Genomic DNA, 71,251 nt, shown 5'->3' with positions numbered 1-71,251 from the left:
GAGCCTTGGGAAGAACATATCCCCAAGCTTTGCCACACTGGTGGATTTGCATGGTGTCAACTCAGTGAAACTGGATGTAAAGCAGAAGTCAGATTCCTTTGACACTCAGAAGGGCAGGGCAGCATCCCAGGTGCTGCTTGTCGGCTCAGGCACATCGTCACTGGCCTACAGCTCACCTCTTTGACACACGAAGCAGCCAGGCCCTCAGCAACTCACATCCTGCCAGATCTGCCCCTGCTATAGCTTCCACTGTTGGGCCAGGTGTGTCTTATCTTTCTGATAAAGGGCACCAGTTTCTCCTGCAGAATGCCCATCACCGAAGTTACAGGCTCAGCTGGTGAGAGATCAGTGTGAGTTCTCGTCCATTCTTATGGATTCCAGATCATCCAAGTTCCGGTTTGTCCTTGCTTCCCCCACTACATAGCCGTCTCTCCAGGCCACCTTCCCTGCTGGCTTCAGGATCTAGTACCAGTTTCCAAAATAACAGCCTCTCATGGAGTACCCACCTTAGCCTAAGGCCCAAATTCCTAGAATAAATCCATTGCGATATATATGCCTGAGTGGTTCTGCTTCTCTGATGGAACCTTGTCTGATACAGAATGTGGGATCAGAAAGCTCCAGAGAAACAGACATAAAAATGGGTCCTCTGAATTGGGCCTGACTTTTCTGGAATTGGCTTTCTGATCTGACTGGGTTGAAAGGCATTAATGACCCTGTTTCCAGGGGCAAAGGGGGGCTGGCAGTATATGGTATTCAGTGGTAAGATAGTTACCTAAATTATCACCTACAGACACTTGTAATCAAGTGCCTATAGAAGCCAAGGCTTTTAGTAACCAAGAACTGGCTGCCAATGAAAATTTTAGTGAAACTGAGAAATAAGTGGGACTGGGTAATCGTCAGCTCACAGGAGAAGATGGCAGGGGCGGTGGGAAGGGGGCCACAATGATGAGATAGGGGCTTTAAATTTTCAGCCCAATATTCATATAAGGGACTTGAAAACTTCAATTGTGGCCCTAAAATAAAACTATCTCCTGGGGCCACGGGGTTGGGACTTCCAAAAACCAAAACGAAACCCAAAGTCTAGTTCTGCAGGAAGCTAATCTGTAACCCAAGTTGACTTATCGGCCTCACGGAGTTTCTTCATTGACTTTGAAGGAGTAGGACCCTGTCAACTGGGACAGAGACCTATGGGTGGACTCTAGCCCCGCAATTCTGCCAACTCCTGGACGATGTTTCCACCGATCAATGAGGTTAGCCTCCCCTTGGCCAAAGAACCTACAACGACTTCCCCTGAGGCAGCTGCCCTGCAGGGAGTTATGCCTTCCCAGCCCTCTTTGACCATCTCTCAGTGCCCCTAGATTCATAGCCAGATTCCAGCCCACAGGCCCCAGAGGGTAGTGTACAAAGTGGGAGCTATGAGGAAGAATGATGTAGACCAAAAGAATGGCATCCTTTTGCCTATTTATATGGACAAAAACCTGGGAAACATGTGGAATGGCTCCTCATGGGGTGGGATCAACCTGGAAAGAAAATAAAGTCGGATCAAGCCAAGCTTCCCTGTGAGCCACCAAGCAGAGATTTCAGATTCACCATGTTTGCTTAAGGGGCTGGTGGCAGCTTTAACAGTTCACTTGTTTGGTTGACAGCAATCTGAACCAAAAGGTGACCCGCGATAATGTGAGCAAAATGCCAAAATTTCCTTGGCACATTGTAGAGAAAGGAGACTGGCACAGGTGCTGCTGGGGACAGAGGAGCTCTTTAGGGTCCCTAGAACTGATAAAGATGGGCAGCCTTCTCAAGTCTTCTTTGACTTATGTAAGCTAAAAAGCTCTAGGTCTGACTTAGTCACAACAGAGAGTCATGACCACTGAACTCATGTCCTGTTAGTCAGCTCACAGTCCCAGAGACCCTTGAGTGAGGAGCACACCAGGTCTTCTTGAGGAAGGTCCTTCTTTGGAAGGACCAAAAATTTGCATTGTGCATCTCCCTCCTGGTCTCCTCCAAAAGCACCTGCAGCCATTCACCTGAGAGACTGCTTCAGGAAAAGGGAATCAATCAGAACTTGGGGCAACTGTTGGACAGTGTGACTCTGAACTGACACTAATTCCTAGACACTCAAAGCACCACAATGGCATACTAGGCAGTGTAGAGGCTTATGGTGATTAGAAAACCAAAGGAGTTTTGGCACATGTCCATCTCACTGTGGGCCCTCCAACCCCAACCAATCTGTAGTTATTCTTTGTTCTGCCAACTGGCAGAATTCCTCCCTCGCCCATGGAGTGAGAGCTATCATGATAGGAAAAGGCAAGTAGAAGTCACCACAACTATTTTTATCCACTAAAATATGAAACCAAAGGCAATACCAATTTCTAGAGGGCCAAAGAGATCAATACCACACACAATACCTTGAAGGTGTAAGGGTGGTTATTCCTACCACACCCCTTTTAACTCACTTACTTGACTTGTGCAGAATAGAGGTGGGAATGATAGTGGATTATCATAAATTTAATTATATGGTGACTCCAGTTACAGCTACTGTTCCTGATGTTTTCTAATCAATGGAGGAAATCAATAAAGCAATAGAATGTGTATATAGCTATTAACCTGGTAAATTATTTTTTGTGTTTTCCTGTATTTGTTTCCTTGGGTTGCTATAACAGAATACCAAAATTGGGTGGCTTGAAACAGCAAATATTTATTCTTTGACAGACTGGAAGCTAGACATCCAAACTCTAGCCCCTTGGTTGCTAGCAACTCTTGGGGTTCCTTGGCTTATAGATGCTTTGCTCCAATCTCCACCTCTACCTTCACAGGTTGTTTTTCCCTGTGTGTCTGCTTTCCTTTTCTTATAAAGACACCAGTCATTGAGTTTAAGGCCAACTCATCTTAATATATCTGCAAGGACTCTCTCTCCAAAAAAGGTCGCATTCTGAGATTATGGTAAGCAGGAATATCACAGGAGGTATGAGAGAGTACTCATCCCACTTCAAGACCTGTCCCTAAGAAGCAGTGTGGTTTCAGCCTGCAGGACCAGGGATACACCCTCACAGCCCTGTATCTCAGGGCTAATCAACCCTCCAGTCCAGTGTCCTCATCACTGTGACATAGGGACCTTGCAAGGTATCATGCTGACCCATTACATTGATGATATTGTGCAAATTGTGAACAGGAGGTAGCCACGCACCAGACACATTGATGACAGGCATGAATGACAGAGTGCAGGAAATGTTTCCCACAAAAAGTCAGATGTCTTCTGCTTTGGTGAGACTTCTTAGACTCCAGTGGTCTAGAGCTTGTTAAAAATATCACTTCCAAATTGAAGGGCAAGTTGCAGAATCTGGCCCTTCCTACCACCAAGAAAGGTGCTTAGTGAATTCTTTGCATTTAAAGCAACATATACCTCACTTGGGTACTATTCATATTTAGTGAAGAACCCCAAAACTGCCAGTTTTGAGTGGAATCCAAAATGAGAGAAGACTTTGCCTTTTTCACTGTCACGGTATGCCACTCAGCATTGAATTTTTCACCAACAAATTTGTCTTATAGCAAATGCAATACTGCAATGGGATGATGAAATTCACTGGTCTTACCTCACTCCCCCACCCTGAAGCGGCTGGCCTGCTTGTAACAGGGGACCAGCCTTTCCAAAGCTGTTATAGCACCAGCCACAGGGCAATGCCTTGCAGAATGGGAGTAATGTGCTCCAAAATGAAAAACATGCTCCGAATAGATAGATAATGCTGTTTCTCCCATTGTCAGGATTCACAGGTCCAGAAACCAAGGAATGGAAATAAAAGTGGATCATTTCTCTGTCATTCCTACTGAGTCATTAGCAAAATAATGTGCTTTCTGGCCCTACAATTTTGGGCTCTACTTGTCTAGAAGTCACAGGAAGAATGCTTTCAACAGAGGACAAAGCAATGGTTCCATTAACATGGAAGTTGATACTGCCCCCTGGATCCTTTGAGTTCCTTGTGCCAATAAGTCAGCAGGCCAGTTCAGGGCGACTCGACTTGATGGGCCTGATTACTGATGGGAAATTAGATTGTTACTACACAGTGGGAGTGAGCAAGATTGCAATGGAATGCAGGGGATTCCTTGGGGTGCATATTAGTTTTCTAGGACTGCTGTAACAAAGTACCACAGACAGAGTGGCTTCAAGCAACTAAAATTTATTTTCTCACAGTTCTGAAGTCCAAAATCAAGGTGCTCCCTCTGAACCCTTCAAGGGAGCAGCCTCCTTTGCCTCTTCCAGTTCCTGCAGCTTCAGGCCCTCCTTGGCTTGTGATGGAGTAGCTCCAATCTCTGTTTCCACATCACCTTGCTGTCTTCCTTCTGCATCTTGTCTTCAATGGTGTCTGTTCTCTGTGTGTGTCTCTGAGTCCAAAGTCCCCTCTCCTTATAAGGACACCAGTCGTGTTGGGTTAGGGCTCAGCCTAATGACTTCACCTTAATTTGATAACATCTAGAAAGACGCATTTCCAAATTAAGTCACATTCATGAGGACTGGAGGTTAGAAATTCTACATATCTTTTTGGAAGACACAATTCAACCAGTAACAGGGCACCTTTAGTACTCCCAGACCGTGTAATTAAGTTAATAGAATTAGTTATAAAGGAATTATAATTATAAGAGAATAAAGTAATGGAAAACTACAGACAACACTGTTAGTGGCCCAGACACTTCAGGAATGAAGGGTTTGGTTACCCTGCTGGAGAGGAAACTATGACCAGCCAAGTTGCTCATTAAGAACAAAAGAAATAAATATGGATTGAGAAATGCAAAACACACTTATGAATCATAGCTACAACCATGTGTACAATTAAAATATGAGAGCAGTAATAGTTATGAATATTTTTCTTATTTTAATAAGAATATATTTCTGTACACAGTAACCAATTTTTTTCTTTCTTACACTCTTCCTCTAATTCTCTACCATTTAGGTCGTGTTAATAGTAGTTAACTTTATATCTCAGTATTTAAGGTAGAGGATACTAATGGGAGAATGTAACTCAGTTACAAGCAGGAAAAAACCTCACCTATAGACAAAGGGACTTTGTATCTTCTTTTAAGGAGAGAATTAGAGTGTTTTCAGTTGTACAGTGTATAGCTGCTTGATTTTGCTATTGCCTTTTTTAGGAAATTAAATACGTTCAAAGTGACACATGCAGATTAGAAGTTTACAAAGATGGATTCTGGTAAATTTGCATCAAGTCAATTTAGCTAATATGAACAATGTTTCTCAGAAGCTCTGGGCCAGCATTGGCCCCAAGACACAGGCTGTGTGAGATCCAGAAGAAAAAGGAAGTGGAAGCCATATACCATTTATGTACAGAAAGTGGGTGCAGGGGACCAGGCTCCGCTGCCCCTCACGCACAGTACCACTCATCGGCTGGCTCACCCTGAGAGTGCAGCAGCTGCACCTGCTGCTAGATCTCTCCCTTCAGCTTACGCTACTCCAGGGCCAGGTGTGCGCAGCTCCATGACAGCTTCTCCTGTCGTCACACACATCATCAAAGCCAGAGGCTTAGAGATGACAAAAATTAACGCAGGTTCTAGTCTGTTCTCGTGGCTTCCAGATCCCTGTGTCAGTTCCAGTTTCTTCTTACTTCTCCCATTTCATGTACATCAGTAAAGCCTACTGACTTTAGGCTCCAGCACCAGACCAAAAAGCAACGACCTCTCTAAGACTTTAGACCAGCTCCCACAGTTTTGTGAGGTTAAGTCTCTGTAATAAATCTCATATTATATGTTCTAGTGGTTCCGCTTTCTGGCTGAACCTTGGCTGATATAATGCTTGACCCGCCAACCTTATGGTACTCTGGCAGGCTGTCTTAGCCATGGGTCTTGCCCGAAGCTGTCAACTGGGCCTGGCCTGCACGGCATCGTGGCTGCCGGAGGACTGAGACGGTTACGGTTTACAACCTCATCCACCCCCATGACCCATTTATTAATACTTACTCCTGCAGACATCTTCTTTTAAAGGCATCGTCTACCCAAAAATTGTGTTTCTTAAGCACCAATTAAATTGTTTTCCCACATGTGGCATCTGAGCGACAATCAGGACTGCCCCTCAGTCAAGAAAGGCGACCTTCCTCTCCTACGCTGATGTCACTCCAGCCAAAGGCCCGGCGATGTGACACGTTGCTCAGCTCTCCGAAGAAAGAGGAGTTGTTTTCTTTCATTCTCCCTCCGGAGCACAGAGGGGAAGAGAGGAAGTGAAGACAGAGGAGCCACAAAAGCCTCCCCAGTGACTCTCGTCAGTGGGGTCATGAGAGTCGCCAGTGGAGCCAGGGGCACAAGGAAAGGGGGAAGGAATGAGTGGAGGTGGAGGCCGGACGCAGGGGACATTCCTGCAGCGTCCTGCCTGAATCTGTTTTCAGAAGAGGCTGCCCGTTTTGAAACATCACAAAAGAAGAACAACCGCGCACAGAGAAGAAAGCCGGGAGGGCTTTCACTCAAAGTGACAGTGGGGATGGAGCCTGTCGACCTCAATTCAGCCAGTTATGTCAGCCAAGCTCGGCCAATGTTACAGAGAACCCAGAGAAGACAGTCACCCCAACCTTGTTTTACCAGAGTTCCGCAAACAAGAAAAGATCCCATGAGCTACTGACTCATAATAATGACAAAGAGGATGATAACATTAGTTACGCTTGTCATGAGTCAGAAGACCCACACTCAAGATCTTACTCTGCCGTTAATTAAGCTTGCGATTCTGAGTCAATGGCATCATTCTTGGCTGAGTGTGCATCTTCGAATAAAAGAAGGATGCTGAGCCATGGGGCCTCCTGGGCAGGGATGCGAAGTGTCCCCCCAAGGTCTGCACTCCTCCTCCGCAGCATGCACTTCCTGCGGGCAAGCGCGGCCCAGCTGGGGACTGCGCTTCCCAGACCCCTCTGTGGTTAGTCCTCACCAACGGGTAAAACCAACGGTATCACTTACAGACTAAAATGGACAAGAAACAAATGTGTTTCGCCCATACTCTCCTCTCCTGTATGCCGGCAGGATGCTGGCGCCCAGGGCAGCTTCGGAAAGCACATGTCCAGAGCGTTTATCGTCCCTGGAAGGCCGTGTGGAGCCGAGCCCAGTCCCCGCCGATAGGACTCCACGGGAAGCAGAAATAACCCTTTCTTGTGTTCACCTAATAAGATTATAAGGCTTCTCTGTCAAAGCAGTTAGAATGAACTGATATAGCCTCTAAGCTGTTAGCCGATGACCAAATAACAGTTTACAAATACTTTCTTTCTAAAATCCCTTGTACGTAATTGGATCCGAAGAATGACACCCCTGTGACATAGGCCATTTAGATATTTCTTTCAGTTTATGTATGAAAACTGAGTACGCAGGATACAGACGTGATTCCCCAGAGTCACCGACCAGCAGTAGGGCCGAGACGTACCAGCGGGAGCCCTGGATCGGACGTGAGCCCGAGGAGCAGGGCGGTGCAGAGGCAGGTGCGTGGTCACGTGCATCAGCGAGCTCCGGGCGAGGCTGTGGCTCTGCCTGGGACTGGCTCTGTGACTGTAAGCGATTCTTTAAGAACCCATTTCCTCACTAAAAAAAATGAGGGGATAATAAGTAATACAAATCTTGCAAAGCTGTTGTAACGGTGAAGTGAGAGCTGTACGTAGGGAACGTCACCTCTGCCTGCTGGCAGGCAGTTGGCAACAATAATGGCTCACCCTTCCTGAACACTGACCAGGTGTCCAGCGCTGCTCCGCCACCTCGTGTCTATGGCCTCATTCATTCAACAACATACAAGTTACGTGCCATCACGTCATCCCTAGTTTAAAGATTACAAGGTTCAGAAAAGTTCTCTCTCTACAATTATATATCTTAGCCTGTATTCCTCAGCAGACTCAGAGTGCAGGGGAGTGAGGAGAGAGGAAGAGAGGGTATGGCCATCACTGAACATCAGACTCTCCTGCAAGAAGCTTCATAACGTGTAACTCATGACCCTCCGTCTGGGAGCCCGAGCATGTGTACAGTGACTGCTGAGCAGGGCCCCAGGGAAGCCCCAGGAAGCCCCAGAGCTGAAGGCGTGAGGCCAGGCACTGTCCGGTTGCCCGTGTGGGATCACTGGAGTCTGTATACAGCAAAAGCTGCAACAAGAGACAGGTGAGTTCAAGTCCAGAGTTGGATATAACACAAACCTAGGGCTCAGAGGGGCTAGTTGGGGCCCACTCTCTGTATGAAAGAAGTGGCTACCGCTCCTCCCTCACCCCAGGGCGGGTGGACTCGCTGTGAGCTAGTTCCATCCCAGTGGGAAGAGGTTTACACAGGCCCCTGCACCCCTCCTCTTCCACTCCATAACAGATGTCTGCATTTGAGGAGTGGCATCCCAAGGCAGAGGTGCAGGTGTCAGCCACACGAGAGGAGCCACGTGCTTCTGCTCAGCATGGCCAGCCTGTGGAACCGCCAGGTCCAGGGTCAGTGTCCTGCTTCCCCCAGGACCCACCTCCGGCCTGGTGACTGCATCTGTGACTGGTGTGTCCGATGGCACCCGGCCGGGCTCACCAGGGAAGGACCCAGCTGCCATCTGCCCTGGCCCAGCTCCTTAGAGCCTCTCCTGGCCAGGACTGTGCCTCCAGCTCTGGAACAGGGGAAAAAAAGGCTTGTTCTTTCATTATAAAAGTAATAATGACACTCTTCCGTTACAAATAAATAAGTAAAAAGACTAACTTATGCTTACTGTAGAAAAGTTGGAGGTATAAATATACTGAGAAGTTTAAGAAGAAAACAGTTGTCTCCAAGGTCTGTCTCCTCCCCCAAGATAACTACTGCTAACACTTTGGTGTATTTCTTTTTAGTTTTTTTTCTGTGAATATATAAACAATTTTTTAATAAAGCAAATCACATGGCATCACATTTTTATTACTCTGCAATAAAAATATTTTATTTTTAGTTTATATTTTATTTTTATTGCATTAAGTACTATTTCAAAACACCATATTTATAGCTGAATAATATTTTTAGATATTCAGGTTGTTTTTAATTTTTACTATTATACACAGGACTGTGATGAACAACCTTATACAGAAGTCTTTGATCACATCTCTGATTATTTTCTTTAGGAGATATTTAAATGTGGGACAACTGTGACAAATGGCAAAAACATTTTTAAGAAAATTCTTGCCATCAGATTGTTTCCAGAAAGGTACTAATTCATGGTCCCATCAGCAATGCAATAGTGCAAAAGCATTGCAAAAACAAGTCAGTATTTTTCAATGTTTTCCACATGAACAAAAGGAAATGGTATCTCATTATTCTGACTCATAATTTTTTAATTAATGGTTCTGTTGACCAATTCTTAGGTTTGTTAGCTGTTTGGATTTCTTCTATGAATTGCTTGTTCATTTTCTTTGGTCATTTTTTAACTAGAAAAAAAATAGTATCTTTTTTAAAAGATACTTTACTAGTATCTGTTTCTTGACTGGATATAATTAAAGCTGTTTATTCTCTGTCATATTCATGGCAAATATTTGTGCCATTTTTAACTTCATTTATAATTTTATTATGGAGGGCTTCTTTTTAAATACAGATAATTTTGTTTTGTTTTGTCTATGTAGTTAAATCTAACAGCAGTTTTCTTTGTGACTTATCCCAAGACTTTCTGCTTATATAGCTCTGCCCACCCCAAGATCAGCTTAAGGTTCTCCTATATTTTCTTTCAGATAATTAAGAAGATGCATAAAGTCAAAACATACAAACATTGAAAAGCTGTCAGTGTTTTTTACTTTAAAAGTGAGAAAACTCAAGCTTCAGAGGTAAAGTAACTCAAAAACCAGATCACACAGCCAGTAAGTGGTAAAGCCAAGATTTTATTTTTAATTGAAGTATAATTAGCACACGACAAAATCCACACATCTTAAGTGTTCAGTTTGATAAGTGTTGATGTGGTGCACACTCTCGTAGCCACCATCCCAACCAAGACACAGAGCATTCCCACCCCTGCCTGACCTTCCACTCCACACCTTATTTGACTATTTCAAGATTTTATAAAAATGGAATCACAGAAGGAATACTTTCTTATGACTCCCTTCATCACTAACTATAAAATGTCTGAGATTCAGCTGTATTGTTGGGTCCATAAGTAGTTCATTGTTTTTATCTCTAAGTAGTATTTCATCGTATGAACATACCGTAGTGTGTTTATCCATCCTCCTATTTATGGGCATTTGGGCCAGTGGAGGCTGTTATTATGAAAGAGGCTGATAAGAATAGTCTTGCAGTAGTATTTGTTTAGACATGGGATTTCATTTCACGTGGGAATGAAATTGCTGGGTCACTGGATAGGTGCATATTTTGAAGCTCAGATTTGCCATCTGACTCAAAAAACCATGCCCTAAGCCATTGGACCCTACTTTCCCTCACAGACCCAAGCATTAGGAGGTCAAGTTTAAAGTCTAGCTCTTCCTTTTCCTTGCTGTGGAAACTTGGAAAAGCTTCTCCTGTTTCCAGTGCGTTGTTTCCTTGTTTTTTTGTGAAGAGTATATATGTGATGCCATTTAAATAAAATTTAAAATTGCAAAATTATGCTATTATTGTTATTATGCTTAGGTATATCTCATATGTAGAAACCATCTATACACATGTGTCTGTGCATGCACATTAAATAGTATGAGAACATTATAAACACAAAATTCAAACAGAAGTCACCCAATATGGGGCCAAACTCCATAACAAAATACATTTTATTTGTAGAGAATAATTGAAAGTTTTAGATCGTAAGTTATTTGATCAGAGAGAAGCAGCTCAGCAGATAAATCTTACAGGAGTAATGGCGGGAAGGTTTATTTATTCAGTGTTTATCGAGTGACCGAGTGTGTCAGGCACTGGTACAGGCACCTGGGATCTATCAGGGACCAGACAAAAGCCCCTGCTGTCATTTGCATTCTTGCTGCTGTCTAGGCAACAAGAGGAAGATGAGCCTGTTTCAGAGCAGTCCACGTGACTGCTGATGAGTGTGAGTGTGTGTATGCATAAAATAATATGAGAATGATAAACATCACATTCAAGGGGTGGGCAGAGCGAAGAAAAGGTCACCCAGGTAGAATACATAGGCTAGTTAAATGCACAAAATCCTGCAAGAAGGCAAGGAGAGGCATTGCATCAAGTATAAAAATGGAGTTCTGCCTCTGGGGGACCCAAAGGAGGCAGCGTTCTGACAGAAACAGGGAACACGGGACAAGAAAGCATAGGCTCCTGCTCTAGGTCCAGTCCTGCAGCAGAGCAAGCTTTGCAAGGAAGGTCTAGCATGGTCCCTGCCCCCCAGGAGCCCACAAATTTGTTGTGACAACCATTCATTCAGCAGTTTGTTCAGCAAATGCTTTCTCAATAAGGGTGCCAAAATCTGCTCTAGGCAACTTGTCATCCTAGCAACTTAGCAGGGGCGTGATCTACAGCCCCCGAAGGCTAGAGTTTGAGGGCTTGGTGCAGAGATCAGAGGCGCCCCACCTCTGGACAAGAATGAACTCGAGAGTTACGATGTGCACTTGCCTCTCACTCAACTCAAGTACCTGCGCCTCCTCCTTAAACACTGTTAATTCCCAAGGCCCTGGTCCCCTGCTGGCTCAGCCCCCAAAAGCAGCAGGCCGCAGCCATAACTTTCCCAACTCAAAACAATCACTCAAGGACGATAAATTTCTGGTTCTGGGAGGACTCTCTGAGAAGGGCTGTTTGAAAGTGCACCCAAAGCTGCTGAGTGCTTCAGTGGACTGAGCCTCAGTCTGGCAAACACATCTGTTAGCGAATCAGTGAGCTGGGTTTAAGTCTCAGCTCTGCTGCTAACTAGTTGGGTGACCTTATACAAGCACTTCACTTCTCTGGGCTTCAATTCTTCACTGGAATGACAACATGCTTAGGTCTCTTGGGGCCACTCCAGCTACCACCACTGTATTATTAGTTTGCTTGAGTGGCCGTAACAAAGTTACCACAGGCTGGAGGGCTGAGAACAAGAGATTGTCTTGCACCTCTGGAGGCTGAAAGTCTAAGTAAGATCAAGGTGTGGACAGGGCTGGTTCCTTCTGAGGGCTATGGGGCGAATCTGTTCCAGGCCTCTCTCCTGGCTTCTCGTGGTTTGCTGGGAACCGTTGAGGTGTCCTGGCTTGTTGATGCATCATGTCCATCTCTGCCTTCACGTTCAGTTCTCAACCGTGAGCAAGTCTGTCTCTTCACACAGTTTCCTTTTTGTAGGACACCAGCCATACTGGATAAGGGGCCTATTCCACTCCAGGATGACCGTATCTTGACTAATTACCCTAGCCATGACCCCATTTTCAAATAAGGTCTGCCACCCCTTTGTGGGACTCCAACTATATGTATATTGACCACTTGACATTTATCGTTCTACCTGTCACTGAAACTGTTCAATCTTTTCCACCCATTTTTCTCTGTGCTTCACTTAGATTGTTTCTATTGCTGTGTCTTCAAGGTCACTGATCATCCCTTCTGCAGTATGTGATCTGCTGCACTAGATGCAGTGAATTTGTCATTCACAGATAGCATTCTTCAACTCAGAACTTTTTTAGTCAGTTTTTTCTATATTTTCCATTCTCCTCATTATCTTCATAATTTCTACTAGACCTTTAAGCATAAACTGAACACATTTATAATAGCTGTTTTATTTAAATTAACTCTTTCATTTTGGAACAGTTTTAAATTTACAGAAAAGTGGCAAAGATAATAAGAGTTCCTATACACTCAAGTCAACCCTTATGTCCCCAGTCTCACCATCTTACGTAACGATGGCGCATTTGTCAAAACTATGAGATCGACCTCGGTAGGTCACTGTGAACTGAACTCCAGACTTCACTTGGATGGCACCGTTTTTCCACTAATGTCCTTTTCCACTCCAGAATCCAATGCGGGACACCACATCGCGCATTTAGTCCTCACCACATCTTAGTCTGCTCTGGACTGTGACTGCTTCTCTGTCTTCGTTTTCATCATCTGGGCAGTTTAGGAGAGCACTGGCCAAATATTCTGTAGAATGTTCCTCCATTCGTGTTTCTCATAGCTAGACCGGGGTTACCTGTGGGGGGAGGGGGGCGTGTTGAAAGAGGTGAAGTGCCCTGTTTAGGATTATTGTATCAGAAGATTAATTATATTAATATATCCCTAGTGAGATGAACCTTGATTACTTGATAAAGGTAATAATGTCTGCCAAGCCTCTCGTTGTAAAATAACTATTTTCTCATTCTAAACTCTGTTCTTTGGTAGTGGGTTACTAAGTTCAGCCACACTCGTGGGGGTGAGGCAGGGAAAATTAAAGTACTTTTTTGCTGTGTCCATCATGTCTGTTTCTGGGTTTGTTTTCTTTGCAATAATTTTTGGTGTCCTAGTTATGGGTCACATTTTCCTGCTTCTTTGCAAAATCTAGTGATTTTGTGAATTTTAGCTTCCCGAATGCTGGATTTTGTTACATTTCTTTAAAGGGTGTTGGACTTTCATCTGGCAGTCTGGTAAATCATTTGCATATCAGTTTAGTCTTTTGGGCTTTTCCGACACCGTTTTTTACACAGGTTTAGAGAAGCCTTTCTAGATTCTCCAAGTCCTGCTGCTAAGCTGTGTTCCATCCTGGGCCTTTGCGGTATTGAACAAGGTTTCCCTGTCTTTTCAGGTAGATTGGATGAACCCCAGCCCTCTGTGAGCATGGGAATATTTCAGCCAGCGGCTCCTCAGTAACTCTTCTTTCCTTCGCTGTTGTCCCTCTCCCAGCCTCTTGGAATGTCATCCCCCTCCGCCGAAGACTCGAGGGGACCCCCAGGCACATTTCTGGAGTGCTTTCCCTGCCTAACTCCTTCATCTCTGGTTTCCCACCTCAGGCGATCCCGCTGCCTCATCCACCCTGAACCCCAGTGTCTGTTTCCCAAACTCAACAGGACTCGGGGTTCAGTTTGGGTTCCCTCCCCCGACACCGTGGTTCAGAAATTAACCACCAGCAGAGAGCCAGGGCCACTGGAGAGCTTACCACTCTCCTTCTCCTTCTTGAGATCACCGTCCCGAGCTGCCTGCCGCCCAGGGTCTAGCAATGGCTACTTCCTCTACTTCACCCAGTTTTCTAGCTATTTGTGGCTGGAAGGCCATTATACACCTTTTTACCACTTGTCATAGGGAAGATCTGCAAAAATTTTCACAGTTCCTCTCTCTTCCCTACATTGCCTGAATGGGGAGTCACTACTTGATAGAGTTATAATTTCTATATCTTAGTAGTTGGTTTTGCCTTTTCAGTTCTCCAATACAATTGAAGAATTATATTATTACTCATCATTTATATTATATCCTTTCTACTAAAATAATGTGTTTTCTGTATCTTGCCAGGACTCATCACCTTCCTTCAGTTTAAATAGGTAAGAGAAGAGACGGAGGGAGAAGGTTGGTGAGAATGCACTTCTTAGGAGGGGGCTGGTGCCTGGGCAAGAGCAGAAATGGGTGCACTCCCCTCCCTTCCACCCCAAGCAGAGACCCCGGGGACTGAGCAGAGCTCAGGAGGAAGGTTCCTAGCAGAGCATGAAAAGTGGCCCCCAGAGTTAGGCGCTCCCAGGATCAGGAGTCTAACCCTCTCCAGGAGACCTCTGAGGCCAGAGAGAGGGGGGATGGTTACTAGGAAAGGCAGCCTGAGGAGAGGGCTGCTCTGGGAGCGGCCTTCCAGGGCCCGGCGGGCAGGGCCACAGGGACAGGCTGTGGTGCTGGGCCGGAAATGGTGGCTGGGCGGCACCCATCTGAAGACTCCACTTATGAGAGCTCCCCCTGGGATTAGGTGGCTCGGACAGACAGCCGTGGGATATACCTCCAAAAATAGGGGGTTGGGGCTGGTACTTGCCAGTTGGATATTGTCCACAGGGAGAGGGAGAGGTTTTCCAGTAATAAGAGTCCCCACAAGAAAAAGAGCCCAACTCTGGGCATCAGCCAAGGTAAAGGGCACCTACTCCAGGCTACTCCACCTTAGCCAAAGATAAGGATTTCTCTCATTTTGGGCCACTCTGTCCCGGCTCCACTTCCCACCAACCAAGGGAACCGGAGGAGGAGGCAGGACAGGAAAGGAAAAGACCGCCTGTCCCTTCTCCACTGTAGGTTTCTGAGGCCTTGGGTTGGGGGGCAAGTAACTTGAATACACACTTAAAAATGTTTAGATTAGTCTGGACTATTTGGTCCATGAAAAAGAGACCGGTCCTTAGTGCCGACAAGGGGCCAGAGAGCTCAGGAATCCAGACGAGCTCCTGGGGTAGGGATTCAATGGAGCGGGCAGGAGAGGCGGTACGTGGAAAGCAGAACACTATTGCACTCTTTCAGGCCAAGTCCAGTTCCCTCAGTAAACCAGTTACAAATGTTAAGCATGTGAAAATCGTTTCTAGGAAAGAGATGGGACCCCTGAGGTTCAGACAAATAGCAGGCTGCTGCTGGGTCTCTCCTGAGTCCATCTTGGTGGCCTTACATGGTGACCAGCAGCAAGACTTCAGTCCAGATCTGCCTCACCACCCATGAGTGCCCACCCATGGGTAGGGTCCCAAATGTCACCCCTGCTCTCAGAGACACCTGAGAGCTGCATCCGCACCCCTCCATGTGGCACTCTGACACAGCTGTGCAGCCATGGCCTGTGCTGTCTGTGGTCCACTCAGAGAAGAAGCGGATCAGGCCTCAGACCTTGGGCCTCTGCAGACCGTCCGAGGCTTAAGCACATGCCACTGAGGGAGGGTAGAGCCTGCTTCAGGAGGAATGGCAGGGACAAGCTCAGGTGCTGCTGAAACTGTCTACCACGAAAGATGGGGGTTTATTTCTTTCCAGTGTCACAAAACTGTATTTTGTAAAATACAATGAAAGTAAATTATTAGAAAAAAATGGAATAAAAGCAAAGCGTGCAACAAGCTCACAGTTTGTATTATTAGACTTGACAGACAAAATTGCTCCATTAAATTGTGATTTCTGCCCTTATTTCACTGTGTGCCAGTGACAGCCAGTCTGTGGATCACGCTGTGAGGAGCAGGAGCCGGTGACAATTAGAGGCAGCCACTTCACTTTCGAAGTAGCCGGTGGTTAAAACCCACAGGCATCTGAGACCCAAGCGGTGCCTTTTGTCTCTCCCCACTGGCTCTCCAGGCTCCTTGAAGCTGCTTCCGATTAGGCCAGGCACCCCAGCATCAACCTGCAACGGGACCCCAGCATCAGCTCCTAGATCAGTGTCCTGCTATGCCCTCTGCCTGGGATGCTCTCTTCCTGACTTGGTGTATCTAGTCCTAACCACTCTCTGAGGCACAGCTGCAGTGCCACCTGCCCTGGGGGTTGGACCCTCCTGGATGGCGCTGCCCTGGGACCTCTCGGGGGAGTTCATCCACACTCCTCTTATCGCACACCTCACCTCCCACCCAGCACCGTGGTCATCGAGGTCCATGTCTCACCTTCCCTGTGAGATGATAAAATACTTGTATTTTACTTCTTCAGTTCTGCTTTTTTATTTATTCTCATCTGAGGCCATGCCTGTTGATTTTAGAGAGGGGGGAAGGGAGGGAGAAAGAGAAGGAGAGAACATCAGCGTATGAGAAACATCGATTGGTTGCTTCTCATGCACGCCCCTTTTGGGGACTGAACCCACAACCTAGGCATGTGCCCTGATGAGGAACCGAACACACAGCCTTTCAGTTTGTGGGTCCATGCCCAACGACCTGAGCCACACCGACCAGAGCAGTGTCTGCTTTTTCTTTGCAAACTTTGTAACAGCTGGCACAGTGGCTTCCCAATAAAGCTGACTTTTGCCAATGATTGAGAACAGCAGCACCTTCTCCTTCCATCTGGATGGAGCAGGCTGGGCAGAGACAAACAGCTGTCTGTCTGTTCCCCCAACATCGGGTGCTGGGAAGGCCCCGGCCATGATGGATCCCTGCCAGGGAAATCCCAACAGCAGTAAGAAAAATTGTCAGTTGCTAAATGGACCCCTTTGAAGAGCTCTCTGCCTCTCTCAGCTCTTTAGAAAATGAGGACAGCAGCCCTGGCTGGGTGGCTCTGTTGGTTGGAATATCATCCTGATGCACCAGAGTTGCAGGTTTAATCCCCAGTCGGGGCATATACAGGAATCAACCGGTGGGTACATGGATATGTGGAACAATGGATTGGTCTTTCTCTCTTTCTCTCTCTCTGTCCCTCAAGTCCATGATAAAAGGGGTTTTAAAAAGAGAGAAGATGAGGAAACCAGCTATGCCCTGTCTCAGTCAAGCGGGACATTTCCTTTCATCTCTCTCAGGCTCTTACCGCCCAGCAGGGTGTCTGACCCCAGTGCCAGCTGTCCCAAGATGGAGAAGCAGACCTGACAGCTGGAAGACAGGTTAGCGCTATGTGAAGGGAAGTCACTCTTGTTCAGCCCCCCGAGTGCGCACACAGGCACAAGCCTGATTACAGGGTGATGAGCTGTGGAAGGAACGTCCCGCCCAGCTGGAAGATGGTCCGGGCTGTTTCGTTCCTGCATCTGAGGATGCACCAGGATGGATGGCAGCATGCGGGTGTGGGGTGGCACATTTCATAACTACAGGAGCCAAGCCAGCGTCCCTCCTGTCCCTCCCCGGGGCTGTAATTCCTGCAGGTCCCCTGTGACACCAGCTATAAATCAGACATGGCTCCCCGCACGTCACAGGCAGTCTGGATGAGGTGACTGAGAATGTGGCTGGAGGGACAGTTTCCCGTCTGCTGTGCCTGTGCAGAGATGGCTGCCTGAACTGCTGTGGCAGAGACAGATTCCCCGAGTGTGGCCCAGCCTGCCAGAGTCCCTGGGCCAGACCCAGCTGTGCCACGCCTCAGAACAAGAGTCCCTGCGCCAAGCACTGTATCTGGCCATGAAGGGGAGCCGAGGAAGAGAGGAAGATGCGAGGGAACAGGAAAAACAGAAGATTGCTAGTGAGGGATAGTTGGGGCCAAAGGGAGAGAAATGAAAAAGGATGACTTTTTAAAAATGGAAAAGAAGCCCTGGCTGGCATAGCTCAATGGATTGAATGCGGGCTGCCAACCAAAGTGTCCCAGGTTCGATTCCCAGTCAGGGTACATGCCTGGGTTGCAGGCCATGACCCCCAGCAACCGCACATTGATGTTTCTCTCTCTCTCTTTCTCCCTCCCTTCCCTCTCTAAAAAGTAAATAAATAAAATCTTTAAAAAAAAGGCTTTTAAAAAAATGGAAAAGAAAAAAGTGAGCAAGGAGGAAAAAGAGAAAATAGGACATCTTAAATACTGGGGGAAAGGAATGACAACTAAGAAGTAATGTTCTTGGCCCTGGCCACATAGTGCATTGGTTAGAACATCATCCTGATACACCAAGGTCATGGGTTTGATACCCGGTCAGGTCCCATCCAAGAATCAACCAATAATGCATAAATATGTGGAACAACAAATCAATGTTTTTCTCTCTCTCTGTCTCTGCCTCTCTCTCTAAAAATAAAAATCAATTTAAAAAATAAAACAAAAAGAAGTGATGTTCTTGGTAACAGTTTTGGAAAGCCTCTTTGGTTGACAGAACATGCTTTCTGGATACATGTCCCCTGCAACATGAGGCCTGTGGCCCAAGTCTCCTGGGTTCACGCCAGCAAGGAGCAGGGCCACACAGGTGGTAAAGCTGTGAGTGCCTCAGTGGGGCCGAAGAGAGCCCCTTTCTCTTCCTCCAGACAACTGGGCCCCTAGGAGGCCCAAGGGGGTGACTCCTGGGCTCCAGCCCAGCCCAGCCCAGCCCAGCGGTGAGACGAGGAAATGGTGTCGTCTCATGGGAGACGCCCCCCGAGCCGGCTGGAGCAGTGTGTGTGTGTGGAGGGAGGGACGAGGAGCTCGCCTGCTGGGGTTGGAAAACCTTGCCAGGGCAAGAGTTGGGATCGCTTCTGATTTGGGTGTAGCTGTTTTCCTCTTGGGCTCCCCAGTGTGGTGAGCAGCAGGAGGCGGAAAACGCAGTCCGTGAAGTTTTTTCCATTCAGGAGGCCACGAAACTGCAGAAGTAATTCAGAAATAAGGGTCTGCTGCACACATAGATTCCAGCTCATACATTCCCAAACTTTGGAAAACCTCTTTTGTCCCAGAAATTCCCAGGAAAAAAGGAGCAATATTTTAAATTGTGGGTAAATACACGTAAACAAATTTACCATGCTGACCGTGTTTAAGTGTACGGTGTGGGCAACCGATCTCGCGTTCTCTCTGCATCTTCCAACCTTGAACCTCCATAACCATCAAACGGTTCTCCACTCCCCCACCCCGAGCCCCTGCAGGCCCTGCTCTTCTTCGTGTCTCTAGAAATCGGACTACTCCAGGCGCCTCCTGTAATCATACAGCACGTCTCTTCTCATGACTGGCTTGCTTCACTTCACATAACATCCTCAAGTTTCACCCACATTGTAGCCTGCGTCAGAACTTCCTCCTTTTTTAAGGCTGAATACTATTCCATTTTATGACTATACACTGTTTTGTTTACCCACTCATCTATCTTTGGTCTGTTGTGAATAATGCTGCTAGGAGCGTGGGCGTACAAACAGTTCTTCAAGACCTTGCCTTCAGTTTCTTTGAGGATACACCTAGAAAGGAAATTGCTGGATCATATATGGTGACTCTATTTTTAATTTTGGAGAAACCATCATATTATTTCCCATAGGAGCTGTACTATTTTCTATTCCCACCAACGATGCCCAAGGGTTTCAATTTCTCCACCTCTTTGCCAACAATTGTTGGCACAGTTGTTTTCTGAGTTTGGGGGGAGAGGTTATTATGTGAGGGGTTCTTGTTGACAGCAGCCATCCAAAAGGTGGCACATGGTATCTCGTTGTAGTTTTGATTTGCATTTTCTTATGATGCCTGATGCTGAGCACCTTTGCATGTGCATCACGGCCATTGCTGTACCTTCTCTGGATACAAATATCTATTCTTCAAGTCCTTTGCCCATGTTTATTGGGTTCATTGCTGTTTTGTTTTTGAGTTGTGGGGATTCTTCATACATTCTGGATATTAATCCCGTATCACATACCTGATTTGCAAATTCTCCCATTCCACGGTTTATCTTTCAGCTCTGCGGATTGTGTTCTTTGATGCACAGATTTTAATTTTGATGTAGTCTAATTTATCTATTTTTTTTCCTCATGTAGGAACAGTATTTTAAGCCATCTGCAATACTATGGTTCTTCTTAAGATGCCCTTAGGCGATAGGAAAATAACTAGATAAAGCCCCATCCCAGCAAATGCAGTGTGCGTGCCCCGTACGTCAGACCAACCCCGAGGAGATGGGCTCCGGCCAGACCAAACCAGCCCTTTCTTTCTGATACTTTCTGTGTCAGAGTCCATGCGTGAGGCGATCAGAAATCCTCTCTTTGCAGACCTATGGTAAATTTAGGATTTTGTTTTTTGGCTTCATTGTTTGGTTGTTACTGGCTGGGTTTTGTTTTGATGCTGAGGGTATTTTTTCCTGCCTCCTGAGTGTGTTTTTTCAAGTCCTACAACAAGGAATCTTGAAGAATTAACTTCACAAAAAAAGATCCAAAATGAACTGCTTATTTAGGAGGAAATGTCCCAGATTTTCTGGCCAGTTCAGGTCTTTACTACTTGCCCCAGAAAGGGTCATTCTAAAAAGTCCATAAATGTCCCCAAGGGGGTGCGCCAAATGCAGACATTTAACTGTCCAGAAAGATAAGAGTTGAAAGCATCTTGTAAGAAAGCGCTCGGCACTCCAGGTCCTGGCTCTGTGCTTTACGAGTCCTCATTTTGATCCACTGTCAGCTGCTGGGTCCTGTGCCAAAAAAATACTGGAAAACCAGCTTTCCCCTAATTTTCCTGGTATGTCAGCAGCTGATGGACACCGTCTGTGAGGTCAGACCAACCTTTAACACATTCAAATCTACTGGCACAAAGTCACCATTTTCCTCTCATAATGGAAAAAAACAAAGCTAGTTTAACTGAAGACACCTTCAACCCAATAGCGCCGATAGGAGACGAGGAAAGGGCTTCCGGGCAGAGGTGGCAAAGTGGTTGGCATGCTGCCCAATCTCTTCACCCTTCAGAGTAACTTTCTTTTCTCCCGGATGGCCCCACACAGGCCGTGGTCAGCAGGCCTTGGAAGTCCAATCGTTTCCAACCCACCCCTCTTCTTTCTTAACCATCCCACACAGGTTACTTGAGTACAAGCCATGTGCAAGGCACAATGCTGAGGGCAATGGCAGTGGTGATGGGGTGACCACAAACAGGTTGCAGTGATTAAAGCACCCCAGGAACAATAGTCATCTATACGAGGCCAGCTTGGCCCACACAATTGGACACTTGAACATTCCATCACACTCAGAGTGTGGTGGGCACTTGCAAAAGCAGGGCCTGGCTTTAGAGCTGCATCACACACACAGACGTCAACACAAGCTCAAGCACACACATACCAGCGCCAACACCTACACATGTTGACACTGATGTATAGTCACACCCACAGACATGCACATCCACACCCTGGAAGAAATGTGACTCTGGCACGTTCAGGGATACATTATTTTTTAGTTTCTCTCCTGAAACAAATGAGAAGTGGGCAGGCATCCGGGGCTTCCTGAAGGAGTTTGGTGGCCAAAGAAGGCACTTGTGACTGAATGTATAGTATGTCATCGTCCTTTGGCCCCATTCCAAACAAGTTTTATGTGCACCCCATAAGGAAATACACCATAAGTTCCTGGAAGGGTTGGGTTTTTGAAAAAGGAACTTAGTGTCCATGAGAGGCAGTTGCTGGAATTTCAAGTGAAAAAGAGAAGAGGCAATATGGGGTGTTTATCCCAGAATTCCAAGCGCTCTCTGTAGACACACGTTTATTCCTGTAAACAGATGATGGTCTTTCTTTTTATGTACTCTGGCTTGTTTTCAGCACAGGTCAAGTTCAAATGCTTCGTGCTGCCTGGAAAGTGACTGGGCCGTGAGGAAGCCCAGGTGGTTCTGATTAGGTCTGGAAGCACATGACTTGTCCAATATAGAACCCAATTGATTCCAAAGGTCTACGCTCCTGTCCTCTCTGTCCAAGTTTTATTCCTGATGGAATGCAACTCCCCAGTTCAAAGGCAAAATCTTTGATTTCTTCTTCCCACCTACCTAGTCACAAAAAGTCATAAGAAAGAAAAAAAAAAGGCTGGCTTGGAATAGAAGCCCTAGAGGTTTGTTTGGACATCACTCGCTCTTTGTAAATCAACATTTGAGTGAGCTGAGTGCACATGAATGAGAAACACAAGGGTCACATTTCCTCTGAAATACTTGGGATGGGAGTGCAAAATGCACTTCGAGTTTAACCTAATCCAAAATCAGGAGGCAGGCCAGGCCCTTGTCAAGTCTCCCTTGTCCTGATATTTGGCCCAGCAACCAGGAACCCCAGCTGGTCAAGCCGGAGCTGTTGCTCACAGCCCCGAATTCCTGTGGCCGGCTCCTGACAGCCCAGCTGCCTAAGGGCCTGCCTGCAAGGGGAACCCTCACCGGGCCCCATAATCGATACCAACCGTACCAAAGGCGCTGTGATGGGCCTTCTCTGGCAGGCAGAATATGAGGCAAGCGATAATGAGAACAATGAGAGGGTCTGACATGGAAATTTCAGTAGGAAACAAGCAATTACATGAGAACAAACATGCCCAATGCCACTCACAATCATCTGAACACATAACAGTGATTATGAAAACGAGAGCAACAAATACAGACCCTGAGCAGACTGTGCTTTGGAAAAAGAGGCCCCCTGGGGCGGAGCCACGACCCTCCCTGGGCACGTATGTGACTGGGGGTGTGTGTGTGTGTGCACGCACGCCTGTGTGTGTGCCTTTTGAGACACATGAATTTCATTTGACTTGATTGAAAGCTGGATCTCTTTCCCCTGCAGTTGAAACCACTTCTCCTGAACAAACACATTTCCATCCACTAGGCGGGGAGGAAATAGTGAGTCAGAAAAGAGGAGAGAATTTTCTCTGGACCTGCTGAAGATTCAGGCTGAGGCTTGCTGAGAACGACCTGGAGAAATCAGTGCCCCGTGGAGAGCTGTGCTCTCTCCAGCTCAGGATGAGAGGTGGCCTGGGAATGAGGAGGGTCTAGGATGCAAATGCTTTGCTAGGAGCCACACTGACCGGGATATACCAGCAGTCCTTTTTCATTGTCAAGATTCACGGCGCAGTCAAGACAGTTCCAGGGGTTTTTTTAAAGGTGAGCTCTTTCTTTCCAGCCCGTGGAGTGGAAATCAATGCAAGTGTGGGTCCTGGTGTTCATCTAAGTGGTCCCTGCCTCGTCTCCATCGTGGGATGCCTTCATCGCCCATCTCTAGCTTCCATGTCATAAGGACTGTCAGTCCTGCACTGCAGAGAGGAGACATCTGAAGTAAGGAGGCAACTTGAGAGAGTTATGAGAGGATGCAGAGAGTTTACACGTGATGGTTGGCGAGTCAGGGGCAGACCTAGGAAAGCTTCGTGCTGACCTTAATTGCCACTCGCAGGCTGGTGCTTGTTTTTTCTCTAGCCACCTATAAGCAGCCTCCTCTTCCCCCTCGCCCTCCTGTGAGCCCTTTGCAGGGGCCGTGGGGCCTGCCCCCAGCCAGGGCCGGCCAGTCTGGGACCTGATTTGCCATGCCAGAGGGATCTACTGCTGGAAGTCACTGAGTCACCGACCAAGACCGGCAGCCAAATTTAGCTTCTTGGTGGCCTCAGCTGCCAGCTTTGGAAGTTGGTGCTGACCCCAGAGGAATCCATTTAATTCTGTGAAACCCACCCTGGCTGTCCCTGGGCTACATTGTGAAACAGGCACTTGGGTTTTAGCCTCTTAGGCCTTTATTCCTTCAGATTATGAGCTTAATCTTCTAGGCAAAGAGGAAAAATTACCCAGATCTGCAGAAACTCTACAGGGAACTAGCCAGCAAAAATGGAAACTGAGACCCCTAAACCACCTCCCACTCCCAGTGCATTCACAGGTCCAAACTGTGACGGGGAGACTAGTGAGCATCGGTGAAAAGTGCAACAGAGACGGGCCGTGGGCAAGAATTTCCACACAGCAAAGTCCCCTTTTTCCTTCTTAATTCTTGTTTGTTTGTTTGTTTTTGGAAGGAAATCTCATGTGCAGTTCTGGGTTTTGGCTGCTCTAAGTCTTGGCATCTAGGGAAAGTCAGAGAAGCCCCATCCCAGGCCCCCGCCTGGAGTGGGCGCCCCAGGGAAGGGCAGAAGGAAGAACCTTTCCTCGGAGCTCACGGCTGCCCGTGGCGGAGCCTCGCTGAACCCCAAGGACAGAACCGTGAGAATTCCAAACCCTGCACCCCGGCTCCCACCCACCAGTTCTGGCACTCAGGTGATGGGAAGGTCAACCTAATTAAAACCACGTGGTGGGGTTTCAGTGTGGAAAATTGCTGGATCCTTTCTCCTTCCTCCCACCTCCTCTTTCTCTCCTTAAACACACACATGCAACTTTCCCTCCCTTTATTTAAGCAAACAACTCCCTCCATGATTAAGTACAGTCCCTTCTTATCTAAATAGTCCACAGATGTATAAAGACACAGGAGCTTTCTGCTCCTACTCGGAGCTTGCTCTGGGACCCATCTTCTCCAAGCCTACAAAAGGCAGCCTTCCTCCGCCTTTGCGGACAGAAATTCCTAACGCCTGTTCCCCCAGTAAATCAGCCTTGCTTGGCAGGCTGTCCTCCATTTATCAAAGAGGTGGGATTTCCCCTCCAAATGCTGTGGTTCCCCACCCCCCACCTTGCCCTGGCCTCTCCTCTAACCTGAGCCTGAAACTGCCCAGATGTGAACAAACGGAACATGAAAAGTCCCCATTCTGTTGTCTGAGTCTGATATGACTTTAACCGTCGAAGTAAACACCGCCAGTTGGTTAACTCCAAGGACCCCTGCTGGTCCAGGACAGGGGACTGGGGGACTTCGGTAAAGGGCAGAGACCAGATTCTAAAAGCTTGCCAAGGAAGAAAAAAAAGGAAGGGCTCTGTGAGTTCCCACCATAAATGGAGTCTGAGGAAAAAGAACCAGCCCTCACAGCTGGTTGGGTGAAATCTACTGGGGGGGTCGAGAGGATAAGCCGCAGCGTTGGGTAAGCCGCAGCGTTGGGTAGCTAACTGTGACTCTTCCACAGTTTGATTTTCTTTCCAACCCAAAGCATGGTAAATATTTTGAGTCTCTAGGAGATAGGCTGTATGTGGGGACCCCAGCAATGACTTTTTACGGGCAGCAAGAACACGAGAGCCCCAGCAGCCCTCCTCACCCACCCCTTCGAGCCTCGCTACTCCAGGTGTGCGCTGTGTGCTGGCCTGGCCAGGTGGGCCAGCCTCTCCTCTCACCAGGCGCCCATCAGAAATGCAGAGACCCAGCCCCACCTCAGACCTACCGGATAGGAATCTGCATTTCACCCAGGGATCCAGGGGGCTCACGTGCATGTTGAAGTTTGAGAAGCACTCCTTGGAGAGCCAGAGGTACCCAATATAAAGGGGTTAGGCTCAGATCCTTCCTTGTGCATCTGACCCACCTCCATTAACTAATACCTAGTAGAACAGCTCACAGAACTTCCAACAGGACTACAGTAACACGACGTGTGTGGGTAGGGAAAAGGGAAATACCAAAGGCCTCTCTCATCCCCAAGCCACTTATGTCCCACTAGAATGTTTTGCAAAGTAAGATCCAGTGGACTGCATCTGGAACACCTAGAGTGCTAGTTCCAAGTTCAGAGTCTAGGGCCCCATGGCAAACCTTCTGAACTTGAATTTCTGAAGGGTGGAAGCTAGACATTGCATGTTAGCAAGTTCCCCTTCATGATACATACTAAGATTTAAGAATGATTCTCCCTGTTTCCTTGGATTACTATTGGATGACCAATACAGGTTTCTTTCTCAGGAGCAAAAGCGAAAATGTTGGCACTTCTGGATTCACTGTGGGGAGACAGCATTAGAAATAGGACCAGCTCAAGCTGTGTAATGCAGTGACTGACTCTTCATCTCTTTCTGCCTCTAAGTAGGAGAGCACCGGTGCGATTCCTTCCGGAGATGTGGGTGCCACAGAGCTCTGAAGGCAAGGCCGCTGTTCTGTGCAGCCAGCCTCTTAGACACAAGGTTCAAGCAGTCCTGACCTTTGGACACCCCCGACTCCAGGGCAACTCCAACAGCTGAAGCAGAGATGCCTTTGTGCACATCTCATCGTCCTTTTGGTAATTTTTTTAAAATCAAACGGCAATGGAAAACCATGGGTCACAGTGGTGGGGCTTCAGTGGGGTGACAACGCCAGCCATGCCCAGACTGAGATTTTCATTCTTATTAACCACAGCAGAGCTAAAAGGAAATGCCAATCTTTTCCTTGGCTGGGCTAGAGTATCACTAGTTCGCCAGTCGGATAGACTAGTACGGGAAAATCTTTCCGCCCTGGTGCATAACTTTAATGGAATGTTTTACAAGTCCCCAAACCATGCCTGAAAAAGAGTCTCTGTGCATAGGGGTGGTTTTGTGTGGTGAAGTATTTGCTCGCCTCTAGGTAAAATTGCCAGTCATCTGAGGTTGGGAAGTGCCCTATTAAATCAAGGAATGACATCAACTGAAGCTGTCGCTGTAATTGCCTACAGAATTAAGTCACACTGAACAGTGCCTTAGGCAACAAGCATATAACCTCATATGAAATAGCAGGGACCTGGCACGGGCCACCGTCTGGGTCCAAAGGGAAGTTCGGTGGTCAGACGTTCCCATGAGACTAGGACTTGGGAGCCCTGGGTTCCAGTTCCAGCAATGCCCTTGACCCAGGAACCCCACTCTGGGAAATCCCAGCCATCTCTCATCCTAGCTTCTCCACCTGCAAACCAAAAGGGTCTCCTCCAAGGTCTCCTGTGGGTCTGAGATTCCAAACACCAGAGAAATTTCAAATCTTAGTCGTTAATTTCAAAACTGAATTGGCCAGAGGGGAAAGAGCATCTGAAACCAGAAAAAGAAACTTGGGCAGAGGTGAAAAATACATTCTTGTAGAGCAAGTATTTCACTTTCTTTCTGAGCCGAAACACACACAGCCAAGAGAAACACTGCCCAAGTCACCCATGGGGGCAGACGGCGAAGGTGGGAGCGGGAGAGGGTGGCCGGGGTGCCTGCAGGTGCTTCTCAGCCCACCCAGGCCGTGTGCCCCTGGAAAGCTATTAAACTGACACCAGAAAACACCGCTGGAAAAAATCAGGAGTGGGGGATGCTCACAGTCAAACAGGGTGAGTGGTGTCATTGGGGGAAGAAGTCACAACTCACACCGTCATTGATTAATTGAGTGATTTTAGTCAAGTGAATATGGATACATGGCAGGAAAAGCATGAAAATAAAATGAACACATACGGGATTTACTATTAACATAGGCGATAACATCAAAACCTCTGGTAAAATGTAGTTTAAAAAAAAACAACACAAATGAAATGGAATGTAAAATCATTTTCACAGTATTCAAAGCTTTTGTAAAAGATTTAGACTCTAACAGAGGAATGCTATAGGAAGGAACTAGAGAAAACAAGAATTCTGTCTGTGTCCTGTGTATCTGCTGGTGACAGGTCGGAGCGGCCGGCACGTCATTCCCAGGGGGTTTCCCAGGGTGCGCTTCCAAGCCAGATCGTCGGAGCCCACGCGACAGCTACACTTCGGCAACTGGCACCTGGGGTCTGATGAGAAACACAGACTCTGGGTTTGGGAAAAGGTGTTTCTGAACTTACAGACGCAAATGAAAACTAGAGCTCTGATTGGATTCTGCCTCGGTGCTAATTCAGCGGCACCAAGAGCCAAGTGTTATACGGGGTATTCTAAAAGTAAGATGTCCTGGGAATTCTCAGTCCCCTTTCTATCTTCTAAGATAACTATTTTTTTTAAGGCTTGAGCTGAGTTCTGCCAATGACCTCACAGGGTTCAACCCAGAATGATCATTTTAAACTGTTACAAATATGACCTTTGCACTAGCAATAATTACCAAACCACACACACCCCCTCCCCTCCTCTTTTGGAAACCAATGACCAAGCCAATGAGTCTGCACATTGGTTTTGTTATATCCTTTTGGGGGGCAAAATGAAGTCTTGAGATAAAAATGCAGCTTTGGGCCCACCACCTCCCTCTGCGCCCTGAAACTGTCCAGGTGTTGTGGGGGGAGAGAGAGAGCTGCGGGCGGGCATCTCGGACCCCAGAAGCTCCCAGTCCTAGGACTCTGTGGCTGGGGGAAAACCTGGAGCTGCAATCCACAGCCCCCATTCACTCTGAACTTTTTCTGAACATGTCCCCTTCTACCAAGGAATCCCCACGTAGAGAGGCGCACAGCACGGCCACCTATCACTCCCCCATCACCTTTCTGCGGGGACTGCTAATTCCCCACACATGCTCCTCCCCCACGGCCCCCACCTCGGAATGAGGGTCCCGTGCGTGATGCATTCTCTCTGTCACAGCGAGCAGATACGTCAGATACATACAATCAGCGAACTCGAGTTAATCAACCAAAACTGAGACCCAGATCCATGCACTCATGAAATTGCTCTGAATTTCAGTTGACAATAGGAAAGCAGAATATTTCTAATTAACTAATATATATACACATTTCTTTAAACCATCCAAAATTACAGGCAAGTCACTTAAGGTCCCCAACACTTTATGATTAAAGGTCAGAGAGAACAAACAAAGGTGTTAAAATAACAGGATCACTACTTATGAGAGGTTAATTACATCAGGATAACCCTCAGGTAGGTAACGAAGTTGGCAGGCTGAGTTTCAGACCAGAGTCTTCAGAAGTTAACAGCATCTTCCACCGTTTCCGTGTCGGGCCAGGGCCAGGGCCAGAGCCACAGCCACGCAGTAACGCCTCCTGGCCTCTCTGCAGCATCCGCATTGAGTACAGCCATTAGCCCAGAGGGACAATCACTCAAGTCCTCAAGGCGCTAAAGAGGATTAAGAATCAGGCTTGGGGAAGAAATTAGCATTGATTGTTTCAAATTATCTCCCATACACTCAACAAGAGGAATGAAGTCGTGTAAGTGAACGGGTTTATGTACACATTTAATAAACACAGGGCTTTGAGACACATCTCAGGGCACTCAGGAAAACTGCAGAGATGTGCTGCCTTGGAAACTCTCTCCTTGGACGAGGAGACACTTGTGGCTTAACTTTCCCTCTGCGGAAATAAAGGTAATTTTTTTTAAATGCAGGACAGGCAGGCTGGCTGTCCTGAATTTCTCTGACCTGTTGGCAATCAAGTTAGAGGAATCCATTTCCCCACAGGAAAGAAAAGGATGGGAAAAGGTGAGAGTCCCGATGAGCACGGTGTTCAGGCCAGAGCAGCCCGGGACCCCTCAGGGAGGACAGCCACACAGCTAAGCTCCCGGCTGGACCCACCTCCTTCCCACAGAGCCTGGTGCCAGCGCTGCACTGCTGGAAAGTGGCCTCAGATGCTCCAAGAGACCCTGGTCTCAGTACACCTTTCACAGGCTCAGTGCAGACTTTTGACAAAACCCTTGAAAAGCAACTGTGCTTTTTGGTTGTTGCTCTTTAAAGACACGTGAAATGGAATGAACAGATGAAATTAGAATGCTGCTAAGCTCTCCACCCAATTACCGTTCACCCTGACTAGCAATTTGCCAGACTCTTCTAAATTTTTGCTTTTTCTCTTCTTAAACTACGTTTTTTGGAAAACCACTAACCATCACCTCCTGGGCTTGAAAATCATCATCTCTCTCATGCCATGGGTCCAGTGCCCACCGGGTTTCCTTTCCCTCACACGAAGGCAGGCATGTGCCCCACACGTGTGTGGCGGTCAGATCATGCCCCAAGGCTGATGTCAGCTGCCACTCACGTGGCATCTGAGACTGTGATTCACAGCAAAAGACAGCTGCATGGGAAGGCGGGGCAGGCCTGGCTCCCCTTGCTGTCACTATCACATACTGTGCTTGCGCTTTTCTTCCCTGTACCTATTCCTCTCCGGGACTGGTCTTAAGTTGTAAGTGTGGTGGGTGTCTGTTTCTGTCTAAAGCAGACAGAAAAGGAAATTGCTCTGGAACCAAAAGCAATGTATATCTCTTACCAACAGTTTCAAGTGTCTAGTACTAAAGGAACAATTAGCTGAAAGACCCATAGCAATTTGTAATGACACAAAGAAAGTTGCAGGGATCATTTTTTGCTGCTCTCTCTTACTTTCTTGCTGTGGTCTTTTACATTTTTGCCCAATCACCTTTTTCAGTGGCAAGTTTTTCTTTAGTGAGTGTGTCTCTGGTGGAAATGGTGTTGCACCTCCTCGTACTCAGTGACATGCTGGTCCAGACTGTGGCTCTTACAAGGCTTCCTAATCTAACTGGTTTTCCTTACCTGGGTGTGCGGCTTTAAACACTGGCTACACTGGGGTCTGGAGCGTGGCTGCGGAGGGGCAGAGTAGGGGTGCTGCGAGAGGAAAGCCAGCCGGGGTTACAGCGTCCTCCACCCACAGAAAAAGCAGTGAGTCCCAGGGTTGTCTGCTCAGCCCCCGCCCCTGTCCCCAACCCCCGGCTCCCTCCCCAAGCCACCCCGTGAGAGTCACTTGAAGACCGACTGAAAGGTGGGACACTCGTGGTTTTTCATCTTCTTCATGAAGTTTTTGAATTCCTTGTTTTTCTTGTCCCACTTGTGGATGGCCGTCAGCAGGTACTGGCTCTTCACCTTGCGGCCCATGATGAGGAAGTGGTGGCTGAGGTTGTCCAGCTGGTGGCAGGGGCAGTCGGCCCCGTTCTTCAGGTACAGGACGAGCTTCTTCAGCTCCTTCTTCTTGATGGGCCCCAGCTTCAGGGGCTTCTTCTTCTTGGGGACGATCTTTTTGTCACCATTTTCTTTTTTCACTTCTTTTATTTTCATCCTCAGTGCTAGAGAGGGTCAGGGCAGAGCGGGCAAGGAGAGAAGGGGAGAGAAAGCGTTTTAGAACAGTCTTTCACATAAAGCAATCACCCGAACCTCAGGCTGAAGAGGAAGGTGAAATGCAAGGCAAAGGGCGAGCAAAAGGAGACAGTTTTATAAATAAGTCCTCGTGCCTGGGTCAACCTGTGTGTGCGGATTCCAGTTTGTGGCGCCCATGCCAAGGTGCCACGAGTCTCACATACATTTTCAAAGCCTAATCCTATTCTCCTTTGTTAAAACTCAGTGACTCAGAATATCACACGATGCTCTAAGAGAGGAGGGGGATCACATAATCCAATATAATCCATATGATCTAATGCTTTAGACTTCTGCACTCAAAATCGTACACTAAGTTTTTATTTTAAAGAGGACGTTATTGGTTTAGTTTTTTTAACACCCAAGGGTCATGAAGTTCTTAAAAGTTGTTTCCTCTAAACAACATTCTATGTGCGCACACCCAGCAAGGGAAAGTTACAGGGTGCTTCAAATGGTCACGCTCAAGTGCACTGAACATCAACGCCCAACCTCAGCACTGGAGAAATCGGGGCCCCATGAGTATGTCTTTTGAGGAGTTTTGACAGCACATTTTAAGGGGTTTTGACTGCTAATGTTTTGTCAACCACTAATCAGCCTCTAGCAGGTACCATGAATGTTCTACGCACTGAGTAGACCCACATGGCACCAAACCCTATTTTGACTTCTTGACAGATTAGAGCAAGTCCTGGTGAAGCCCTGACAGGTATGTCCAGGTGATGAACTCTCAAAGCAAATAAGGTACATGAGCTACTTCCATTCTCAGCACACCCCCACCCCCACAGGAAGGGAAAGAAAGCAAGTGTGTCTACCAACTCTGCCTTCTGTTTCCTTTGTTTCTCTAGACCCTGACTTAACATTACTTTAACGTTAATGTGCGCACCAGAGACTTCCGTGATGGCTGCACAGGGTCTGCTGACGGAGACAACTCAGTGTGGAGGCATTCTCCAAGCTGTCCGTCACAGCGCACGGCATCGCTACTGCAGCCCCCTCTCTGTAAACCCGGCCAGCCCCACGCATTTCCAAAGGAGCTGGAAATCCTTTTCTAGATGCTAATCACCAGAAAATGTGTACATCCTCTGCATCCCTCCGAATTCAAAATTACTCAGCCCCCTCTTTTTAATAATGCAGAGCCTCCACCCATACTCCATGGGGAAAGGCTTGAATCGGAACTAAATAACAATAGCTAACAATGGTGGAAGCATATGGCAAGCCAGAGATGGTGCTAAGTATTTTCCATGCATTTCCTCAATTAAACCTAACAACTCCATGAGGAACGTGCAATTATTTTCTCAACTATCAGATGAGGAAACTGAGGCATAAAGGGTTAAGTTGACTTGCCCGAAGTCAATTTAGGACCTCACTAATCCTAAATTGAAACCCATGTCTGAATGTGCACTTTTAACCACTTGGCTGCCCCATGCCAACTCAACGGTTGCAAAAGTCTTTGTAATGCACCCGAAACTTAACTGATTAAATGGACCAAGAAAAGAAGAGCGAGGAACACAGACTCTATCCCCAGTTTCACCCACATTTCCAAATAAGTTTACTTATGAAATGGTAAAGAGTTCCCCCTGGTTGACAGACACTATTCTGGCAAAGGAAAAGCTGCATTGTGAAGGCTTTGTAATTTAATGTTTAGCTGATCAGAAAGCACACCGTTGGTCTAACTCAAGAATGAAGGGGAGGGAGGGAAGTCCTAGGAACAAATCTTTAATGAATGAGTCAAGGTCAGTAAATTCAACATGCTGCCACTGCTTTTTTTTTTTCCTTACAAAAAGGGCTCCAGACCTTGCAACCAACTTAACCCCAAATAATACCCTAGCCCTGGTGTTTCTTATGAAATGCCTCACTCCCAAGGGTGGCAGAAGGCTCAGGAACTGGGCACCAATCAGCACTGGGCTCTCGCTGAGGATGAGCACTGACCTCACAGGCTGGTCTAGGCTTCCCACTGAGGTCCATTCTTCAGCCCTCCCCCAGCCCAAACCAGCCACTGCCCAGCACCGCCCCCACTGTGGACAGAGTGCAGTGGGACCAGCAGGGGAGATGCCGAATGGAAAGCAGCAGAAACCACCCCTCCAGGACCTTAGTCCAGGCATGCCCAAACAGGCCCACACCTGGGTAAGCTTCCCTTGTTGGCTTACAGACCTTGCACCTGGGGTTCACTTGAGAAAAGACTTCAGTTGTGCTACTCCATGGCTGGTTAAATGAGAAAGGTGCTCAGTGGGATTGAGTGAGGAGCCAGCAAGAGAAGACTCACACTATTCAGGCCCCTCTCTGCCTCCGCTCTGCCAAACAGAGCAAGTGGGCCTAGGAGAAGCCACAAAGAAACGCAGCAGGGAACAATTCTGCTCCTTTCACAAGATCCTGTTTAAGAGGTGGCCCCATGCGTTAGATGAGTCTCAAGCTAGTTCCCAAAGTCTAGCCCTGGGAGACACGCGTTGCCATAGGAGTGATCAATTCCACCACCAGGAGAGGCGAGTGCACACCCAGCTGACCATGCAGGCGCTCTCTTTTCCACAGAGAAGTGAGCCATCCGTTTTTAAGAACTCACCATATTCCTGGCTCTGCCTATGGGCACAAGATCGGTGCAGTCGGCGTGGCTCACAGCAGCCATGTGAAGAATCATCTTTATTGGTTATTACAACCAAGGAGAAGGACTCAGGTTAAGTAATGACAACACACAGCCACCATTTGTGAGGTTTGGAATCAGAATTAGAAGCCATACTTGACCTTGAAGAGCCCACTCTTTCCTACCATACCCTGCCTGGGCTTCAAATGATATTGCTTCAGTGGAAATTATCTCACTCTTTTGATTGTATTGCTTTTAATCACAGCTCAAATCAAAAATTAATGGTCCTTTGCCATGACTGTGTAAAGGAATTCAGTTTACATAAGAGGGGGGACAGCACAGGGAGAGGGGAAATCAAATGATGGAAATGTGTTCTGCATTAGACTCTTTATTCCCTGCCATTTGGCTCACTTTCTTTTTTGAGGTAAGGAAAGCAGGGAAGGGGAAGGCACATATGGCCAGAAATTACTAACATCTTTCCATCTCTCAAGGGTTTATTTTAGGGATGCAGATTACCAACAATGTTTGGACAGGCGATTAGCCGTCGGAGGTTGATTTCCCTGTGCCTGTGGATATGTAGGCAACCCCCCACCACGCCTCACCCAGGGGCTGCTGCGACAGGGTGGGTGCTGGCCCAGTGGCAGCCTGGGACTGATCACCTCCTCCGCCCCTCCCAGCCCCCACCATGCAGACAGTGCTGGGACCCCAGGGGTCACACCCCTGGACTGCTTTGCGAGTCTGCAGTGCCCGTGGTGGTTGGTGGGCAGGGAGGAGAGGCCCCAGGAAGCAGCAGCTGGTGCAGCGGACAGAGTCCCGGGTCCTGGGTTCTACCTGTGTGACCACAAAATCTGGCTTTGAGCTCCCTGGGTGTCTGTTTTCCATCTACAAAGTGTGGGATGAAGTCTGCAGGCCTAGCGGTACTCCGTCCAGAGCACCATGTTGGGCGATACCTGCAGCCCGCAAAGCTGTCTCCAGCACCCCCATGCTGTGCCCTTGACCTCGGCTACCGGTAACAGCTGGGCTCTGAAATAAAACAAAACAACAAATAAACAAAACACTTCCTCGGGGCTTTGTGTTTTTGCTTGTGTTTGGCAGCAACTTGGCATCCTGCAGGAGTATTATTACTCCCACCTTTCACCTCACCGGTCACTGCAAAATTCAGAGACCCAGAAACTTCGAAAACCCCAAATTTAGGATTACAATTAGGGGCTGACTAGGTCTTTCTCAGCAATCTTAAAAGAAATAATCCCTTATATTCAGGAAGACCCTCAAAGTTTCATTCCACTTCAGTTGCCTAAGCCATATTCTTTTTCCACAAATTATGCTTCCTTGGTATACTTCCCACGAGACTTGGCCATATCTCTGAGACTGTGGGGGGAACAGGAAACTCATTACACTCAAGACAAACCCAGCCTCTCTTCAAAACCATCTCTTCCTCCTGATCTGTTTATACTAAGGGTGCCACCGTTCTTCCAGTGACCGACACAGGGTGCTGGGATGTGGGACAAGCATTAGCCAAGGGCCAGTCATTTACACAACCAATAGCAAGGAAGTGCTGCAGGCGTACAAGAAAGATCTGCCGGGCAAGGTGGGATGGAGCTAGGTTAGTAATCAGATTTGGGACTCATCTGATTACAGGCAATAGTTACAGTGAAGAGTAAAGTACAGAGAAGAGAAAAGAAGAGAAGAGCAGAGCCCAGGGAGCACCTTCACAGGGGTGAGAAGAAGAAGAGTTATTACAAAAGTCATCACAGGTACAGACGGAAAACCAGGCAGCCTGGGGACCCAGAAAGCACAAGAGGAAGGTGTTTTGAACGGAGAAAGCACTCCCAATCACAAATGCTGCACGGCTTGGGAAGGAATGTGAGACTAGATCCCCTGCCTGGGCAGCCGGGGGTCACTGATGACCTGCGGGGGGCCAGGATCCACAGCGGTGAGGGTGGATTCCAGAGCGCTGACAACCAGCGGGAAGTGGGAAGAAAAGGTACGCCATCCTGACAGCCACCAAGCTTCTGGAATGTCTGTGAGGATTTGCCACCAGCCACTTCTAGCCAAACACGTTAGACTGAGGGCACGCAATCATTTCCACTTCTCCTCGGAGTCGGTTTAGAATTATAGTAAAAAAAAAAGTTATAAACACAGGCAGGAAAATGGTAAAGGAAACAAGAACCTATCAACATTTAGTGTAATAGAAAGCAAATGGGTGGTGGAAGCTGGCTTGACAGGAAGAGGAAAAGCTGAAACTCAGCCGCCAGTGAGAACGAGCCGATCCATGCTGCAGGGCCCAGAAACATTCATGAACCGGGGCCGCTTGGGCGCTCTCGCCCTCCATCGCAGAGGCTGTTAAACACAGGACCTGGGAAAAGGTACATGTGGACACTCAGATCTACTCATCTGGGCCGTAAAGCCAGGTGACTGTCCTTCGCCAACTCCAGCAGCAACCAAGAGCTTTATTCTCTCCAGAAGGTTTGAACCAGCAGACGGTGGGCTTGGCTACACCAGACAGGACAGGGCAGTGAGGTGCTGCACTACCTGAAAGTCTGCAGAGTGCATCTGAGACCCTCAGGTGTTAGGACACCAGTTATACCCCCCAGGCAGCGAACAGAAAGGTTTCTGTCTGAAGAAACTGGCAGCTCAAGGGACACGGCCTGCAGCTCCCACAACGAAGCTCCAGCACGAAGCGCCACAAATCACAGGCCTTGCAGATGTGCAAAGCACTTCCCACTGAGTGCTTCACTCTTAAGTGCCAAAGAGATAATACAAGAAAATTTCCCAGAAATGAGGAACATGAGCTCTCAGATCAATCAGTCCCCAGCTCAATGAATCGTGACATTTAGAAACACCAGGGATAAAAAGAACCCTTCCAACCCTCTAGGAAAAGGAGAGAGTCACACCTGAGGCAAAGGGGCGGGCATCAGAATGGCAACAGCAGTGCTAGAAGCTGAATGGCACCAGGTCAACGCGCCCAAGGTTCCCACGTCTGACCCTGAGCCTGACTAGCGATCAGCGGGTGAGGGTAGGATACAGACGGGAGAATGGAGACATTTTCAGACGTTCAATGATTACAGAAAAATTATCTCCCACATACCTTTCCTCAGGAAACCTCTCCGTGGTGTCCTTACTCTACAAAAGTGCAGAATAAGAAGACACAGAATTCAGAGAACCGAAGATCTAACGTAAAATTAAAAAAGCTATGCGAGTCGCCCTGGCTGGCGTAGCTCAGTGGATTGAGCGTGGGCTGCGAACCAAAGTGTCGCAGGTTCAATTCCCAGTCAGGGTACATGCTTGGGTTGCAGGCCATGACCCCCAGCAACCGCACATTGACGTTTCTCTCTCTCTATCTCCCTCCCTTCCCTCTCTAAAAATAAATAAATAAAATCTTTAAAAAAAAAAAGCTATGAGAGTCTCAGAATGGTTTTCCCAGAGTAACTGGGTGGCAGGCCAAAAGCTCAGCCAGTCCAGGCGGAAACAGGGGCAACAAGGACTCAGGCACAGTACCTGCAGAAAAGTGCGGGGCTAAATGCTTAACACTGACATGAGGACTAGGAAAACGAAATGAGGCAATCACCAACTCAAGGGGGGAAAGGTGTACAAGAAAGGAAATGTAAATGCAGTGCACTACATGGCGCAGCTGCAGTGATATTTACATAATTAGAGTAAATTAAGCATTGAATATGAATTTAACCAACAGTGTGATACAGCTACTGGGGAGACTGCAGAATGTGAAACACTGTAAATCTTTATCTTCAAATAACATAAATGATGTCTTTAAAATTAAAATTAGCCCTGGCTAGCGTAGCTCAGTGGATTGAGCGCGGGCTGCGAACCAAAGTGTCGCAGGTTTGATTCCCAGCCAGGGTACATGCCTGGGTTGCAGGCCATAACCCCCAGCAACCGCACATTGATGTTTCTCTCTCTATCTCCCTCTTTTCCCTCTCTAAAAATAAATAAATAAAAAATTAAAATTAAGAAGTCAAATTATAACCATGTTAAATACTACAAGAAACAGCTAAAACGATTACCTCTGGGCTGTGGGAGTTAGTGGAGGGAAGGCACGAGGCGAGGGGCTGCCATTTTCGTTAAAAGCCTTTTATTACTCTTTGACTCTTTAAGCTGCATTGATTTTGAAGCATAAGCTTACTTTCTTTAAAAAAGTGTAGTCTCCAAATAAGGCATGAATCACAAAATGTGAAATCTCAAAAACAAAGACTACATTTCCAGGTCCTCCACTGTCCCTTCCACTAGAGCAGCTGGTCAGGAGGTGGGACTTCTGAAGGGTTGTACTTGAATAAGAACTTTGGTTTAATTGCCTTTGGGGTAAGCGGGTGGCCTATGGATCTACTCAGTCCCCACCATTTTTCTGATAAAAAAATCAGCTAGGTTAGAATTTGAAGTTTTTCCTTGAACTGGAAGAGATGTTACACCGAGTTCAATGGAGGGATGGATGGAGGGATGGACAGACTGACACTCAGAAGCGACTCACCTGAGGCCACACAGCTGGAGGCCCCCGCAGCTCTGCTGAGGACCTGCCCTCGGGCCCCCTACCAAGGCTCACTGCTCTCTTCCACAGCGCCCCCAAGCGGAGAGGCAAGAGGGGACGACTGGTGCCCCAGAAGATCCTGGGGACAATTGCACAAGCAAGTGGATCCATCTTCTCTGGTCGGTGCTCCCGAAAACTCACCCCCGGCAGATGACGGAGCACACACCCCGATTCCTGATAACTTGCTTTTTTCCCTAAATTGCTTTCTCTGGCACAGAAGGCCAAAGCTCAAAAATAGACGATGTGAGAAGCAGGTGGGTAAGGCCGGCAGACTCTGGTGTGGCCCCCTGGATCCGGGGGGAGAGCACAAGTGGGCGCCCGGGCATCCACTCTGTGGCCTCAGCTCACCCCTCTCAACCTGCACGGAGCCTCCCCATGAAAACGCCTGTTCCATAACAAGACCTCGCAGAGCAACAAAAACAGAGAGGACTCCATTTTCTGCTTCCTACCCCACTTTCACAAATCTCTTGGGTGGGCATGCCTGAGGCAGAAAGTGCCATCCCCAAATGCCCGCTGTGCCTCTGAGACGGGGTCACAGCGCTGGGGAAGGCTGGGCTGTGAGCAACTGCAGCCTCCTTCTGGCACTCTCAGCAGAGGGTGGACACTCTCAGCAGAGGGTGGACACTCTCAGCAGAGGGTGCGGGCGCCTCCACGAGCTGGCTTTGCCGCACTGGCGCCAAACGGAGGCCCGGCGATGGCAGCTCGGCAGCCCTCTCCGCTCCCCGGCAGGAACCGGTGTTTGGCGTCATTAATTCCTTTAGCACAGAAAGGAGCTGCACTCGGACACAATAACTGAGACTCGCTGTGCTGACCACAAACCACACGCTGCATACTTACATGCATTTACTGACTACGGGACACACGTTAGCAAAAAAGAAAGAAAAGAAAGAAAGAAAACCAACACCCCCCACCCTGCAAAAAAAAAAAAAAGGACTGAAAGCAGCTTTTTTTTTCCTCTCACAAAAACAGCAGATGTCGAAAATGCTCCTGAGCGACTTAACTTGGACAACTTATTTATTGGCATTGTTCTGTTTCCCAGACCCCAGACATCTTGGGGAGGTTGGGGGGGCAGGCAGGCAGGAAAGTGGAGTTTGTAGCATTATAGCCCCCCAACACACTCGCACACGCAGCGCAGCGGCACTGATGTCAGCCAGCGGGATCCTGCTGCCTAATTGCTTGATTTCATGGATTGTGTTAAGTCCCCACTGGTTTGAGCTAATGGTGCAAAATGAAAACCCCACTTTAAGAGCAAAGAGCTGCCTAGCGTGGTTTTCTTTGGGGAGACGTGTGCGCTGGCAGCTCTGGCAGCAGGGGTATGGGCCTCAGAGCGGGACAAAGACAGCTCTGGGCCCCTCCTTCCAGGAAGCACTACATCCCTCCCCCGCATCTCCCCAAGCAGGAGGCAGAGGAGAATGGGAGAATCGCTTAAAGAAAGTCAATCACTAGGATTGATTGAATCTTGGCTCCGAGTCCTGGTGAACCTGCCAAGGCAAACAGTTCTTCCTGCCGCAGGGTCACTGGTTTTCCATTCCTTTCCATTCCACCCTCTACCGTTCACACGAATGGCAAGATGGAGTGTGGAATGGTCTCTGGGAAGGAAAAAAGTGGGGAATGGGTGTCACAAGCAATGAATCAGAAAAGCCATAGCTATCCCTGGCTCTGAAAGATGCTGAAGGGAGGGGTCCTCAAACTTGAGCGTCATTGGAATCACCTGGAGCACTTGTTAAAAACACAGATTGCTGAACTGCCCCCAGAGTTTCTGATTTGGTAGCAGTGGGATGGGACCGAAGGATTTGCATTTCTAACAAGCTCCCAAGAGACGCTGATGCTGCTGGTCTGGGGACCTTATTTGAGAACCACCAGTTCAAAGAGTTTGAGGAGGGGGAGGTGGGCTTTGTGATCTGTGGCCTTGGTTATTCACAAGTGGTGCGTTCTGAGGACACTTTCTCAGATGGTGTTTAAACATCCCGGAGGCCCAGGACAGCCCTGCAAGTGCACGGAAGCTCCACTGAGGTCAGCAAGACCAACACGAGCACATCCGCAACCCAGCGGACCTTGGGCAAGCTGGTCTAGCGCTGGGTTCAGAACTCCAGAGGCCTGTGGGCCCCTGGCTCTCGGTGGTGGATTCCTGCAAAGTCAGGAAGACAAAAGCATTGATAGCAAGAGGCACACATTTCAAAGGAAAGGACTCTTAAGTCCAGAGTCAGCAGAGTTCAGCTTCTGGTTCAGGCTCCATCACTAACTTTCGTGCAAACCTGAGTAAATCATTCTCCTTCCCTTGGTGCTCAGTGTAGCCATTTGGACCAGTTAATCCCAATTTCCATCCTGGCACTCTTCTAAACCTTTCTATTTTCTTTCGATGTCTAGAAATTCAATATAGAAACGCTGATCATACAAAGGAAAGGATTCAGAGAGGGACACACCTCTCTGAGTCACCATGGACTTCTCTACCAAGTACCAAATACTGAGTACCTTGGTTCTCTACAGTACCAAGCTGGGAAAGCACCAAGAAAAGGGGGGGAAAGGCAAGCCCATGTCCCAGATCCTACGTTCCAACCATCACAGGATTCACTGAAGCAGAAGCCAAGGGCACGCTGGCCCCGGTACAAGGCTCTTCCTACTGACTCCCATCTCTGACCCTGCAGACCTACCTTTCTGCACTTGCATTTTCTGTTCATTTTTCCTCAGCCTTTCTAGTCTCTGTGTGAACAGGAGGGAGACTCGTGTCCAGGAGATGGGGCAGCTCCCAGCTTCACTATGAGTGCCAGGAAGGGGCGACAGAGCACAGATGGTTCTCCTGTCTTTCACCCAGCCCAGCCCCGCGGGAAGCAGAGCTGCATCCAGGTGGATGATAATGCACACCAAACAGGAGGGAGAGAAATGCTGGTCTCCCAAAGGTGACTTTGTTTCTGCCTGAGGCAGGTTCGGTTGGAGCCAAAAGTCTAAAAAGTAAATGGGAGTTGGCACCCGGGCCCAGCTGAAAGCTGGTCTCTCTTTCTCTAGGGTCTGCACTCCCTGGTGAGCTCCGCTGGCATACACCCAGGGCAGCTGGTGGTACCAGCCTCAAGCTGGATGTCCCGACTCCTGCTTCCAGGTCCTCTGACCTTCACTGACTCTGTTCTCTCTCTCTGCCCATTTGGAGCCTCACACACAAGTAACAGGTGGAGGTTCTGAGACCTTAAGGCACAGGCAGCAAACACAAGGCCCGCAGGCCACATCCGGCCCTCCACCTTATTTATCCAGCCCGGCATCTTGTTTCTACCCAGTGACAGTACAGAGCTCCTTGCCCCTAGTTAAGGAGCAGTTACATTTACACAGTGCTAAAATTACATCCGGCCCTTTGAAGGCAACCAGGAGGCTGATGTGGCCCCCAGAGACCATGAGTTTGACACCCCTGGCCTAAGGTGAGAGGTGGTGCAAGGGAAATCAAGGCTGTGGAAACGTGTGTGCTCCCCACTCTATGCTCCACCTCCTTCTCAGGAAAGCCACTTACTTATTAAAAAATGAGACAGAAACAGGTATAAGAGAACAAACAAGCTTCCCCATGGCCATGGCGGCCGAGGTGGACCCAAAAGAGGGACAAACAGTCCAGGCCCAGATGAGAGCCACAGCAGGTCTGATGGGTGAACGGGACTCAGCCTCACAGAGACAGAGCTTAGCAGGAAACAGCTGTCCAGACCACACACCAGGGCCCTGCCCCAGCGCCCGAAGGCACTCCGACCATTCAGGTGACACATTTTCTGGACGTTTACCAAGTTCCCGACTGCAGACCTGGCAGGTTTCCTGTGAAAGGGCCCCCTACTCTCCATGTACAAAGCACCCTTTCCTTCTGAACACAGTCACGATCCCAGGAGTTCCAGGCGAAGGCTCTGGCCTGAGTTCCGCAGGACCAGCCTGTCAGGGCCCAGCGCCCCAGCAGGCATGCCCACTACCGACAGAAGGGGCCGTGGGGCTGACCTCAGTGCTGACACACTCAGTTCCCCAGTTCTTGTCCCCAGTTCTTCTGCCACCTGCCGAGGGCTCCCACATGTTGTCCACCGGCCTCCGCCCTACCCGGGAGCGAGGGCGTGCCCCTCTGCTGCCGCTCCTCTCCAACACCTCAGGCAGTGCGCAGGAGGGCGCCCACCACACAAGCCTCAGCAGCAGGCTCCACCCCAGTGCCAAGCAGGGGTGCAAGCGGCTGCCCAGGCCCTTCCTGGATTTGCTGAGGAAGTGGAGTCACAGCAGCACCCACTGTCTCAGCAGAGGAGGGTTGAGGTGACAGCCACGGACAGGGGCAGATGGAAGACAAATGTCACCTTGCATCTGACCAAGGCTGGAGCTGAGGCACAGTCACTTCAGGACACAAAATGGCTGGGATGGGGGTAAAAGGCAGAAAACTGTACTTGAATAACCATTAAAATAAAATTTAAAAAAAGAATACAGAATGGGTGAGCTCATAGCTACAATCTGAAGACCAGAAAAGCTGGTAAGCAGGAAAGCATCTTGTCCACTGTCAGATGCTGTGTACAAGCGCCAGTACCAATTTAGATCTTTTGCAGATGTGTATTGAGACACCATATAAATAACAGCCATGGTGCCAATTTGTCACAAATGGAGAGTGTTCTGTGAAACCACCCCTCATACAGCATGCACACTACGGCAGATTATGATCGGCAGCCTGAAGGGTTGTGTGCAGGGTCCCGAGGACACTGACACCCCCTCTGATATGAAGCATTTCAAGTCCATGTCCGACCAGGAAAGACCCAGTCTCGGGACCCAGGACCGCTGTGCAGTGCAACTCTTTTCTGAAGAGAAGCATGGAACAGAGTCTCCTTCAGAGCTTCCAGGAGGAACCCAGATATTGCACTCCTGGCCTCCTCAACAGTGAGACAACAAATTTCTGTTGCGGATGCCACCCGGTTTGTGGTCACTTGTGGTGACCACAAGTGACCACCCTAGGTTGCCACCCTAGGAAACCAACGCAAGCCAAACCGACAGTAAGCCACTGCATTCCTGTCCCTCAGCAGACAGAAGCAGTCGGCTATGAGAACCACAATGGGTTTGCTGGAACGTCTGATTCCTGAGGCCTGCCCATGCTGCCCTGTGTTTGATGCACAGCTCTGCTGTGTGACCTCTGGCAAGTCACTTACCCTCTCTGAGTTTCATTTTCCTCAACCTAAAGAGGGGGATAATAATAGTTTCCATACCTCACAGGGTCACTGGTAGGCTCAGTGTAAAAATAAACTCATGTACGGGAAAGCATTTTGAAAATGGCAAACTTACCCTTAATTTTAAATCTCTACTGTTTTGTACATTTTTTATTTTATGTTATATAGCCTTTTCAAAACTAAGTTACATATTAAAAAATAAATTGAATATGTATATATGTATAGATTTGTGTTTTTATTTACCCTTCACTCACTGATTCATTTATTTTATTCACCTAAACTTCTGCCCAATCTTTTAAGCACTGCTCTGCCTTCAGGAGGAGTAGAAAAGTGCAGTTTCCTGCCACTGTGTTTAGGGAAAATAACTCTAGCTTTAGAATTTTGGTTCATTTCCCCACGGTCTTTCCAGAAGCTCTCTGAGACCATCTATGACCTCCTTGTTCTGCATCCTGCTCCCTGAGGAGTGGAGACTCCAACTGTTTCCCAGTTAAGAGCGCTGCTGAATTTCATTCAGTCCTTGCTTTTCATTTGGTGACTTCCGACAGCACGCATTCCCTGCCCTGTTTCTCCCTCGGTCATTCAGATTTCAGTATCTTTATTTCCTGAGCTTCAGGACACAGCCACTGCTGTGCTTCTTGCCCTCACTGTAACAACAAGTGCGCTCCCCTGACGCGCATCAGGACAGGAGGGCCTACTGGCTGGGCATCTCCTCTTCCTGGCCCCTCCCTTCGAAGTTAGTGGGTTCTCCCTTTGCAGTGTGAATAAGATGATCTTTACACCTCCTTCCTGGAAATAGGTCAAGTCCTCCAGACCAGACAGAGCTGGAGGTGGACAGGAAATCCAGTGAAACCGTCCTTGGAGGGCAATGAGCAGGCACCACGTTGCTTTTTCAGCAGTTCTCAAGATTTACTCAAAGACAATCCAATGCAGGGGCCAGAAGGTCAGACCAAAATCAGCAGCTGAGCTCATAAAACCTCCCAGATCAACGCTGTTTTTCTAGAAGGAAAAAAAAAATCATTCCTCCAATTGTCTTACATCTATTGATTAGTTCATATAATAGATAGTGCTGATTAGCATTTGTTCTTTGCTCAGACTGACTGCTCTGGCCAGCCTATCCCCTGGACACGGGTGCTAGCGGGGCCACAGGTGTCCTAGCGGGGCCACAGCACAAGTGCCAGCAGCATCCACCTGGCATCCAACACCACCATTGTTCCCTGTTGGTGTGAGCGCAGAGGAACTCTGGAAAAAATGAAACCCTAAGATTCTCAGGAAACTTACTGAGCAACCCGGGGCCACCTACCCAGGTGAGTCCCCGGCCCGTCTTCCTCTGAGGAGCATTTTGGGGAGAGGCAGGGGCTAAGACAGAGCACGTGCTCCTGTGAGCTCTCACAACGCAGAGCAGCCCCAGACTTGGGCTCCCGGACCTCACACCACCAGCCCAGCAGGCCTGCAGGACGCCGGCGATGCCCCCCGGGCCACGTCAGGAGCTCGTTGCTGTGTCCTGTGCTGGGGTTTCTTAGGGAGTGGGCCTCTGGGGAACCCTATGCTGAGAACTCCACGGGAAGAACAGGCGGCTTCTCAACTCCACCTGGGATTCTCTTTCTCGGGAGCCTGCAGGGCAAGGCAGGAGCACAGAGTTTTCTGCTGGCCCAGACCAGGCTCAGTCCACCAACAGACTCCCAAAGGGCATCAGGATGAGGGGGACCTGGACGGGACAACGAGCGAAATAAAGGGAAGGTGCCGCGCTCTCCGCTGGGCTTGACTATTCCCCACCCGAGTAACCATTCAAAACAAGGAAACCTGCCAGAAGACACATTAAGTCTGTAAGAAAAGAAGGCTGCAGGCAAAGACCTGTCAGTCACACAGAAAAATCAACAACAGTCTATTGATTCTTTTCCTTTTCCAGTGAAGGGGCAGCTTCAGGCTCAACATTCTCACCACCCTCCCCCATCACACACAGTTACACAACTGTGAAAGCAACAAGGGATTTTTTTTAAAGTCACCAAGAAAACTGATACGGGAGTGGGGTAGACCAGATGGTCCTGCTTATAGGAAGAAGAAAAGGGCAGGACAGGGGAGGAGAAGCGGGAGGCCCAGCCCGGGGCCTGCACTCCGTTCCAGGTTTGTGGGACCCCCTCTGGCAACTGGAAGACCATTCCCCCAGAGTCATGAGCACCAGAAGGCTCCAAGCCATCTCTCTGGTCTTCATCACAAAGGCATGCAGCTAGGAATGAATTTGAGGGTGTGTTTTCACACGCCCAGGAGCTGGCCCTTTCCCGGCGGAAGAATGGGTCTGCACACGCGGTTGGCACCGAACAGAAACACATTTCAGAGGTGGCACGCCACGTTCTGGGTGATCTCGTGAGCTGGGGGGCCTCTGTTTATTCCTCCACCTTCCTCGGGAAAGTAATCTGATATCCTTAAGAGAAGGAAGGTTCACCCACCAACGCAGCCACCTCCCGAGTGGAAAGCAGATAACGAGTGCTCCGTAAATCACTGAATCTTGGACCCTGCAGGGCTGGGAAGTACCACAGGGGCATGCCTTCTGGCTTCCCGCCAAATGCAGGCCCTCTGGGTATCGCAGGCAAGGCACCACCCGGCCTCTGAATAGCTCCTGTGATGCGGACCCTACTACCTTGTTAATCACGGTTCTATTCCATCGCCAAGCCAGGCTCTCCCAAACCCACGCAGAGCAAGTCTCCCCGTTGCTGGCCTAGACAGTCTCAGCTCTCTCAACTACTGTTTTCCTGACACTCACAGCCCTGAGAGGCAGACATCTTCAAACACACGGGCTTATCCATTTGAGGGAGGAGAGGGGAGAGTCACCAGGCCCCTTGGAAAGCGGGAAACGTCCGGCCTGACTGTGCAGTATCTAGGTCTGGGCACAACAGCTTGGTGGCTCAGTTTCCGACCGCTGTACACCAAATATCTGCCCTCGGCCACCGTGGGCCAAAGGGAGGCTGAGCACTCGTTCTGCACGCTGGAATCAGTGTAGAAGGGCAGCACAGAGCGGTCACTCCCAGATGTGACTCCTCTGCACTAGGGCCTGCAGTGCTACTGTCCCCTCTTTGGGGGCCAGGCTGGCACAAAGACGCAGGCCTCGATTTCCCAAGTCTCCTCTCCCACCCCATGGTTCTGGGCCTGAGTCTTCAGATGACATGCATTCCCTCGTGAGCCCAGAGATGCTCAGGGGTTGGGTCAGCCTGTGGTTTAAGAGCTTCTAAAACGATAAGCTCCTTCGAGAGAAACATCACTGCTACTAGCCTGATTCAGAGTTGGTATATCTGTAAAATGCATTCACCCTTCATTTTTCCTTTTTAAGGAGAGCCAAGTGTGTAGCTTATGATGGAAATGCTTTCAGGAAAAAATGGCCGCACTGGGCCTGCTGACAGCCTCTGCCTGAACAAAGCGTCTTCTGGGGATACCGAGCGAGGCCGGAGATGGCACCTGTGACCGGCTGCCATGGGGTCACTCGTGAGAGTGAGTTTTCACTTTGCCATTTCTAGGACGCTTGGATAGGCTCTCACAGGGTCTACACCTAAGTTCTGACAAGTGTGCACAATGATCCTGTTCAGTAGCTAAGAACACTGGGGCTCAGGGAACTAAAGTTGGCCAAAGTCTCACGGTTGGTAAATTGTGGGGCTGGAACTAAAACTTGATTGTGAGGTTTAGACAGTGCTCCTTACAAGTCACTCGCTCCATGCTTCCAAAGTGCTTTTGCATCTGGCTGTGTCTCCCCATGTGGGCAAAGAGGGTCCTGCACCCTCCATCCCTGGGTTTCTCAGTAAACACAGGAAAGAGCAAGAACCTCGAAGACAAGGTCAGAAGGGGGATCCCAAAAGTGGAATCAGTCCAAAGTGGAGCTGAGGTCGGGATGTCCAGCAGCCCCTCAGGCACTGTCAGGGAGCACACATCTACAATGTAACAATGCGTTGTCCTTTGTGGCAGTCCTGCAACCCAGCTCAACTCCTGGATGAGGGCATCCAACTCACTTCTCATCTGCTGCACACTCCTAGACACCGGCTTCTCTTCCACAGGTGCCTACAATGAAGGCCAAGTGTTCCCAAGTGAAATTCTGCGGAGCAGGGAGTTGCCAACAACAATCTTCTATCAAGAAACCAGCCCTGGCTGGTGTGGCTAAGTGGATTATTGAGCACCAGCCTGTGAATCAAAAGGTTACCGGTTCGTTACCAGGTCAGGGCACATGCCTGAGTGCCAGGCAAGCTCCCCAGTTGGGGGCATGCGAGAGGCAATCAATTGATGTTTCTCTCACACATCAGTGTTTCTCCCCCTTTCTCTCCCTTCCTTCTCCTCTCTTAAAAACAAATTAAAATAAAATCTTAAAAAGAGACCACGGCACAAAGTTTTTGCAGAATAAAACTATGTAATTTCAGGGCTGGGAGGAGCCTTAGAGATCACCTAGGGTGACCCCTGCAATTTGCTTAGGAAACGGGCTCAGAGACTTGGACAGAACGGCCCGACTCACAGAGTCATTCGGTGGCAGCGCCAGAATCAGATCCCATGCCTCCAGAATTTATGTTATTGTCAATCACATCACATCACATCTCCTTGCACAGAAGTTTTTATTTTTGTTTTGTGACAGGGAGGTAAACTGAGTCATGAAGAGGCTAAGTGGCTTGACTGAGCTGACACAGCAGGTGGTGGAGCCAGGCCTTGACCGTAGATCCCTATGACTCCCGAGGCCAAGCACGTTCTTTCCATCCTGCTTTTCAAACCCCTGAGATTGCAGCATGCTCTTTAGATAATCCCCACTGGAATCTGCTAAGGAAGTGACTCCTGCCTGAGGACCAGCAGTCCTCAGTGGACTAGCTACGAACACTAAAACCTGACCAAAGTAGGCCAAGTTGGCATTTGGAGTAATAAAAAAACACCAAGACTGTAGGAGTGCACCCTCGACTTCAAGATGGGTTTGAGTAAAGGCATGCGGCAGAGGAATCTCTGTGGGCTTCCCGAGCCCAGGGAAAACAGGGCCATGTTCTGGAAGGCCTCGCTGGGAAGCAATGCGGGAAGGAGCAAGCCTCTGACCTCACCAGTGGAGACTAGGCACTCAGAGGCCGGGGCAGTGTGAGAGGTGGGCTCCCGTTAGCTCTGCAAGCAGCTGTCTGCCATGGCTGTGCTTGCCAAGCAGATAGGCTATAAACACACGGATTCACATAGGTGTGAATCACATGGGTGTGCGTGTGCACACAGCTCATTGCACCACGTAGCTAGCTATACACGTGCACCTACACCCACAACCCAGACCTCCTCATACACACACGCGGACATGAACACACACATAAACCACAAAAGCACCCCAACTGAGGCCTCCCCCTTATCCTGTATTGCAGCCCCCACCCCTCTTGGCTCCCTCCTCCAGCAAACCCCGGACACCTGAGCTGACCTGGCCCCTCAGGCCCTGACTAAAGCCGTTACCAGTCCAACGACCACAGGGCTGGCTCCAGAAGCGCTGTGTTTGCTGCCTGCCTGAGCCACTAACAAGGTCTGGAGAGAAAAGTCAGGGCGGTTACGACAGCTCCTAACGATGACTGCTCTTGGTAATAACCAGCTCTGCAGTGGCCCAACTCCGAGCTAATTACAAGCTCCAGCTCCTGCTGCACACACTCAGAACGAGGTCTCTCGGGGGCCCTGGCCGCAGCAGATGGCCCCTCTCAGCCCGTCGGGGCCCCATGCTGACCTCATCAGGCCGGCCTTCAGGAGCTCCTCAAGTGGGTGGCCCCGGGCTGGCCCAGGCCCAGCCAGCACTGCCCTGAGCCCTTACTTACGGGATGTGACTGAGGGCCTCCTCTCCCCCCCTTCCCCACCCTCACCCGAGCACCCCATCCGATGCCTGAAGTTCCGCTGTCAGTACTTTATCTCCAGGATCAGTGAGCACCTTCTCTTTCAGGCGTCCTCCTTCTTCTCCCCCTGCTTCGCACTTAAGGTCTTCTTTTAAGATGTGAGTGACCATAACATTTTTTCTTCTTCTCTTCCTCTTCCTCTTCTCTTTTCTTTTCCTAAACAGGCTTTATTACGCAGAGGGGATGGGGCTCAGTCCTCCTTGGCAGCTGCCTTCCTCATGGCCGCAAGGACCTCCTCTCTCTTCTTCTCTGCACGGATGTGTGTCCCCACCCTTTTCTTGATGAATTTCAGGGCCCCTCATCCTTACAGACCTTGAGCAGCTCCATGGCACGCCGCTCACAGGAGCAAAGCCACACACCTCCAGGATCCTGTCCCGCACAAACTTGGCGTGCCTGGTGAGGCGCCCGTGGTGGTGGCTGTGACTCGGCTTGCTCCCGTTCTTTGCCATTCTGTGGCCCTTGTTGAGGCCCACAGTCATGGGGTAGTGGAGAGACGTGACTGCTGCTCCTCAATGGCAGCCGCAGCAGAAGCGACAATAACATTTTCAAATAGGTTCCTGGTGCTTCTCCACCTCCAACCAGACAAGAGCTCTGTTCTCTGGCCTGGCATCCAAGGTCGCGGTGAGCTGACTCTGGCCAGCTTCATCAATTGCATTTCTAGATAGATACTCACACTACAGACCTCATGAGCTGACCACAGAGAGAATCACCATGCCCCAACGCACAGACAACATCACACCTCCACATCCTGATCTGTCCTGGGCCCTCAGCCTAGAATATTTTTCTTATGCCCATCTTTTCAGTTTGGCAAACCCCCACCAATTCCTTGGAGGACAGCACCAGGCACCTCCTCTCCGGAGCTTTCCCTGACCCTCTCCCTGGGAAGAACTGTCCCCTCCTCTGTGCTCCTGTGGCTCCCAGTTCTTGCCTATTACAGGAATTTCAGCATCTGATGGCACAATATTATACGCGTGTTTTCTCCTTTACATGCCTTCATTGTTCTGCACAGCCATTCTTCCGTGCGTGAACCAGTGCTGAGCCTGACACATGATAATACCCCCTCGCTCCCCGTCCGCTGGCATTCACTCCATCTCTCACACTAACGTGCAATCAGTTCATCGAGGCACTTCCATCTCTAGGGCAGGAAGCACCACGCCGAGCAGCACAGGAGGGCTGGGTGCCAGGGCCTGAGATGCAGAAGAGATGCACCCTGGGGAAGCCCAGGATGAACGAAGCTCGGGCCTCAAGCTGGCCCCAGCAATGGGGAGGTATGAGGCACCCCAGTCCTCCCGTGAGCTTGCCCACAGATACACCTTCACCCCACCTCCAAAACTCACCAGCTCCTGCTCAGTCAGGGGGAGGCATCATAAAGTGGGGTGCTCGCACCTCGACAAGGTGGCTCTGTGCAGGGCTCTCCCTCAGAGTTCAGTTTAAAAGGCAACGTGCAATAGGATGGAACTGGACCTACTGCAAATCTCCCCTGCTTGCGCTTAGGTGCACAGGTGAGACCTATCTTCTGGCCAGCTAAGGCCGTAGCTTTCTTGCCACAGGCTCAACTCAGGGTTCGGAGCACCTGGAGGGAGGAGGTGGTTGCTCACTTCGGCTCTAACTATGGGCACTGCCCTCTTCCTGGACCCTGGGAAAAAATGATACAAACACTCCCGTCTGCACAGGTGACATCTCTCTGAGTGTCGATCACCAAGTCAGCACGTGCACTATAATGTACAAGCAGGGCCACGTACTCAGTAGACCAAGAATCATCTGTTGAAATAAATCTGTGCAAGAATCTACCATCTCCAGCAGACAGTTATATTTTCAAAAGAAAATGCACCCTGGCTGGTGTGGCTCCATGGATTGAGTGCCGGCCTCTGAACCAAAGGGTTGCTGATCTGATTCCTAGTCAGGGCACATGCCTGGGTTGCAGGCCAGATCCCCAGTTGAGGGCACACAAAAGGCAACCACACATTGCTGTTTCTCTCCCTCTCTTTCTCCCTCCCTTCCCCTCTGTCTAAAAATAAAATAAATAAAATCTTTTTTAAAAAATACAAAATGCATGTGTGTACACAAGCACACATGTGCACACACATATCACACACCTGTTTTTTAAATGAATGCAAGTTTAGAGTAAAGAAGCTGTAACCCAAGAGGCTGGGTGCTGGCGAGCATGTGGCGCCGTGCACCTCTGACTCTCCAAACAAAGGCTGTGACTCTCCAGGTAGCCCTGCTCCCTGTGGGTGGGAGCAGCTGCGGGTTCGGTGGAGGTCAGAGGCTGCCCTCAGCAGCCCCGTCTCATCCTTCCACTTCCCAGCACCTTGGCCAGAGTGACAACAATTCTTAGTGACTGACCTGCTTCCCTCCTGCAGCCCCGCCCCGCCAGGTGGTGTCTCTGACCTGGGCCCATGCCCACACGGAACAAGTGACCATTGTAACACACCCACCCAGTCCAGCTGCTGCTCATTCGTGGGGAGCAGGCCCAGTGCCACTGGGACCTCGCCACCCTCCCAGTGGGATACACAGCAGCGGCAAGTGAGAAGAACCAGTTCCTCTTCCCCACACCTCAATTCGGACTTTGAGACCCGACGTCCCTGGCCAGGGCTAGCCCTTACACAGTAGCCAGAAAGGCCAAATGACATTCTTTACCTGCATTTACTGACCTGATGTAAGTCTTGTCCCTTTAAGAATTACTGCTTGTTTTGACTCTTCACTCCCTTCCCATCCCTCATCCCAACACCAGGAACGCTTTCCTTTGCCTTCTTTCTCCATTAATCGTGCGCCCGAAGTTAGGACACTCCTCTCTTCTAGGAAACTGGCCTGAATTTCTGCAGCCCCCTCCACCCCCCCAAAAAAGCCCTTCCTCCTTCAGGCCTGAGGGATGGGACTACGCACTAAAGCAGGTGTGTCCAACCTGCCCCCCACGGGCCACCTGTGGCCTAGGATGGCTATAAATGTGGCCCAACACAAAAATGATAAATTTACTTATAATGTTATGAGATTTTTTTTGTGATTACATGTCGCAACATATTTAATGTTTGGCCCAAGACAACTCTTCTTCCAGTGTCGCCCAAAGATGCCAAAAGTTTGGACACCCCTGCATTGACTAAAGCATCTGAAATCACCAGGAACAGAGAGAAACAAGTATGGCCAAGGTCTGCCACATCTACCAGACTCTTAAATTTCTGGAAGACAGGAGCCAGGTCCCCAGTAGGGAGCTGGGACCACAGGAAGCCTGGGCACACAGGCCATGCCTGCCCCAGATGCAAGAACCTGCATCCGAGACCCCACGCGGAGCTCTGCGTGAGGAGACATTCCGCAGGTGCCAGCTGTCTCTAAGGGTTTAAAGCGCTCATTCCAGGCCCCGCCTCTACCTCTGCTGCCAGACACAGAGTTGGCGATTACGTTCCGCCACTTCCAGAAGCTGAAAGGGTCTGTTGTGGAAGACACAGAGATGTGAATTGGTTTTCCAGGGGCTCACAAAGAGAGAACACATCTGTGGTACTAAAGAAACGTCCTGGGGGAAATGCTGATGGAGGGGCTGGAGACAACAAGGAAAGGAAAATACCACTCATAATCCTGCCCAAAGGAGCCAGAACATAGTTTAGGGAAGCTGGTTCCTATTTTCTCCCCACTGCCAAAGCACCGTGTGGGCATCTCTGTGCAACTCACAGACACCCTTTCAGAATTTGTAAATGATTTCCCTCCTGCCTGCCCTATAGAAAAATACTCCTTTATTCCCCGACATCTCTGCAAGCCAGTAAGCCATCTGTTACCTGCACACCAATCCCTAAGAGCTGTCAAACCCGCCTGGCCTCACACACCCAACCTGGAAAGGCCGTTTATTCTCAAGACTCAAACCCGCGCACAGACACTCCGCACACAAGCCCTCATTAAACAGAGGCAAGTGTCACCTCTCCTCCAGGGTCCTGCTTCCCCTCCCTGACCCAGCAAGGAAGTCAGGACCAGAGACACCCAGGGTGGGGCCGAAGTTACAGAAGGTACCCACAAACACCTTTGAACTCAGTTCTCTGCTAACAACGCTGACCAAGACTACGGTGATCTAGAAGCTCCAGCCTCAGGGACTGAGAAGGAGCAGTTTGCAACTCAGCGGTCTCTCCCTGAAAAGCTGCTATGAAAAATGACCTCCACACATCATCCTCTCAAAGACGGCAGAGAAGGCTCTGTTTCCTCTCTTCTCCATCACCACCGTCCATCTTTGGATGGACGAAATCTTTGTTCATTTGCCCATCACTCAGACAGGCCCTGGACGCTCACCACTGCACCCACAGAGTGGGCCTGCCCTCTTTGTTCCCAAATGGACCGCTCACGACCACGGAGGAGCCGAGCCAGAGATCCCAGGGAAGCACCTCAGCACTTCTGCCACTGTAGGTCCAGCTCAGCAGAATTCCCAGCGGCTTCTCCGCCCACACCATGCCCCCGCCCCAGCTCCCAAATCACTCAACACGCCCCAGCCCCCTGCCAGTCTGGCTCGACAAATGTCTATTTTCAAAGAAACCTAAGCTGCCCGCTTCTGGTTCACTTCCCTCGTAACTCATCACAGGCCGCTTGTGTGACGCCGAGGGAAGCCGTCCTGAGGCTTGTCCCCTCTGCACCAGGAAGTCCCCGGTGCCAGCACTAAGTGGCACTCAAGCCCAGGGAGGCCCACCGGGCAGGGGCAGCTCCCATGCGCACAGGCCCAGCCAGCTCTCGCTCCCAGAGGCCCAGCGGACCAGGCTGCAGTGCCAGGTCCTCCCAGGCCCAGCGAGAGTGACAGCACCAGTGACAGGTCGGGCCTCTTACACGGCAAAGCTGTAGCTCAAATATTTATTGTATGTGTCTGGCTTTCACACGGAATCTGCAACCTGCCAGTTACCAGTGTTTACCTTGGTAGAAATTCACGGGAAATCTTAGCCCGAACAGGCCCAGAGTTTATTTTACTGCCAGATAAACAACTTTCTTTGATAAATCATCCATGTGACAGTGTTCCTGAAAGACTAAACAAAGATTTCAAGCGCAATCTATAGGCCTTTGAGAAGCCTTCCGAAGCTAATGCACGTTTAATTGGCTGCGCTCTGCAGGCTGAGGCCAGGCAAGGGCCTGGCATTTCTTTGGCCATTTGTTCTCCTTTTAAAAAAAAATACAGATTGGGACCTTCTGGCTCATTTTTGCAAAATTGGACAAAATTTACCAATATTTAAATGTTCAGTGGCTTCTCGACTTAGCCTGTTTTCGGTTAAGGCAGGTACGCACCGAACGTCACATAGTTTTGTTGGGAAGCAAACTGAAACCTGCCCTGCAGACACTGCAGAGAAGAAGGGGGAAGCATCACACCCAAGGTCTAAAACTTCTCTTGAACCGACCCTCATAAACTGTGAGCAAAAAAGCTCCTGTTAGGACTAAGATTTCTTTAAAACACACAAAAATCCAAAAAGAAAACCACTCCAGTGGGCGTGTCCTGGAACTGGTCTGTATTCAGCCCAAGCTCCCTGTGTCCTGCAGCCTTAGCTGCGCGATGACACCCAGCTTTACGATGACGTTCGGGCGTCATCTAAAGCCGCTAGTGCATAGGGGATTTTGGTCTGCTTTGGTTTGGTTTGGGTTTGGTTTGGTTTTTTAACTACAGCACCTTGAAGTCGTATAAAGCTTTTAAAGTTTTTCCACATGGGCTTTTAAAAAGGCTTCTTCAGCTTAATCCTCTGTTAACCTGAGAATTAATCATGACATTCCATTTTTTTCCCCTAAAAATTTTGCCAAACCAGACACTTTCATTAGTGGTAAGATCTTCCTACCTAAGCTGATTTCCAACCCGAGACGATCCTTTTGAGGAAGGAGAGATACTCATCACGGATGGAGTGGCCACCATACTCCAGGAACCACACACACTTGATGAATTCCGTGCTCCCCACAGTAACACACGAATCGCCACGCTCACTTCGCAAGTGAGGAGACGGGCTCAGAAGGTTAGGAGCCTTCCTCGTGGTGGCTCAGCGTATCGGGCTGGGATTTACCCCAAGCCCATCTGACCTGAAGCCTGTGTTCTTTCTCCTCTGTCGCACTGCCTGCTTCTCTCCATGAAGAAAGAAACCGACGATGGCTGCGCTCCCTCCACGTGTTGGGCACAGACATCAGTTCATCTACATCCCACAGACTCTGGACACGATGAGACAGCAGCCTCCGCCCGCTCCCCAAGGAGCGCCCTCACACCTCCTGGCAGGACCGGAGCGTGACAGGCGGGCGTGAGAGAACATGCGGGAGGCAGGGTATGGAGTCTGGACCGGCTGCCCGCAGAAGTGCCAATGGGAGCAGATCCTGCAAGGGATGCCAGGCGGAGTGGCCCTGGGCCATCGAGTGACTAACTCCTCTCTCTGAGCTTTATGTTCCTCAGTCTTTAGGATGAGAGCCCCCCACGGGCTGACCTTGAGGTCCCACCACATTCAGCGTATCTTTAGAATGACAAAGGGGTACGGATGAGCAAAACAACCACTGGGAGTGGTTGGAGAAATGGGCCACGGCCGCTGTGGGGGCTACACGCAGCCCCATCATCCGAGCTCATCCCTCGCCCCCTCTTTCTCCAACCACTCCCAGAAAACCCTCAGAGAACGGGGTGAACTTGAGGGCACGTCCTCCCTGCCCCTCTTCCCCATGATAGTTTATATACACATCAAATGATAGAGGACATTTTGTTAAGTGAAATAAGCCAGACACACGAGGACAAATACTGTAGGATTCCACTGACACGCCGCACCGAGAACGGTCACAGACACACAGGCTGGAAGGGCGGTTCGTGGGGGTGTGGAGAGGGGAACAGGCAGCAAGTGTGTGGGGACAGAGTTTCATTCTGGGGTCATCGAACCACCCAAAGACGGACAGCAGTGACAGCTGACAGCCATGAGCATGTACTTAATGCCACTAAACTGCATCCTTAAAAATGGTTAACTTTATGTTATGTACATTCTGCCACAATAAACTTTTTGAAAAGATGAGGGTGAGGCCAGGGGCAGGGCTACTGGCAACTGCAGAGCTGCAGCTGGGAGAGCACATCAAAGGACACCCAGACCTCGCCGGTCGGCAGCTGGCCGTCCGAGGAGCCACCACGAAGAGGGAAAAGGCCTGTGTCAGCCGATCCTGACCCCAGCCGTGCCCACACCTACATGTGTCTTCGGACAAAGAATAGCAACCATTCCAGCATGATGCAAGGAGCCGGAAGGGCTGGAAACAAAATTAGGCTCAGGAAAGATTTCAATAAACTAAGCGGAGAGCAGTTTCTGAGACGCCCCCCTCACGTCCTTGGTCAGTCATGAAGGGAGGCCTCCTCGTCTGCCCAGAACGAGTCGCTGGGCTACTGCCGTGCCTGCCAAGGGCACCACAGCGAATGTTCAGGGAGACCGGCCTGCGTGCCAGGCCCAGGGCGAGGTTCCCCACACACTGTCTCACCGGTTCCTCACCGAATCCTGTACCTGGCTGTCAGCTGTCACCTCAGGACAGAACGACTGAGGGAAACTGCGGGCTGCAGAGGTTCAGAGATTTGCACAGTGCTGCAGAGTATGCACATGCATACTCTGTGATAGAGGGAAGACTGAACCCAGGTCCAGAGCACACTATGCCCATCCATGGATCCTGGGTTTCTGTGTACTTTCTCTCGCTCGAGTATGCTTTCACTGGTTCCAAGATGCTAAAGAGAAGTGCTTCTCGCTGAAACTGGCTTCGTCTCTTTTCCTGCCACAGGTAGAGCCAAAACGGAACCAGAGGTGGAGATAGGACGTGCGACACCCGCCAGAGTGGGGGAAATGACTCTTCCCCCGGCTTTTCCACGCTTCCTCCACGTGACTTTGGAATGTAAAGTGCTCCTGATATGACCTCAACCCAGACTGCCAAGACCGGATTCCTCTGGCCAGGACCGCAGGTTGGGGATCTACTCAGGAACTCTCCTATCGCAGACTGTGGGTGAGCCAGCAATGACATCACGACTCACCCGGCCAACTTGAAGGACGGAAGGCGCCTAGTCCAGCTACGGTCTGCGCACTGTCCAACCCAGCCCCATGCACCAGAGGCCTAGACTGGTAATCCGGCCGCAAGCTGCACTTCAAGTGGCTGAGCCCGTGTTTTCCCTCAGGCGAGATGCCACGACAACTCCTTCCAAGTACTTGCGGAGCTGTGACGGAAATCTGCATTTTAGGGATCTTCCACTATAGCTGTCACCCTAGGGCGACAGTTCCTCCCATGCTGCCCCAGGGTCTATTTCATTTTACTTTGACTGAACTAGACTTTTGAGTGTTAGAGCTTTTTACATATACACTCAGTCACCCAAAACAGGACATGCAATTCTCCTTGAACTTAACAAACAAGTGGTACATATTCACTTGGAAAGGAGCCTTCTCCTTTTATATAAAAAAAGGAAGTCCAATTTCCAAATCGCTGCCATCCCATCATTCGTATTCACATCTGACAAACATTTATTTTATGCCTCCATGTCTAAGACGCTGTGCCAGAGACTATTTAAGTACAAGCAGACCTTGTTTTGTTCATTCTAAGATACAGATTATCTTTACATTTGAACACGAAGTATGTTTTCTTTGTCAATGATACAAAACAAATGAATAGTGCTTCTCACAATTAACGGACATCTTACATTAGGTAAATTACGGTACAAGACACAGCCCCTGCTCTCAAGCAGCTTACAGATGTTGCAATTACTGTGCTGGCAGCCAGTTCTCCTCTTCTGTGGGAGGAAACTCAGAGCTTACTTTGGAAAGGCTGAACCTACTCTTTGCAAGAGATCAAACTGCCCTTTGGAGGAAAACACTGTGCCTCCGAACAGCAGCACAGCCAAGACACCTTGAAAAAAGAATGAGAACAAATTAGCAAACGTGCAAGAACCTCCCAAAGTATTTCTTCTAGGAAATACTCCCAAACACTACTTGTGAGAACTGACTTTTTTTTCTTTCCTATTTCACTCATTTTCGTGTTGCAAAGTATGGTTTTACTCTTTATGAGGAAACATATAAATGGGGGGAAAAAAATCCTTCCAGAAGGCAGGGAAAATTTCTGGGGGCAAAAGAAATCGTTTTCCACAGTGTGAATATACTGGGCTGAGGAAGTTGCCAAGTGAATTCTCAAGCTCAAAAAACTGGAGGAGCCAGTACAAGAGAAAGCTCTAAACTATCTTAGTAAAAATATATCGTCATGCACATAACTGCCAGAAAAGCTTAAGGGTGTTTGCAGATACTGGGGAAGAGAGAGAGAGAGAGAGAGAGAGAGAGAGAGGCCAGAGGCAGGGTCCTAACCTCAGAGCAATTATAAGTTAGAGACAGCTATGGGCACTGAGTTGTTAACAGCAGGATTATTAGTGTGGCAGCTTGCAAATACTATATTGGCCTGTTTAAGAGAGGAGAGCAGCACCCTGTTGTCCTATAGCAGGAAAAGCAGAGAGAGGACAGAAAGCAGATCAGTGCGTCCCCAGTTAAGCACAGCAGGCGGGCTGACCGCCATGTTGAAGTCACAGACTTTGCGCCGTCTAACTTTTGGCTTTCCCACATCTGGTGCTTGATCCAGGCTGATCCAGCTGCATTCCTGAGCATCAGCACACAGGTGTTTCTACTGATGCTTTTCCCTATTGGGGGAAAAATGTGTTCTGAACTGAGGGGTACAGTGCAGGGGTGGAGAGACTAATGGCCAAGCAAACCAGGCAGAGTGAAAAATGCGCTGCCCCAGAAGGAGGAGGAGGTAATAGGCTGGGCACGCAGGAGTCCGAAGATGAGCTGGCAGCAGGGCAAGTGTGTGTGCTGACTTCCAGAAGGAATGCACCGCTCGCTCCCGGGGCCCATAGAGAGCCTTCCAACAACCTGATGTCTTCCCGTCGGGGATGTCAGGGCCACTTAATGCAAGGTTTGATCCCTGAAGTAGGGAGTAAAGCTTTCTTTCTCCTTTCTGTTGTGTGTCAGCTTACACTGCTGAATTTCTTTGTTTCCTAAGTAAATCCCATCAGTGTAGCTGACTGCCTCCCTTACTTGAAATAAACTAAGCTAGGGAACAAGTTTCTCAACAAGGCTGCATTCTCCGGGGTGCCAAGAAGGGCAGAGCTAAGCTCAGCCCCTGCAAGGAGAGGGGAGACCCCTATTGATTGTCTTAGAAGAACATTACAAACAAAAAAATAAAAAAGTCTCTCCTGCATCCTGAGAAGCCTGGCGTGGACCAGACCGTGCTGGCTAGAGAAGTGCCTCCAGGGCAAAGACCAGAGGCTGTTCGTCTTCTCCTCGATGATGAATGCTAAGAGTAAAAGAATGCCAGCTGAGAAAGTCGGATTCCTTACTTATGACATAAGTGAACTTGAGAAGATGACCTATAGGGTCCAGGAGGAAGTCAAAATTTCTATGAACCCAAGCAGAAAATGATCTCGGAGATAGAAGAACACAATGCCAAACCAGTTAATCACTCAGATCCGCTGGTTAAAACCTGACTGGTTATTAAAATAAGATATAGCGCCCCCATCCAGCCCCCAGAAACTGTGAGCAGGTGCTTGCTGACTTTGTTGGTGCCTACTGCAGTGAGGAAAAGAAGTCCATCCAGGAGACTTACCTGAGCACCCTCTAGTCCCTTACCCTGCACCCTAAGGTTGACCTTCCAAACTCAAGATCTTCCCCAAGGCTTGCCTCTTCAGCTCATGTCCAGGGAATGTCTCCAGTCTAACCAGTTGCCACAAGGCCCCAGCTACCAGAATTTTGGTGGGTAACTGGGGGAGATTAGAAGAGACCTGATGGCAAGTTCAGGCTGGTGTGTTCCAGACAACAATCTGAGCATAAGCGTGGATTGATTATCTCCTCATGGCTTCTTGGCATTAACTTTGGTCTTGAGTTCCGACAGCCCTCTCTTCAGCCAGTGAGTTATAAAACGACTCCACAGTTTCTGGGAAGTGAGTGATTAGTGTTTGCTTAGGATTTTAAAATTCTTCCAATTAAATTTTGGCTTCTTCTAGCTAAGTGTTTTTGAATATGGCATCCAGCACAGTGCTTTGCACTCAAGAAACAGTGAATGAATGGATGCCTGAATCAATGAATAATCAGATACATTGAACTTGAGCTCTGTAATAGGAAGACATCGAGTGCCAGTCACCTCCACATACGGGACACACTCAGGTCCGGAGCTTACATCACACTTCCCCCAGGAGCTGGGCCCGACAGAAATCATATGAGCATATACATCAGCTAATACATTACCCTGCAGAGGTTAATATGACTCCCTGGATTTGATGAACTGTGAGGGGTCCAATTTCTAATAGCGAGCGTGGTAGATTTACAGTATCTGAAGAGGATCAATGAAATCTATGACCCCTCCTAAGGATCCCTCCTCAGGGAACACAGCCATACCTGAGCAGACTCTTCCTGCCCCAACCATACAGCAAAAGGCTTCTCATCAGGATCTCTGGGAGATTTTACTTTTGTCCTTTTCCTCCATACCCAAAGGCGTCTCTAGGAAGGAATCTCAACCCCGTCTGTGGAGGAAGAGCTTGCGGCTGAGGCAGTGCAGAACTGTGCACCACCCCCACCCCCCTCCGGCTTTCTGGCAGGCGGCCCACCAGGCTCAGCCTGGCATTCGGCGCCTCCTGACGAAGCAAGAGTGTGGACTTGGAGAAGCCAGTGCCGCTTCAGTCAGATGGAGGGTAACCAGAGCCCTCCACAACAATTGTACTTGAGTTCATTTAAAACGACAGCAAGAAAAAGTGTGTGACAAACACAAGCAGAAAAATGCGGAATGAACCAAGTCTTCATGCGGTCCTCCATCAAGGCAAGAGAGGCTAGCGGAGACACCTCGAGTGGAACAAAGCACGCAGAACGCATCCATCCTCAAGAAGCTCTCTGTGGCAAAGGGTTCGAAATCTCCCACTGGTCTGCAGCCACGATGGCAAACACCCTGAGAGCACATCTGTCATATGTACAATTTCCTGGAACTGGCCTGTGCACGTACCTATGTGTGCAGCTCATTCAGACGTGGCGCTCTGCCAGTACAAGACCTTTCGTGTGCTTTATGATGTTGGGTTAATGAAAACACAGAGTGGATAGCTCTAAATGGACACAGAGACTTGCATTACCTACCATTCTGCTTTACCTGGTAAGAATTCAGGGCACCATCCAGCCTCAGGGACACAATGCAGGCACCCTGAGAAATGCCCTGTTCAGCATCAGGCTGAACCTGTCCTTCCACCAAGCAGGCCCGGCCTGAACCACTTCACAGCATCCATATAAAATACAGGCAGGCGCGAGGGAGTCGGCCCTTCCCATGGACGTGGTTAACAATTACTTTCTCCAGAGGAGAGCCCCTCAGCGTGTCTGGAGCACAGGTCTTTCTGCGGGGCAGACTACAAGGGACCATCCCTGAAAGGCCACCTGAGACTGGCTCCCCGGGCCACATCCAGCCCTGCTCCTGGGGCTCTAAGTGCTGATTCGAGATTCCCTTTTAACCCTGAGTGATTTGGAAAAAAAAGAGAGAAATTCTAGTACTGTGGGGATGTCAATTTTCTTTGCCCAGAAAGATCTGCTAGGGGCCCCTCCTCTGATTCCTGCCTCCCAGGGAAGGCACCGCCCCCTCGGCCATTTCAAATCCTGGGTAGGGTGATGCTGACACCTAGGGGTGGGTGGAGAAAGAGCCAGTGTGGAGGGAAAGTCGGCCAGATCTATCTGCCCACTGCACCTCCTGGGAGTGTCCAAGCAGTGGAGCTTTCCCGTACTTCGTATCCACCTGCCCCCAAGTCTACAGCCCTAACTCTGAGACGAGGCCCCCAGAAACCTGTCCAGTAACCTCCCACACAGAAGGACAAAAACAAAGTTTGACTTTAGCCTCAAGCAGATGCAGTGACAGGCTCTGTTCGGCAGGCAGGCCCGTGGGCCAGGAGGAAGCAGGGAATGCCAAACCGCCCCGGGGAGGCTGGGGACACGCTCTTACCAAACTCGCTCGCACAGAGATGCTCGATTATGGCTTCAGACTTCAACTCATTGTCACACGGAGGACACACAGTTGTGCCTAGGGGGAGGGAAGGGGGAGAAAACAGAGCTGTGAGTTGTGGGATTAGGGGGTGCAGAGAGGGGCACTCCTGGGAAAGAGATCAGCCCCCAGCCAGAGTGAAAGTAGCTACAGGTCTTCTGGGATTTCGGAAGGGCCACCCGAGAACCTAAATGAAGGTTCCTAAAGCCCCGGACCTAAGGCTATATACACAGACATACAATTTCTTGAAAAGTTGAGGGCTAGAGCTGTAGAATACGGCACAACCACTTAAAGCAACATGAGGGTCTGGGCGGGAGTGGGTCCTCCAACTGTGGCTTGATTGGGCATGGCGAGTCCCCGGGGAAAGTTAATTTATAAACCAAACACATCTACTCCAGTCGTTTGTTTCCTGTTCTTTCTCCCCTCCTTTTGAATGTCCTCCCATCTGACTCCTGCCCCCTTCCCACCCCCAAACCATCCCCCCCCCCAACAAGACAGCAGATCAATCTGATGGGCTCTCAAGGAGCCAAGAAGGAAAATTCAGCCAGACTCATGAACTGTAACCCTAAGCCCTGAATACCCACCCCTCTCCAAAAGGGCTATTGCTAGCAAGAGCTGCCAAATGCGAGGACAGAGCTGGATGGGAGAGACGCTCTGCAGGCATTTTCATGGTGCTGCGAAGTGCTTTGAAGAGGAAAATATGTGTGTGGCCGGCAAGAAGGCCACTGATAGGTGGCTAAGCCCCAGGGGGAAGAGGCATCTGAGGCCAGGGCTGGAGGCCTCCTCCAAGCCAAAATGCTACTGATGCTGGAGGGATCCCAGGAAATGAAGTGTCTCTTTGGAAGGGCAGGAAGAAAGTGGTACAGTGAATCCCAAGAAGGGTGCAGGCGGCTTATCATCCTCATCACCACCACCATTTCTCACCATCACCACCACTGTCACCATCTTTCAAACAACTTGCAGTTGGGCCCATGATCCAGGAAAGCATTAGCATGTTCTAAGGGCACTCCATCCTCGGCACAGCCCTCTAAGCCATGCCAGGCTGGAGCTAAGGAGCACAGGAAAGTCACCGGAAAGAAGCATGGTGTACTGAGCGACCTCTGCTCAAATATAAGGCTCTTGGTCCTCCTTCTTCCCTTCCCCATCCACGACTTCTGGGGTAGCATCTCCCCCTTCGTGAGCTCCACTGTGGCCCAGTGAGGTGGGAAGAGCCTCCCGAGATGGAGGATAAGCAGGGAGCTGCAGAGCCCTCCCAAGCCAATGCTGCTCCCAGGACACAGCTGGCCCAGAGCTGGCCACACAGCCACCACTTGAAGCAGGGTCCCCGCATGGCCCAGCAGAGACCACATGCCTCAGTCTTTGCTGACAGATTCCTCTCCCATCTCTATCCCCAGGGCCAAACGCCGTCCACATTCTCAGTGCAGCAAGAACCACAGCCACACTCCAAGCAGAAGACTGTGGTGTGGGGCTGTGTTTTGGCCCAGATGTTGGAAATTTGCTTTTCACCCAAAAGCAAATTTGAAACTGGTAGTGTTTCCAACAAAGGGAAAAACTTGCCCAGAGTTTTACATATGGTTCTTGCTTGCATGGGGAGAAAAACAGGGAAAGCAAGTCCCGCAATATGGGAAGGACCATGTGACTTCTAGTGGGAGAGTCCACTGTGTTGGGGGGTTTTCCTTGCGCACGTAATTTTTTAAAAAGCGGAAGCTATCACGCCACAAGGTTCTATGAATATAATCTCGACCAGACGGAAGGTAGGGCCACGGCCACCACGGTATCACCGCCAGGTCTCCATCTGCTCCAGGTGTCTCATCTCGACACTCTGGGCTCCCAGAGGGCTCTCTCTGCACCTCGCGGGGGCACTTCCCTCGGGGGCACTTCTGTCAGTGCCTCTCGGGACACGGGAGCTCCTGGAGGTGAGCTCTGTGTGTTCTCCGCATGGCTTCCCCCCACCTTGCTCTCCTTCCAGCCGACTCTGGAGCGGCAGCAGCTCGATCCAGAACAGGGAGGAATGTGTAATGCAATATTAATCTGTGCCCCTCCGATTGTCCTTGGGGCCCCGCAGGCTGCCTCCGCAGGAGAAATCCACCCCGTCGTCTGCCGGAGAGGTGGAACTAAATCGCTGTTTTAAAGCATATTTAAAATAATATTTAAAGCAAAGGAACCAAAAACTAAAATGTTTTGTGTTTTATTAACATTTAAAGGGGAGTAGAAGACAAAGTCCAACACTGGCATCAGGATTAAGTAAATTTTGAAAAATCAACATGTACACACACACACACACACACACACACACACACAGCAGGTCTTCCCGGGCCAGCTCCTGGATCCAGGGGGAAGAGACTCCATGAAAGGCTCTCAGGCATAATGAGGGCACTGTGGCCTCCGCAATCTGTGGCTGAAGCGGCCAGGTTGATTTCATGCACAACACACCTAAACAACAACAAAACTAAACTAAAAGCATGCGCTTGTTCATACAACCTCAGTAGTAAAACCTGGCAGGGAGGGAGGAGGAACAACTTACCAGAGGGCACAGGTCTAACGCAAGGGCCAGACTCAGAAATTACTCTCCTGGAGAAAAAACCAGTGCCTCTCCCATAACAGATGCTTGATGTGGCTGGGACAATGACCTTTGCGGGGAAAGGTGTCTTTTGCTTCATTTCTCTTTATTGAGTTTATTTTTAACAACATGTGGCCGCAAAGGGCTGCCCAAGACCCCACAGCTGTACATGCCCAGGACGTAAACAGAAACCCACCAAATCATGCAGAGATCTGATGCTGCTGCTTAGAAAACTCAGTTTTAATTTTCAAGAATAAAATGAAGAATAAAAGAAAGAGTGCACATATTTATCATCATCCAAAAGTGCCAGTCTTTATTCAGGAGCCACCAGCCTTAAGGGCAGTCCTCCTCAACCAGCCCCTGACACCCCCACACACACACACACAGCCCTCCCACCTCTGGGGAAATTTCGTGGGGCTCCCCTCCCACGGAGTGGCTGTCGTCCTGGCGGGGAGCAGATGCCCTCTCAAGGCAGGGCCTTGCACCAAAAATGCTGAGGGAGAGCCAGTTCCCTAGTCACACACCTGACTGGTCCCCTCACAGCCTTTCTCTCTGCTCACCTGCTGGTCTGGAGGTGGGGGGCGTGGGGGGGAAGGGAATGCCTGTGCGCTTCTGGGATGGAGGAGAGAGGAGGGTGCTAAGGCCCAGACCTGAGGCCCCAGACACGTGGAACCACAGCCAAGGAAAGAAGGGCCTTTGGGGGTTCAGCTGGGAAGATTCTTTCCCCTTCATAGGTAGCCCCCCACCCACTAGTCCCCCAATCTTCTCCTTTGTCAAAAGATATTCCCTCACGGGTCTCCGTGTCCACCAACTAACTGTCCCAGAAAGACAAGTGGACTCAGCCCAAGCAGAGCTGGCAGCGGCCTCTCGGGGCAGGTCTGGGCTGGGCTAATCCCCCAGTGGCCGGCAGAGGAAGGGGAGAAGGGAAATCCTGGGGGATGCAGGGGATGGCTCCACACCAAAGAACACAAAGTGCTTTGTTTGCTCTAGGTAATTGCTCAGCTCTTGCTCTCAAAGGGCTGCACTTCTCAAAGGTTAACCCTGTGCAGACACCCAGGAAGCGGAGAGCAGAGGTGCCCAGACTTAGCCACTGCAGGCAAGCTGCTGCTGTCTGTCCCTCTCTGCCAGCCGGGACCCATGCCACCCAGCATCAATCACTTTAAACCGATCTTCTCCATCCCTAGATTAGCAAGTGCATTCAAAGTTCAGGGTGCCCCTTTCCTCACATCTACCCTCTGGAGGAACACACCCTTCAGCGGACAAGTCTTTTTGGCATCACATAAAGACAGGCAAAGTCAGCAAGCAGCCAGCCCCCCACCGGAAGCCCCCTCCACGAGAAAGCCCTCCAGATGCCTGCCCCTGTGCTAGGCACACCTGGGCATGGTCCCCATCTCAGACAATCTCCACATCTCCGAGACTCAACTTCGCTTCCCAAGAATTCAGGGTTGAATTCACTCCTATAAAAGTCAGGCCACGTGCTGGGGGGGTGGGAGTTGCTCATTTGTTTTGTTTTGTTGCCTCTCTGGGATTTCTCCCCTCACCCCCCAAAAACACACCCAAGAATTGCCCTTGAAGTGGGAGGGTGTTCTTCCAGGAACCTCAGGCCATCCCTGATGCTGTTGGGAAAGTCTCCAATTTGCAGAACCCTACTCCTCAAGGAGAGATGAACAATGAACTAATTACACTTTTATCTTTCTAATTACCTGAGGATTTGTGTAAATGAGAAAAGCAGGGGGTATGCAAGAATGAGAAAGAAGAGGCTTTCCATCCCCCAAACCTCTTCAAACTGTTACCTGAAGAGGTGGAGAAACAGAAATTCCCAGTTTCTAAACTTTCTTTCTCAGTCAGTTCTGCAGCTTGGGCTACTTGGCTGAATGACCTAGTTAAGAAAAGAGTTGTTTGTTTGTTTGTTTGTTTGTTTGTTTGTTTGAAATCCTCATGGAATCTATGAAAATAAGCCCGTGTGTTAGCATGTTCTCGGCCTTTCTGAGCTTTGGCTGTTTTCCTTTAGGCGCATCCCGCCTGGGGTGTTAAAACACTTGGATAGGGACTCAGTTCCATTCCTGAGGAGAGACGGGCTCTCCTTTCATTTGTAAATTTAGGATTTTTTTTCAGGTATGGAAATGCGAGACTGGACCCCAGAAAGAGCCGCTCCAGGAGCAGGACCAAGTTTGAGCGCGGCCAAGGTATAGCCGCCACTGCCCGGCAAGCCCCGCGGTCCGTGCACCTGGGTCTCGAAAGGCGCAAAGCAACACCTCGGACGGAATCGAAGCTTTGAAAAATCATTCTGCTCAGCTTGAGAGCAGTCTCTAGGGAGCATGTCCGAACTCCCGGGTGGTGCGGCAGCCGGAGACCAGGTGGCAGAAGCGTTCCCGCAGCCCCCGCTGTAGCCCCGCGGGTCCCGGGGTCCCCAGCCGACCGGGGCGTCAGAGGGGATGGCCTTACCTTGGGGTTTGGAGGCTTCGGTGGCATTGGGAGGGGTCATGGCGATGCAGACGTCCCCCTCGGGGAACTTGTCACACTTGAGCATCTCGGGCCAGTAGAAGCCGAAGAACTGCATGACTGGCTCGCACGAGTCGCGCACGGCCTCGCACAGCCAGCGGCAGGGGTAGATGGGCCGATCCAGGCACACGGGTGCGAAGAGTGAGCAGAGGAAGACCTGGGTGCCAATGTGGCAGTTCTTGTTGAGCAGGGGCACCCAGCTGCTGGCTTGCTGCTTCACCTCGGCCATGGTCTCGTGCTCCAGAAGATTGGGCAACACCATCTTCTTGTAACCCACGTTGTGGCACAGCCGCAGGTCCGCCGGGATGTCCACGCACTGCGGCGGCTTGGTGTAGAAGCGCCCGCTCTGGTACGAGCCGATGTCCGACTGGAAGCTCACGTAGTCGTACTCGCTGGCCGAACCCGCAGCCAGCAGCCCGGCGGCCAGCGCCAGCAGCACGCCCCCGGCGGCCCCGCGTTGGCCCCCAGCGCCGAGCCCGCTGCCCATGCTGGCTTCGCTCACTCACTCCTGCTACGTCGGGGGTGCCTCCGCCGCCCCGCGCGAGTCCCGCCGCAAACTTCCAAGAGTCTCCGGGGACAAAAGGCGCCGTCCCACCCCGGCCCGGATCCGCGGTGCGCGCTCCTGCCCAGTCCTTGGCGGGTGGCGGCCCTGGGCCTGCCGCGGGGAGGGGAGCGTGCGCGGCCTGAGTGCTGCGGGGGCTCTCGAGAGCGCGGCACCTACTCCCGAGGCTGCAGGACTCGAGTGCCCCGTGCTCCTGTTGCAAAGCCCTGTGAGTCTCCCCGCGCAGCCAATCAGCTCCGGGCTGCGGCGAGCCGCACTCATTTAGCACGTCAGTCATCGGCGAAATGAGCCAATCGCTTTACTTGCAGCAGGGTCCGGTTTACCAGAACGCAACACAGGTCAACACCCCTTAAAAAACAAAATCAAAGAACAAATAAATAAAAGAAGAAGGAGATAAAAAGAGAAAACAGGAAAATGAAAGGAAGAGAAAATAGAAGTGCGGGGTGGATAAAGAGAATGTTTCACGCCGTGACCAACTTGCGTCGGATCGCGGAGAAGCAAGGCATTTAACAGTACTTGAAAAATCCTTAAGATAATGAAGACTTTTTTTTAACACTTCCTCCTCATTTCAAACGGCAGCCCACCAGACAAGCAGCTCACCTCCTCGATGTTGTTCTCTGTATCCGCACTACAAAGACAAGCAGTTTCCCCACAAACGGAGGCTCAGGAAGGCAGAAGAGACGAAGGTCTGCCTTTAAATCCCCAGCCGGCCGGGATCGGCTCCCGCAAAGAGCACTAGAAGGTGCGTAGTCGGGGCTGTTTGCTGGTTTTAAAACACAGCAGTTTTCCAGGTGGGACAACCGGATGGTGGCCCCCCCGAAACCGGAGGCACTAGGTACATGTCGCTCAGTGTGGCGGGAAATACTGCTTGCAAAGGTGTTGGGTTTCGGAGGACAGTTAAAAAAAGAGGGGAGGGGGGCCTCCGCAAGCCCCAGCCCGACAGCATGTTTGTGTGTGCACGCATATCCACATTGACATGTTTGTGGTGTAGAAAGCCAAAACATTGAAAACACATGTGCACTTATCAGCGTGGTGTGTGTAAATATCAAATCCATCACTCAAGCACACATGCTACATTCATAGCTGGCCCAGGAACCTTGAGTCAAAACCAAGGGTTCCCGTTAAGGCAGAAAGCAAGGGGAGAGTATTAACAGAAACACAGCCCGGCCTTCTCACCTACCTCCCCCTCCCCCAACAGAAGTCTCCCTGCCACCCTGCACCTCAGAGTCCCTGGGAGTTCTTTGTATGTTTCAAACATTCGGAAAGCTGGGAGTGTGACTATGACCGACCCCAGGGACAGGAGACAACAGCACGCGGTCCATGAAGTCCTCTGGGTCGGCACTGCGTGTGCCCTGAAGTGTGGGTGGAAGGAGGCAAAGGATGCTGAAAAAGCCCGCATCTGAGCAGTTGTGGTACTGCCCCACGTGGCAAATGGGCCACAGATCTCATTGCTCAAGGCAGACACTGTAGGAGGCGCTGCCTTGCCAGCGGCTTGTTTGTAAGGCTCCAGGGAAGCTGGCTTTGGACTCTGCAGACCAAATTTCTTCATGGAAAGATTCCAAGTAAAGCTACTTGAGTTTGTGAAGAAGCGAGACTGTTTTCTTAAAGCACTCGTGCCCATATGGAGATTGTGATTCCACTGTGCACACAAAACGCATCTGCAGATGGTCAAACTTCTCTGCCATTTCTAGGCTAATGAAAGGTCCGCCAAAGTGAGAGGAGCAGATGGAGGGAAAGCGATGGAAAGAGATAAAAACAAGAGGTTGGATGGCAAAGGGTTAATCCCTAAACAATTGGTAGTGCTCAGCTGAGAAGCTGGGGAAGACATTCCTCACAGAGAATAGACCGCAGGAGACCTGGCAACTGTGTCTCAATTCAAGGGGCATTTAGAGAAAAATGCTGTTTGGTAGGGGGTCCTTTTCTCTCCTCCAGCCAGGCCCTCAGTCCCAAGCCAAATGTGTCTGTTTACTCACTCCTTGGAAAGAGTTGTGTTAGTAAATAGCATCCTCTCACCTCTCAGTCCGGGCTTGGCTGACTTCTCATTCATGTGTGCAGAGTTTCCCAAATGGTGGGAGAACTTGAGTCCGTCCCCCATTACAGTCCTGGAACTCCATCCAGGCGACTGTGCCTCCGTCAGTCCTGGAGTCTCAAGTCAGGAGTAAATCTGCAAACGCGTTCTTGGGAGGACCTCGCCCGTGTCTGGTTGATCCCCCTTGACTGTGATCACCCACAATCCTCCCCTCCACTCCCCACCCCCAGATGGCCTCACTGCTTTCGAGAGAGGCCTCTTAGGCCATGGGGAGCACACAACCATCTAAAAGACAAACAGCAAGTGTGGGTGTAAATAAGACCCCAGAATCCTAAACCCGGTACATAGTGTGGGTACATTTCTAGCTCCTTTGAAGGCCCGGCTGGAAAGGAAGGACTTAGATCTCAGTCCCACTGACAGACTTGAACCCACACCTGGAGTTCTGGAGGGTGACTGCCAGTCAGTTCACATGCTCTGCCATGGAGCCATGCCGAAGGGCCTGGGCGCTGAGTACAGTTTTTTGTTTGTTTGCTTATTTGTCTTTTTTCATATTGTCAAATCCTTGCACTTCAAAGCCCCAGTCTCCCTTTTTTTAAGGGCGAGAATGTGTGTGTGGAAAGAGGAGAAAGTTCTAGAACAATGGTTCTTTAAACATGCTATTAACATGACAGAGCTCCTAGAAACCAGGGTTCTTACCTATGAAAACAGGGGCAAAATACAGTTTTCAACTTGTGTTTTTCATTTCCAAAAAGTTCTGATTTCTCCACACTGCCAGATGCCTGTCCATGAAAATTGGAAGTGTGTTGCCTGTTGCTTCATAAACCAACACAAGGAGGCATTCTTCAGTCTCCCTGTTGCCCAAAGCCGACTGTCAGGCCAAGCAGGGTCACCAAAAGGCCTCCCAGATGCCTACCTGGTGGCCTCTTCCCACACACAGAGCTCCTTCCTGCCCTCCACTAGAAAAACTGGGGGGTGGGGAGAGAGGAGCCTTTCCACCCTGTTCCTTTTATTCTGTTCCATTACCATATCATCATCGATCTTTATGCCTCTTCAAAGATGCACTCAGGATCCTCTCCGTCAGCCAGGAGTAGTGCAGTGAAGCAGGAGGGTCTCCTGCCTGTGGCTGGGTGGCGGTGGCTTCGGGGCCGCGCAGAGAAAAGCGTTCTTGCCCGAATCAGGAAATATGAAGTATGGCCTTGATTCTGCTCACTGGCTGGGTGACTGGCGCTTTATCCCTCTGGCCTTAGAGTTCTTGTCTGTAAATCAGAGCTACAATGCCTGCCCTGCTACCTCATGAAATAAAATATGTGAATCATTGATAGCTAGTGTCAGGGAGACACATAGGCTTTTGGTAAAATATGAAAAATTTTAAAGTGATGCTTGCGGTAAGACATCATTAAGTACAGTAATGTTCTCACATGGACAAGCTGCTTTTCCGTTCTGCCCAGTGGAAGTGCAAATACTGTGTGCACCTTATTGATCTTGAGCCCCTCTGACTCAGAACTGGGCTGACGTGCTACCTGGGGTTTGGGGATGTCTAGGAAGACTCATAAAAACTCAGAGTTGAAGGCAACTCCACCCCTAGGCGAATTAGGCACTGTCTCCTACCTGCATGCAGAGTCCCCGTGCACACTTCAC

At 49.7% G+C, this 71,251-nt stretch overlaps 1 protein-coding gene and 1 pseudogene across 1 annotated transcript; both read right to left on the bottom strand.

Annotated features, from left to right (window-relative positions):
- Positions 1-27,208: 27,208 nt before the first annotated feature.
- SFRP1 (secreted frizzled related protein 1) lies at positions 27,209-67,764 on the bottom strand. The gene is made up of 3 exons (XM_045821523.1): positions 66,966-67,764; positions 61,922-61,999; positions 27,209-30,804 (listed from the first exon to the last, which is right to left on the bottom strand). The coding sequence occupies exons 1-3, from the start codon at positions 67,507-67,509 to the stop codon at positions 30,482-30,484; spliced, it is 945 nt and encodes a 314-aa protein (XP_045677479.1). The 5' UTR covers positions 67,510-67,764; the 3' UTR covers positions 27,209-30,481.
- On the bottom strand, positions 49,182-49,470 carry LOC123807568 (annotated as a pseudogene).
- Positions 67,765-71,251: the final 3,487 nt, after the last annotated feature.

Source organism: Phyllostomus hastatus, unplaced genomic scaffold (assembly GCF_019186645.2).
Source record: "Phyllostomus hastatus isolate PE091 unplaced genomic scaffold, TTU_PhHast_1.1 phas_scaffold_46, whole genome shotgun sequence".
Taxonomy (NCBI): Eukaryota; Metazoa; Chordata; class Mammalia; order Chiroptera; family Phyllostomidae; genus Phyllostomus; species Phyllostomus hastatus.
This window is presented reverse-complemented; position numbering and strand designations above follow the sequence as displayed.

Bases quoted from the DNA above. Each gene is read 5' to 3' on its own strand.
- SFRP1 (XM_045821523.1), bottom strand. From the start codon at position 67,509: ATGGGCAGCGGGCTCGGCGCTGGGGGCCAACGCGGGGCCGCCGGGGGC. The intron at 62,000-66,965 runs GTAAGGCCATCC...CCCTCCCCCTAG, and splicing joins CGAAGCCTCCAAACCCCAAG to GCACAACTGTGTGTCCTCCG. The intron at 30,805-61,921 runs GTAAGAGCGTGT...GACCCTCTCTAG, and splicing joins TCTCTGTGCGAGCGAGTTTG to CACTGAGGATGAAAATAAAA.